Source organism: Spermophilus citellus (genome assembly GCF_964194105.1).
Source record: "Spermophilus citellus genome assembly, chromosome: 2".
NCBI lineage: Eukaryota > Metazoa > Chordata > Mammalia > Rodentia > Sciuridae > Spermophilus > Spermophilus citellus.
The window spans coordinates 151,881,124-151,951,967 of NC_138183.1; the positions used below are offsets into that span (position 1 = coordinate 151,881,124).

Here is a 70,844-nt window from a genome sequence, read left to right on the forward strand (position 1 = left end):
AGGGACATTGCCCTTCCTTCAAGGTGTGTGACCACAGCTTATATTGCAACCTGGGATAGGATCACAGTCTTGTTTGGGCGGCTAACTTCTTTTATTTGATTCTCCTGTCCACGGGGGCCAGACACTTCAAGCAGAAACAACATCTTCTCCAGGTCTCCCAAAGCTTGGTCCCTGGGTAGGACAGTCTAAGGTCTGAGGTCCTCTGGGATGGCAGTGGCTGGCCATGTGTGGATGCAGTACTTGTGCCTGCTCCTGGAAGACATCTTGATGCTGGGGATCCCACCATGACTGTTCAGGGAGAGCCCGGGGAGGAGAGCTGAGCTTCAGGATGCGACCTGTCAGAATGCTCCCGCATGCCCTCTCAGCAGTCCTGCTGGGACCTGAGCTCAATTTTTGTGCATTTTCTCATCTCTCTTTTCCTCTGCCATCAGACACTACTGGGCTGTTGCTCCCCAGGTTGCCACATTAGGAGTGGAGGTTAACTCTCTGCTGGCAATTTATTCATAAAGCTCGCTTGTTAGTAACGAGCCTTATTTCTGATTTCCTTGTCGACCTTATCTTGCTCAGGGGAGTAGTAAAACAAAGTTATTCTTGGGACTGCCATCTACCAAGAACTCAAAAGTGTTTATTTATCTTAAATCCTTTTACTCAAAACAATACATTTCCAAACGTACGTATCTTTCTGTCTGAATTAAGTATACTCGGTATGACTCTCACCTTCTTCCTCCTTAAGGTGATACAATCAGAACTATTTCTTTGGGAAACTCCCTATACTGACTTTCATCTTGATAGACTTTGGTGGACCCATTCCTCTGTCCTCCAAACCCAAATGGTGTCAGTGTGGTGTCAGTGTGGCTACAAATGCGTTGCCTGAACTTAATGAAAACTCTAGATTCCTGGGTCCACCTGGGGAGAGTTTGACTGGCGAGGTGTGGAGTGGGTCCCAGGTAGCTCCATTCCTTGAAAGATCATGGAGAGGGGTGAGGGGGAGTCTCTGATGCATTGGGAACACCTGCACCACCGCTGCACCGAATTGCCTAAATTGTAGGGAGAACTTGCCTCAGACTCAGGATGGGGCCCTTGACACCCAGGTGTGTGTTGAGTGAGGCCCAGGGCAGAGAGGGCAGAGACCCAGCTGACGTTAAGATTGCATTTCTAACACAACCAGGCAGCAGAGTTTCTTGAGGACTCCTCCTGATTCTTCATAAATGCACCTTGTCATCGGTGTAAAGGTTGATGCTCATCTTCTGACTTGACTGCAAGGGAATCACATCTCCATCTAATCTATAAGTGGTATCAGACCATGGTGGCATTGCTTAAAGAGGAAGGGACTCGACACTGAACCTCGTTTTGTGTCATGGGAGATTGTGATCTGTCAGGTGGCCATTTCTGCCCACTCTCATTCTTGGGTTAGGGACCAAATGCAGATTATTATTATTATTATTATTTATTATTATTATTTGATAGCAGGGATTGAACTCACAGGCACTTAACCACTGAGCCACATCCTCAATCTTTTAAAAATTTTATTTAGAGACAGGGTCTCCCTAAGTTGCTAGCTTTGAACTCATGATCCTCCTGCCTTAGCCTCCCAAGCCACTTGGATTACAGACTTGTGCCACTAGGCTTGGCCTAGGGACAGATTTTAGGTGGCAGTAGATAGAGATCTGTGAAGGCTCACAGGGCTTGGTGCTTAGCTGGCTTTTGTCTTTGGGGTTTAGAGGCTACTGATAGATTCTGAAAACCTGCCAATACTCGTAAGCTGTTCTAGAAACTTTCACTCCAAGAGAAGGAAAGTAGCTTAGTGTATATCTTCCATGTGCCAGCCATCACACACATATTTACACACACAATCCCACTTAATCTTTGCAATAACCTCATTAAGTTAATATCTTAATCTCCATTTCAACACAGGAGAGGATTTAAACTTGATCTTGTCCAAAATAGCAATGATGGCCAGGGTCACATAACACTAAAGTTAGTATTCTGGTGGCCAAGTGATAGATCTGCCTGCGATTTGCTGTCTGCTCCTTTATGACACTGGATTGACACACTCAGAGCTGCACTGTACACAGCCCAGTTGTGCCAAGGCAGTGGGGTGGGTTTCGGAGAGACCAAAGGAAGTGCCCAGAGACCGAGTGCATAACTTATGGTTTACTGGGGAAAATTTACAAGAGATTGGTGACAGTTCCAAGAAGAGTTCTGTGGTGGCAGCCAAACATACAGCACCTCTGTTCATCGCAGCACTTTGCCAAGCGCCAACTCCAGGCCCCTACATATTTTGTCCAAGGACGGCTAACTGAAAAAGTGACACAGATCCTTTCCAAGGTACCCTCAGTTCTGCGCCTGTTCCCACTCTGAGAGGGGCTTTATAGGCTTTATAGGCAGGAGCAGTGACATCATCGCATTAGCTTGCTTCATTTGCTCCGCTGACTCATCCCAAGGAGCAATTGTCCTGTGTATGTGCAAGAAAGTAGCTTTCTACAGACAACACTAACTTATCCTTGTTTCCAGTGTGCATGAGAAAGTCAGCATCCTTCAAGATAATATATACCTAGACTTTATGGTCCAGGCTGCTCTCATTGTTCTCTTACCTTGACTAGGTATTTTTGGGAACAGGAAGGGGGCATTCAGGCACATGGTATTTTACTGTCCCCTCTCCCCTTTTTAGGGACAATGCAGAGATACTTGATCTTTTAATGTTATTATGTGATTGTTATTCTTTGGTAATATTTTTAATATACATTTATTTTGCAAAAGATGAAATTCGTTTGAAATTGGTGATATTTGTTCTTGACTTTAAAATGGCAATTTTCTATGGTTCAATCTCATATGAAGGCAAAATTTAAGTCTCCTTTTACTCCTGCCTATATCTCCTCCCATATAATGTGGTATGAGTCCCTATAGAGCTCTGTGTTTCTGTACACCTGTGTATACAACATAAACAGAACTATATGCTATCTATCCTTCTGCAACTTGGGTTGATTTTTTTTTTTTTTAAATGGAGCTGGTTCTCACTTAGGAGTTAATTGGAATTTTAAAAAAGTTAGGGTCTATAGTTCAGAAGGTGTTTGTTAAGCAGTATTTTTTGGTGAGTGGTGGGGAACCTAAGTTTACATCATTGTTCAAATGAACAACAGAAGGAGGATTCTGGAATCCAGCTGGGGCAAAGTGTAGGCTCAATAAAACTAGGTGTATTGGAGCACTGGGAAAACCAGGAGACAGGTTTCTTTGGTCTAAGCTGGAGCTTGATGAATATCATCTCTCCATTCATCTGATAGCCAAGTCTAGGTCTCCCATGGGGGTTTGTTGTGCTCAGGTTTGAATTTTAGCACTTTCCTCTGATTTTTTTTTTGATGTATTTGCTCTTGTTATAGGATTGTTTTGTTTTAAAGATCCTTGGCAGTATGAAGGTCAAGGTGAGAGATATTCGTCCATTTGTTAGAAGGTTCATCTTAGTAATCTAACTAGGGTGTTTGTAGAAGAAACTTTTAGATGATGGTTGATGGGGAATCTAGAAAGAAATCATGATCTAGGTGGGTGAGTGGTGGGCTGACCATCTGCAAGATCTGGATTTAGGTCAGTTCATCCCAATGGCTTAGCAAACATTATGCTGCATGATGGTGATATGGGTATTTTCTCAATCTGGGCAGATTTTCCCATGGCTAAGACTCTTATCCTAGGACATGAGCAGATGAATTGATGAGAGATGCTTACCTTACCTGTAAGGATCTTAAGACGTCTGCTTTTTGCATGGGTTTTAATTATTTATTTATTTTGGTACTGAAGATTGAATCCAGGAACGCTTTACCATTGAGGCACATCTCTGACCCTTTTTTATTTTTTATTTTGAGACAGGGTATTGCTAAGTTGTGTAGGGCCTAACTTGCTGAGGTTGGACTCAAACTTGTGATCCTCCTGTCTCAGCCTCCCTAGTAGTTGGGATTAGAGGTATAGACCACAATACGTAGCTTTTTAACTGTTTTTAACCATTTTATTTAGATGTGCTTCACACAACATATAATTCACCCATATATAATTCACTTTATTTCCTTTCCCACATCTTTTTTAATATTTATTTTTTTAGTTGTAGTTGGACACAATACCTTTATTCCATTCATTTATTTTTTATATGGTGCCTGAGGATGGAACCCAGGGCCCCTCGCATGCTAGGCGAGTGCTCCACTGCTGAGCCACAATCCCAGCCCCTTCCCACATCTTTTTATTGGTGCATAATAGTTGTGCATAATGATGAGAACTGTTGTCACATAATTGGAAATGCACACAATATAACAATATAATTTGGCCATTATCCCAGCACTGCCCCCTCCTTCCTTCCTCACACCCCTGATCCCTTTCCTTTCTGATCTTCCTTTGATTTTCATGAGATCCCCACCTCCACCATCTTTTTTTTTCTTTTTTCCTCTCTAGCTTGCACATATGAGAGAAAACATATGGCCTTGACTTTCTGAGTTGGGCTTATTTTGCCTAACGTGATGGTCTCTAGTTCCATCCGTTTTCCTGCAAATGACATAATTTCATTTTTCTTTATGGTTAAATAAAACTATATTGTGTACATATAGCACATTTTCTTTATCCATTCATCTGTTGGTGGACACATAGGCTGGTTTCATATTTAGCTATTGTGAATTATGCTGCTATAAACATGAATATTCATGTATCACTGTAGTTAAGATGTCTTTAATTCTCCAGGGTAAATACCAAGAAGTGGGATAGCTGGATCATATGGTGGCTCCGTTCCTAGTATTTTGAGGAACCTCCACACTGATTTCCATAGTGGTTATTTTAATTTATAATCCCACCAACAGTGTAAAAGTGTTCATTTTTCCCTACATCCTCTCCAGCATTTATTATTATTTATATTCTTGATGACTGCCATCCTGACTGGTGTGAGATGAAATATCAGTATAGTTTTGATTTGCATTTCCCTAACTGCTAATGATTTGAACTTTTTTTTTTCATGTATTTGTTGGCCATTTGTATGAGAAGTGTCTGTTTCATTCATTGGCCTATTTATTAATCAGATTATTTGATGGGGGGGTAAAGTTTTTTTTTAGCTTTTATATATTATAGATATTAATCCTCTGTCAGAAGAGTAGCTAGCAAAGATTTTCTCACATTCTGTGGGTTCTCTTTTTGCATTCCTAGTTGTTCCCTTTGCTGTGCAGGAGCTTTTAAATTCGATGCCATCCCATTTATTGACTCTTGGCATTATTTCCTGAGCTTTAGGATTCCTATTGAGAAAGTCATTGCTTGTGTCTAAAAGCTGGAGTGTTGACCCTACATTTTCTTCTAGAAGTTGCATAGTCACTGGTCTAATTCTGATGTCTTTGATCCATTTTGAGTTGATTTGGGGGCAGGGTGAGAACTAAGAATCTAGTTGCATTCTTCTACATATGAATAACAAGTTGTCCCAGCACCATTTATTAAAAAGACTGTCTTTTCTCCAATGTATATTTTTGGTGCCTTTGTCAAGGATCAGATGACTGTGTCTGTGTGGGTTTGTCTCTGTGTCTTCTATTCTGTACCATTGGTCTATGTGTCTGTTTTCCTGCCAGTACTATTCTGTTTTTGTTACTATTCCTCTGTATTGTAATTGAAGTCAGGTCTTGTAATGCCTCCAGCCTCCTAATATTACTTTGGCTATTCTGGGTCTTTTATTCTTCCAAATGTTTTTCAGGACTGTGTTTTTTTTTTTTTTTCAGTTTTGTGAAGAATGTCGTTGGTATTTTGATGGGTATTGCATTGAATCTGTATATTGCTTTTGATAATATGTCCATTTTAGCAATATTAATTTTGCCTATCCGTAAATATGGGAGGTCTTTCCATCTTCTGAAGTCTTCTTCACTTTCTTTCTTCAATCTTTTATAGTTTTCATTCTAGAGGTCTTTCACCTTCTTGGCTAGATTTATTCCTACATATTTTATTTTATTTTTTGAGGCTATTGTGAATGGAATTTTTTTTCCTGATTTCTTTTTCAGCAAATTCATTGTTGAAAGTTATTGAATTTTATGTTTTGATTTTGTAACGTGCTACTTCTCCAAATTTGTAATAATGGTCTAACACTCTTTCGGTGAATTTTTTTTTTTAATCTTTTAGGTATAGGATAATATCATCTGCAAACAGTGGTCGTTTGACTTCTTCCTTTTCTAGTTTTGTCATTTTTATTTCCTTATCTTGCCCAATTGCTCTGGTTAGAATTTCTAGCACTATTTAAATAAGAGCGGGGAGAGTGGAAATCCTTGTCCTAGATTTTAAAGGAAATTCTTTCAGTTTTTCCCTATTTGCTATGAGGTTGGCTTTGGGTTTTTCATACACAGCCTTTTTAATGTTGAAGTGGTTTCCTTTTATCCTTAGCTTCTTCAGTGTTTTTTTTTTTTTAAATAATGAATGCATGCTGAATTTTGTCAAAAGTCTTCTCTGCTTCTATTGAGATGACTTAAGTGGTTTTTGTCGTTAATTCTGTTAATGTGATGAATTACACTTATTGATTTGTGTATATTAAACCATCTTTGCATCTCTGGAATAAAATCAACTTGGCCATGATGTACAATCTTCTTAATATGTTGTGAATATGACTTGCTAATATTTTATTAAGTATTTTTCCATCTAAGTTCATCAGGGATATTGGTCTGCAGTTTTCTTTCCTTGATGGTCCTTATCTGGTGGTTTTGGGATGTGTATGATTACTGGTTTCATAGAATGAGTTTGGAAATGTTCTATCCATTTCTATTTCATAGAATAATTTGAGGAGTATTGGCATTAGCTCTTCTTTGAAGGTTTGGTAGAATTCAGCTGAGAATTCATCTGGTCCTGGGCTTTTCTTTGTTGGAAGGCTTTTTATTACCACTTATATACCTCATTACAAGTTATTGGTCTGTTAAGGTTTTCTATGTCTTCTTAATTCAGAAAATATTTGTCTAGAAATGTATCTATTTCTTCTAGATTTTCCAATTTATTGGAGTATAACTTTTCAAGATAGCCCCTAATGGTCTCCTGGATTTTTGACATGTCTGTAGTAATTTCTCCTTTTTCATCTCTACTTTTATTAATTTGGTTTTTCTCCCTTTTTATTTTGGTTAATTTGGCTAAGGACTTATCATCTTGTTTATCTCTTCAAGGAACCAACTCTCTGTTTCATCAATCCCTTTTTTTTAATCCTCAAATTCATTAATTTCAATTCTGTTCTTAATTATTTTCTTCCTTCTATTGGTTTTGGAGTTAGTTTGTTCTTTTTCAAGGGCCTTGAGATGCATCATTAGGTTGTTTATTTGGGATCTTTCTGATTTTCTTATGTAGGCATTCATAGCTATAAACTTTCCTCTTAGAACTGCCTTCTAATGTCCCAAAGGTTCTGGTATGTTGTATCACTATTCTCATTTGAGTCTAAGAATTTTTATATTTCTCCCTTGATTTCTTCTATCACCCATTCCTCATTCAATCTCCACATGTTTATACAGCTTCCGTAGGGTTTGGTCATGTTGATTTCTAATATCATTCCATTATGATCTGATAAGATGCAAGGAATTGTTTCCTCTCTTTCTTTCTTTCCTTCTTTCTTTTTTTTTTTTGTATTTGCTAAGAGTTGCTTTGTGACCTAAAATACGGTTTATTTTGGAGAAGTTTTCGTGAACTGCTAAGAAGAAACTGTATTCAGCTGTTGTAGAATGAAATATTCTATAGATGTCTGTTGGGCCCATTCAATTTATAATATTTTCAAGTCCAAAGAGTCTTTACTGAGTTTATGTCTGGATGACCTATCTAATGATGAGAGGTTTGTTGAAATCACCCAGTAATATTGTACTAGGGTCTATCCAGGGCTTCAATTTGAGTAGTGTCTCTTTTATGTAATTAGTTGCACCCACCCACATTTGGGGCATAAATATTTATTATTGTTATATCTTTTGGTTGGACTGTTCCCTTTACCAATATGAAGTGACCTTTGTCTTTTCTGATTAATTTTGATGTGAATCTGCTTTATGGAGTAGCCACTCCTGCTTTTTCTTTATTTCTTTTTGGGTACTAAGGATTGAACCTAGAGGTGTGCTCAACCACTGAGCCATATGTGCCCAGCCCTATTTTGTATTTTGTTTAGAGACAGGGTCTCACTGAGTTGCTTAGCACTTAGGCTGGCTTTGAACTCGAAATCCTCCTGCTTCAGCCTCCCAAGCCACTGGGATTCCAGATGTGCACCCCCGCACTGGTCACCTGCTTCTTTTCAGGCTTCATTTGCATGGTATATCAATTTCCATCTTTTCATTTTCAGCCTGTGGCTGTCTTTGCCTATAAGGTGCATCTCTTGCAAACAACATATACTTGGGTCTTGTCTTTTAATACATTCTACCAGTCTATGTCTTTTAATTGGAAAAATTAGACCATTTATATTCAATGTTATTATAGAGAGATGTTTATTAATTTCTTCCATTTTGATTTATTTATTGTGTTTAATTTGGTCTTGTTTCTCATTTACTTAGTTACTTTTCAAATGATATTTTTTCTTTTGTGAGCTCTGAGTTTTTTTTTAATCTCTTCTGTGTGCAATATTTCTTTAAGTAAGTTCTGTAGTGCCAGTTAGCAGTCATGAATTCTTTTAGTTCTGCTTAACTTGAAAGATTTTTATTTCATCTTCAATGTTGAATGATAAAGCAGTCTTTGCTGTTAGTTATTTTCCACGCTCTCCTGGCTTGTAGAATTTGTGCTGATAAATCAGAAGTGATTCTGATTCTTGCCTCTAAATGTGACCTGATGTTTTCTCCTGAGGTTTGTAAAATTGTATCCTTGATCTGTATGTTAAGCATTTTAATTATAATGTGTCATGGAGAGGTTCTTTTTTGATCTTGCCTATTTTGATTCTGAATACCTCCTGTATCTGAATTTCCATCTCATTCTGAAGGTTTGGAATTTTTTTCTGTTATAATTTCCTTGAAGAGTTTATCCATTCCATTAGCCCACATTTCACAGCCCTCCTCAATTCCAGTGATTCTTAAATTTGGTCTCTTCATGTTGTCCCAGATTTCTTTTGTATTTTGATCATGGTGACTTTTTCTTTAACCCTCTCTGAATGTTCAAGGCTGAACACTTTTTCTTCTGACTCTGAGATTGTCTTCAGTGTAGTCTACTCTGTTACAGAGACTTCAACTGAACATTTTATTTGATTTATTGTGTCTTTATTTCCAAGATTTGGCTCTTTTTCAGTATTTCTATCTCCTTATTGAATTTCTCATCCATATTCTGTACTGATTTCCTTAGTTCATTCAGTTGTTTTTCTGTGTTCTCTTGGAATTAATTGATCATTCTTATAATATTTTTGGGGGTGTCTTATCTGATATTTCATCCACTTCAATATTTTTGGGGTCATTTGCTGGCAAATTATGAACTTTAAGAGGTGTTGTATTAATTCGCTTTTTCATATTTCTTGTATTCATGTATTAGGTATTTTTTTGATTACTGGGGATTGAACTCAGGGGCACTCAACCACTGAGCCACATTCCCAGCCCTATTTTGTAGTTTATTTAGAGATGGAGTCTCACTGAGTTGCTTAGTGCCTCACTATTGCTGAGGCTGGCTTTGAACTCATGATCTTCCTGTCTCAGCCTCTCTAGCCACTGGGATTATAGGCATGGGCCACTGCACATGACCACATGTTGGGTTTTATGCCTCTGTTGTAAGGGATTTCTCTTATTGTGGACCTGTGTAGGGCACATTCTTCATTTGTCAAAGTGTCCTAGAGTGATCTGGGTTGAGACTCCCTTTGTAGGTGTGGTATCCACAGCCTTTTATTATTTCTCTCTGTTTCTGCTATACTAATGGATATCCACAGTTGGAACCTGGGGGCCCACATCTAGCTGTTTCTACTTGGGGCCTGGTTGTTAGTTTGGGTTTTTATCTTTTCTATTCTTTGTATTAAAGTATAGCTGAAGATTGAATGTCATTAATTTGTGTGTGGAATAAAGTGTACTCTTTTGGTTAAGTTATGTTCAGCAGAAGAGTTTTCTCCCCTGTAAACTTGTAGTGATCCTGTACATTCCCAGCACCTTATAGAATAGGGGGAAACAAATAATAGAAACAACTAATTCAAACAATATACAGCATTAAACTAAATACTGCTTCCTACTATGACATCTGCAATATTAACTGCCACAAAAAACAGAAATGGTAGGGTCAGTAATTGCTAACAGCAAAATCAATAAGTAACCATGAACTATATCTGGCATTAATGCAAACAACAGGAGTCAACTGTGTCATCCACAGCAGTAATAATTGCAGCTGCATTAATGGTAGGGGCAGGAGTTATATAAACCAATTAGTGCTAAAAGATGATGAGAACACAGTTAATTAAGAGAAAAGAAAATGTAATAGGAAGGTAGAAACGAGTTTACAATTTCAAAAAGTGAACAAAGAGAATGCAGAAGAGATGTAGCATGTGATGGTTGTAAGGAAGGAGGAGAAAAAATAGAAATAACAAAGTAAAGGGAGAGAGAAAGGGAGAATAATAGAATTTGGCTGTTAGCAGAAGAAAAGAGAGGAAGAGAAACAAGAGAAACAGACAAGTGAAAAACAATATGAAACAAAACCAAAATATACTAACCAAAACCTCTAACCCTCGAAAGACAGAGGCAAGGAAAAATAATTACATTTTAAAAATGCTAAAAATGAGAAAAAAGAATAAATATGTGTATGTATTTGTGTCCATGAGCCAATCACACAGTAAACACATACACACAAAAGACAAAAAGAAAAAAAAGAAAAAAAGATTCTTAATGAAAAATTAAGCCATTGTTTCCACTGAGGTTGTCAAAATAGTCAACAAGAACAGATGGACACTGTCTATGGCCGACTGTCTTTCTTTCCATTTCTTCTTGGCCTTCCTACAGAGAGCAGGAGCAAGGGCTGGGCTTGTTGAACCCTTCTTTTGTGTGTGTGTGTTGCTCAACAAGCTGCAAGTTGGAGTTCCCTTCTCCAGTATGAAGTTGGATGGGATGGAAGGACGGTCAGCTGGAGTTTTGTCTGCACTTTGACCAGATTGATGTGCTCCCAGGGTGCAGCCACTGCAGAGATTTAAAAGTGCAGTTCCAACAGGTGAAGGTGAGGTCTCATCAGGCCTCAGGGGTGGTTTTGCTGGGTGGTTCCAAAGCTGAACATTTTACATGATATAGTGCAGCAATTCTGAATCCTGGTTTGTTCCCTTCCGAGTCTTGTTACTGTTACTGGGCACAGGGAGCTCTGTGATGGTGTCCGAGAAGTCTGGGATGGAGTTTCTACTTGACTGAACACAGGGAATGATGGGAGATTCTTGTCTTCCTTACTAAATTTCCATAGGTTTTCTTTAATAGATGTTTCTTTGTTTACTGTTTGCCTGTAGGTTTTAAATGGTTATTTTATAAAGAATAAAATTATGTATGAATATGCCTCGACAAAACCCCATTATTCTGTATAATTAATACAAACCAATAAAAATTGTGATATAAAAATTAAGTCTCACCTTGTTTCACTGGGAAGCGAGTCCATGAAGCTCCTCACACTGTCATGCCAGAATCTTCTCTCTCTGGCTCATTTACTCTTGAATAATCCCAGAGAGATTGTTAGAAAGCTCCTGAGCCAAGACAATAAAATTCTGCTTTGGCCTAATCTGCTTTCCTAATTAACTGAATATAAGCCTTAATGGTATCACCCTCCCACCAGAGCTACCTGTTCAGATGTCTGGATGCTCCGTCCTTATTCCATGTATTCTACAGCAGGGATAATAATTACTAAAGGTCACATCACGTCTCCTTTTGTCTCCCAACTGGTCTATACCTTTCTCTATTTTTTTGTTCTGCTCTAAATTATTCTATTTATTTATTTATTTTACCACTAAGCCGTATCCCCAGCCCTTTTTATTTTTCATTTTGAGACATCATCTCACTAGTTTGCTTAGGGCCTTGCTAAATTGCTGAGGCTGGCCTTGAACTTGCAATCCTCTTGCCTAGGCCTCCTGAGTCTCTGGAATTACAGGCATGTACCACCATGCCCAGCTCTAAATTATTCTAAATATGGCATCCAGAGTAGTTTTTAGAAAGAACACCTTTAATTTAAATACTTCAAGGGATTCCTCTTGTTCTTACAATGAAGTTCAAAATTCTTAACAAGAACTACAAGGCCCCATGTATTTCTTCTGCCTCTTCTCATGCCCCCTTCTCTGTGCACCTTACTACCCAGTCCACCCCACTTCTTGATCCACACCAATGTGTTCTCTGGTTTCACACTAATCTTTCAAGTTTTCGTTGTCCATACCTTATACTCTCCCCTATTTCGGGCCTTTTGCATGTATTGTTTATTTGGCTTAAAATGTTATTCTAAACTTCTTTTTTATTATTCCTAATATCCTTCAGGTCTTGCTTAAAGACTAGTAGAGGTCCCTTGTTCTTCTGACCCCTGCACTTCTTCATCGAATATATGTTTTTGAGCACCTGATTACTAGGGTGGTTATCTATTTAACACCTCCCCATAGAACATGGCTGCCTGAAGGCAGGGTTCCTCTGCCTTGACTACTCTGTGCCCAGTGTAGACTGAGCGCAGGGCCTGGCTCATAGAAAATCTTTTGAGACTGGGAATACATGTTCCTGGAGCACAGAATACTGAGGCTGGTGTGAGAAGGGATATTCTAGGGGCTTTTCTTAGAGCTGATGTGAACCCAGAGGAAAAGTTCTATACATTTTTAGTAGAAAATTTCTCACCCCCTCTATTCATAGTAACAACGGGGCCTTACTGACAACAGTCTAATGGATACATAGTCCAAGGAAGTTACAGATCCTTGGGCTAGTGTTGTAATCAGGTGGTTGACTTCTCTTTTCACTTATCATTCTAGTGAAGAGTTTCTCAGTGAGTATACAGTGTAGCCATTTCCCTCTTACTTTTACCCTTCACATTGTGATCCCTGAACTTATTTTAACCCATAGAGTTGTGAGAAGAGAAATATAGATTGAGACAGTGATAATTTTTAAAAAGCAATAATAACAACTAATATTTATCATTTTCTTTGTAGCTGACATGTGTTATTTCAACGAATCTGTGATAATGCCAGGTGGTAGATACTGTTATTATTTCTATTTAAGATTAAGTATCTTGCTCAAGGACACATTGTCAGTAAATGGTAAAGCTGAGATTCAAATTCATGTCTGTCTGACACAAGCACCCAACTCGTAAACTCCTCTGTATTGCCACAGGATTCTAGCATTCTGCAAGTGATTTCTTGCTGTCTGATGGTCTTTTGAAACTTCTAAACTTTCATCTGGGGTGTCTTTTGAAACTTTCATCTTTAGGGGCCTTGAAAGAGGAAGGTATTTCTCTTTTCATCTCTTATCAAGAGATCGTTAACCAAAATCCGTTAGACATTCCATGTTTGAGGAGATGAGGGTCTTGCTCGAGACTTTCTTGATTTTACAAGGACATTGTCAGGAACCACCACCACTACTGCCACAAGAAGGCATGTTCTGGACCAAGAAGGCAGTGTGTGATGGCATGTGGAAGAAACACCCAGAGGCTCATCAAATCTAAGCCTATTTAAACTTATTACCTTCAAAAGCTTTAAGCTTGGGAAGTGCTCATCTGATGACTTTGACACAAACTGGAGTTTTGATTTTAAAATATATTCCACAAGATGAGGTTTGGGTGAAAAAAGTAGTGGAAACACCTAAATTTGAAACCAAAGTCTTTTCTCAGCTCCGTGGTTCTTCAGCTGCCTTGAAGTCTAGGTGTTCCATAATTCTTGTTAATTGGTAGTCAAGAACAATCCCTCATATAGATCTTTAAATTAAAAAGCCTTATAAATTAAATAAAATACCAAGCAAAGACTTTCTGTCACAAAGATTGTTCAAAACCTGACTTAACTGATGAGAACTGATTCTTATTAACTTTTTACCATATTAAAGAGAGAAAACTAAAAAGAAATCAGGGTGTACACATCCAAATGTTGAACATTTTAAATTATTTATTAGATTTTGAATGCAAGAGATTAAGAAAAATTAAAAATTAAAAATGGCACATAATCCCACTTTCTAGAAAACTCTTGATTTTTTGGGGTACTTTTTGTTTTGTTGTTAGAATATTATGCATGCTTGGTAATAAATACCTTGTAGGAAGATGTAAAATGAAAAATAAAAACTCTTTCCAACCACAGTCTGATTCCTTTCCAATGTCATAACATTATTTTTCTTCTACATATGTCCAGAAACTATAAATATATATATATATATATATATATATATATATATATATATATATATATATATATCTTATATATATCTTTAAGATAATTTGTCTATGTCACTTGTTTTTTTTATATATGTATTGTCTTAGGGACTTAGCCAGTAAAGAGAGACCAACTGTGTGTTAGTCAGCTTTCTGTTACTGTAGCAAATACTTGAGATAATGCACTTAGAAAGAGAAAAGGTTTATTTTGCTCATAGTGTTAGAGGTGTCAGTCCTGACTGATTCCTTGGTGCTGCTGCTTTGAGTCTGTGATGGCATCTTGTGATGGGAGCATGAGGTAGAGCAAAACCACTTATCTCATGGCTAGGAAATGAAAATAAAAGGAAGAGGAGGGGGCTGGGATTTCACCATCCCCTTCAAGGACACCTCCCTGGTGACCTGAAAATCTCTCGCTTCAGAACATTTCCAGCACAGTGGCACCACAATGGGGACCAAGTCTATCACACAAGGGCCTTTGGGGGACACTTAAAATCTAAACTATAGCAAAATGCATTTAAAAATCACGATTTTTCATTTTTAAATAACTGTAAACATACATAAAAGTTGAAATATATAAAAGCAAACAGAAAACCACCCCTAATTTTTTTTCCTGAGTGGTCTGAGAGTCAGTTACTCACCCAATGTCCCATCACTTCAGAATACTCTAGAACAAATTTCCCATAAAGACTCAATCCCTACATAACCACGATACAATGATCAAAGTCAGGAAATGAACATCAGTTCACTACTTCCATCTAATCCTCACTTCTTCAAGTCTTTTTCCCCAGTTAAGGTTTTGTGTAGTAAAAGGATCCAGTTCAGAGTTGATTGAGGCTCCATGTCTTTTCAGTGGGCTTCAGTGAGGAACGTTCCTCCCTCCTCTCTTGACTTTAGTGACCTATATTTTAGATCACACTCCAGCTATTATTTGCCCCTCTGCTTATTTGAATTTGTATGATGCTTCTCCATGATCATATTCAGGCTTATATCTTTGGCAGGAATGTCCAAGATGTGATCCGGGTTCTTGCATCCTCCTGGGGACATCATTGTGTGTTATTACTGATGATGAAGGGGGATTTTGCCCCTCTGTAAAGTTACAGCTTTTTGTCCTCTTTATAATTAATAAATATTTTGTGTGGAATACTTGAAAACTATGTAAACGTCACAGAGTATGCATTATACTTTTAATCAACTGAGTGATTAATGTCTGCATGGACTTAGAGCTTTTGTTTTATTCAGTGGATTGTTACTACTGTTATTTATTTTGATGCTCAAATGATAAATGATTTGCCAAATAGCTGGCTTATATATCTTTTGGACACATTTTTATTATTCTCTGTGCCCTTTCTTCTTGTTTTAGTGCAGGAAGAGGAGTCAATTTTTTTCCTAGGCTTTCCTTGCCTGCCCTGAAATCAGCTATTTCTCCAAGGAGCCTTAGTCTCTTTGAGTATAAAATGGCTTTTGGAAGCCAAAATGTTGGTGGTGGATGTACTCAGTGATATTGGGACATTGCTGCTCCCAAGCCTCTTGGTGAACCGAGGTGCACACACACACACACACACACATACATACACATCTACATTTATTTCTATTTTTATAGGTAGAAAGCTTTTATCCATACCAGCGACTTCAGTTCTAATCCAACACCACAGGGTTTATTCTAGGTTTCTCTTTTTGTATTTGTAATTCTTTTTTCCCCCAGAGTATGAAATCTGGCTTTCATTCTTCTTAATGTATTTATTCATTTAATTAATCCCCTGCATGTAATCAATGCCCTGTTTCTGCTGCCATGTCCCCTCTAGCACTGATGCCCATCTCCCTCTGCTCAGGCAGTGGCCTCCTACTGGGAAGCCCAGTCATGGCCTCACCCTGTGTGGTCTTTGACTCCACTTTCTGGGCCACCTTCCCCAGCCTTGCCGTGGATGTCCTCCTCTTCATCTCATTCAGGTCCTGACTTATGGGCCAGATTGCTCTTCCAGGGATGCCCTCTTCACCCTGCCTGGGCTCTGATGCCCCACAGACTTCCCTTGCTCTCTACATGGATGCCCACTTCTTCTTGCTCAGCCTTGACTCCAACACCGGTCTGTCCCTCCTCGTGGCCACTGTCCTCACAACTTGGAATCAGTCACCTTGTGTGGAGCAGCGCTTCTCCACGGTCATCCTTCTTACTTGCTAAGAATTGACCTGGTGCTGCCCGCCAACCCATAGAAGCTAGGTGCAAGGAAATCATGTACATATTCTATTAAGTACCTTTATATTTGGGAATATCTGGCTGCTGCTTTTATATTTTAACAATCTCTTGCCTTTGTAAAATCTTTTGGAGTTTCACCTTTTTTTCTCCCCTTACAACCTTATAGACTCTGCTCCATTATCTCCTAACATTAAGTTTCTGTGGAGAAATCTGAGGCCAACCTAAATTATGCTGCATCCCCCTGCCTGTTTCCCAAGATATTTTCATATTTCTTCCAGACAGGATCTAGTATGAAAAAAAAAACATATTAGTTATTGGAACAGAGATACTTTATTATGGAGAATTATTAACTAGGGAACTGAAAAGGTAGCTAGAGAACACTAAGTATTATGGGTAGCAATCACAGGCAGGAGCTACCAGCTTTAGGTCTGGGGAATAAAGGGAAGAGGTTGGGAGTGTTAAAACACAGAGCCTGGAGGACACCCTCAGAACTCTGAGAGGAGGAGGCTTAGGCAGACTGGTGCACTATTTCTGGGGCAGAGGTAGGAAGTCATGAAATTGGTTCTATGAATTTGAAAAAAACTGCAAAATAGACTGATTCTAGAAGAAATGCTGGAATGTTAGCATTAGGGAATGCTGATGGTAGCATGAAATCCACAGGAAGACAACAGGAAGCAAACAGGCAGAAGTAGTCCCGTCTTCACCCTCCGTCACCCGCTGTTAGCAGAACGTCAGTCATTTTACCAGAAGGAATGCCTGCAGGGTCCCAGCAGCAGTGTCAGGCTGAATACAGACAGTGGGTATGGTGTTGAGCAAACCAGCTGAACATCTGGGACAACACTTAATTAGGCTGTATCTTGAGTGTTCTGAGTCAGATTTTCTTAGAACTTTTTACATTCTTTGTTTACAGATTCTCTTTCTCCTCTCATTTCAGGGAAATTCTCTTATAGCTTGGAAAACGCTTTCTATTTAATTTTTTGAGTTCTCTATCTCAGGGTTGCCCATATTCCTTAGCTTAGATTATCTGTGTCTTCCATAACTGCTAGCTTTTTCTCTAATTGCTTTGATTTCTTTGTGTTTTTCTTCCCCATCCTTTGTGCTTATCTCAAGCTCCTTCTGTTAGTAATTTAGTTTTTAATGATGTCTATTCTGCCCCACCCTATTCTTCTCTGTTTTAGTCCTTGTTATTTCTATTGAATGTATTCTCTCTATACTGACATTATTTTGTTCTTAATTTGTTTCCTTAACATCTCATTTCCTTTGTTTTAATTATGTTTTTGTTAAGTGGATTCTAGAGAAGAAACAATTTTTAGAAAATTCCTCTGTTACTGGAGTGGTGTTTGTTCTTGGCCAGTGTCTTTGTTCCTCTGGTTTTATCTACTTACTTGTGTTGTGCTTTGCTTGTGTGGTTGCTATGCCATTTGTTGGGGTGATTAAATCTAGACCATTTTTTTTGTCTGACGAATTGGTTTGATTGGAGGCAGATCTTGTGGATTTTACCTTGCCTGAGTACTGGGTATTTTTGTTTCCCTATAAATATTCTGGGAAGCAGTTAGGTTTATTTGGAAACAGTTTGACCCCTTTTGTTTTGTGATCTGTTAGGTGAGTCCAGAGCAATGTTTGGCCTAGGACCATCCTGTGGCAAAATATTATTCACTCTCTATCAAATCCCCTGTGAATTATGTCTTTCCAGTCTGGTTTGGGGAACAAGCCTTGTTCCCAGCCCTATTTGAATGCTAGATACAGTTCTTAACTATTCCTTTCACGTGATCTCCTCTCTGGCCTCTGGTAGTTTGAGTATACATGTGCACTGAGCCACTCCTTGAGGGCCCTTCTGTACTTTCCCGAGTTTCTTATCTGCAGAGCTCTCACCTCTGTATTATGAATTCCAGCTGCTGTGGACGCCTGCTCGTATTTTTAAAACTGTTGTGTTTTTAATATCATTCGGTTTTAAGTCTTTCTAATATTCTCTTTTACCTCTGAGGTATTCAGAAATGTGTTGTTTAATTTCTAAATGTTGGGAAATTCTCCTGATATCTTTTTGTTGTCTATTTTCAATATAATTCAGTGGTCAAGGAATGTGTTGTGTATGATTTCAGTCTTTTAAAATGTATTGAAACTAGTTTTATGTTTTAACATATGATCTATTTTGATGAATGTTTCATGTGTCCTTGAAAACAATGTATATTCAGCAGGTGTTTGATATAATGGTCTGTAAATGTCTACTAGATTGAGTTGGGTTGTAGTATTGTTTGTATCTCCTACAACCTTACTGATTTCCTGTTCAGCAATTACGGAGAGAAGAGTTGACTTCCCTTATAACTATAATGGACTTTTCTAGCATTTATTTCAATTCTATCCATTTTTCTTCTTGAATTTTAAATTCATATAATGAAGATGTTTGCACATTTAGGATTGCTATGTCCTTTTGAGGAACTGGTTCTTTTATCATAAGACATCCTTCTTTATTCTTGGTAATATTTCTTGCTCTAAAATCGACTTTGATATAAATATGTCACTTTGTTTCTTTTGATTAGTATTTTACATTGTATACCTTTATTTATTCTTTTCTTTTAACTTACACAAGGCTCTGATAAGTTAGATACATGTTATCAACCCTAGAACTACCAATAAAATTATAGGAAAGAGGCTTATTGAATAATATGAAATTAAGAGATATGACAGGAAATTGTAAGAAATAATTGAAAATTATTAAAAAGAATTAAATAGAAATTCTGGAAATGAAAAATATAATAATTGAAATTAAGAGCATAAAGGATGGTTTAAAAGCAGGTTAGATATTATTGGAGAAGAATCAGTCAACTACAAGATAGGTCAGAAATAAATATCTAAGACTTAAGCTCAGGGTGCCAAAAATATGAAAAAAGCAAAACACTTTAATTATTAATGTTAAACCTTTAATATGAATCTTCAATAACATTTGTAATAATTTCAGATGTTTTACCTTCTACAGAATGAGTTTTCAAAAACTTTATTTTGATTTCACAAATTACATGAAAGCATTGAGCCTTATGAGATTAAATTGTTACTCTCTTTTCTTATGAAGAGTAATAGCCATGACAATATAGTCAACATCTATCTTAATAAACCACCCAAAGATAAACACCTTACAATATCTATTTGGAAACTAAAAAAGTCACTGCCAGAGAACTCATGGGTTACAGAGGATATCTAAGTGGATATTCCAAAACATTTAGGTCAGATAAAGGTAAAAATATTACATGTCTTCGTTCCTTATGGTATGAAACTAAAGTGATACTTGGGGGAATTTGGAGCATTAAATACACATTTTAAAATGCATTCTATTGAAAATTTTAATAAATACAATAAAACAAAAAGTGAATTTAAACATATAATAACATACACTAAGAGACCAAATTACCTTTTATTTGTGGACAGTATAATCTTTGTGTCCAAGACTATCAGAATGAGAGTTCATAACATTGCTACATGTAAGACCAATATATACAAGGCAAACTCCCATTTATAGTTGCAACAACACTATAAATATATAGAAATACATTTTTTAAAAAGGAGGAACAAACATTTAAAGGAAAAATTACACATTATATTAAAAATGGCCCAAATAAATGAAAAATGTGTTATATTCATAGATTTGAAGATTAAGTATAACAAATATATTAGCTTTACCCAAATGAACCTATATGTCCATTATCATTCTAACCAAAATTCTATACATAGTTTCATTAACCTTGAAAACTAATGTCAAAATTTGCAAGAAAGAACAAAGTAGCAAAATAACTAATATGCTTTTGAGGGAGGATAAGTTGGAGTGTTTAAGTTTACCAGCTATCAAGATATATTATGAGCCCATAGGTAAATAAAACAATGTAGGAATGGTAAATGATAGACACTTATGGCAGCAGAAGATAGTATTAAGTCCAGAAAAAGAAGCGTACATTTCTGTTAAACTTGAATGCAGCAGCAATGAAGAGTATTAGGGAAAAGAAAGAAAATGAATTTTCCATATAAAAATTATGGAATGGATATAATAACAAATGAATGCTGGGTAAAGTATAACTATTAAAATCAAACTTTAAAACTTGGGTATATATCCAACTAGTGATGAGTTTTTTAAGATTTATAAGAAATATAAATATGGACAAATTGGACCAAAATAAAAGTTAAAAATCTGCTCAAAAAAAAAAAAAAAAAAAAAGTAAAACTAAAAGACAAGCCACAGCCCAAGACTCTGAGGTCCCCTTTGCTGATGGATTTCTGGAAATCATTCTCTCTGTCCAGCTCCCTCCTCTCTGGGGTTTTGGCTAAATGCCTCGATTTCCTCGAACTCCAAATTTTGTCTCCTCAACTTCAGACTGAGCTGGGCTTTCTGTGGGTTCCTCCTCCCTGTACTAGGTTTTGGAAATTCACCTGGACAGTAAACTGGGCAATCTCAGAGGATGGCTCACTTCATTTTCTTCCTTCAGGACCACCGTCCTTTACTACCTTGAACTTGCTTTACATATTTTCCTTGGTTTTCTAGTTATTGAAGATGGGAGTGTAAATTGGGTCCCTATTATTCCACGACGGCTGAAAGCAGAAGTATTTATAGGATTTATGGAAAAACTATGAAGCAACAGAATTAAAAATGTGCATAGGAAAGATAAACAAATTTGGGAGACCAGTTACTTAAAGGGAGTGAGAAGAAAGGTCTACTCTGAGATTGAGATGCTTTAGAAGAAAGAATGGCAAATTTTAGAACCTTTTTAAAATTGGCAATAACTACATGGATGTTAATTATGGTATTCTATGTACTTACATGCATGAAGCATTTTATAATAAAAGTGAAAGGGTAGATAAAGGGCGACTAGGAATATTACTTAAGGGAACATCCTCGAAAGGCCAGCTCCTTTAGGCCAAAGGCGCTCCTGGGAGGAGGGGTGGCCAAAGAGCAGCAAACCGAGACAGCCGCACCTTGCCTCTCCTCTGGATGTCAGGAAGGCCCGGGACTCCCCTGCTGGTGCTTTCCTCTGGTACTTTCAACCCCTGGTTGACATTCCTCTGATGAAACCCTTCAAAACCCCAACTTCCACAAACACTACCAGTACTACTATCACACTGTGCTGAGTCACGGGCCCTGCCCACTGGGTCACTATTCCCTCGTTCTTAAAGACCTGAACTTTTAGGTCACTCTCCCTCTCTTGATCACCCACATAGATGACCTTTCTTTGACCCCATCTTAGTTCTTGCCCTACTTTCTTGCAAAGATCATTGCTTGCTTAGATGTTTGCAGTTAGCCCCCCTTTTCTGTTTTTCTATAACAGGAAAAAAAATCTGATTCTGCTGCCACTTGATAAAGCCAGAGACTCAAGAGGTGATGGGAAAGGAAAGAACTTTATTCAAATAGTGTCCAAAGAATAGAGAAGCAGGAGCTGTGCTTGCAAATCAACTTCTCAACTCCAAGGAGTTGAAGGGTTACAGATACAGGTCAGGAATAATGAGGGAGAGAGGCTAAGGAAGGGGAGGGATATTCGTGTCTTTTTTGGAAATAGGCTGAGATTTTCTAGGAACTAGGGTTCTACCTCTTTTTGCTTCTTTCATGGTCTGGTGTTTCTGGACATGGCAGATGATAGATGGTTTTTGTCTTGAAGAGGGAAAAAAAGAGACTTGGTAAGTCTAGGTCAACTTAACACCCTATATTATAGTTATGGACAAAACATTTCTCTGATCAACATTGGAAAGAACATCCCCATCTACGTGCAGAGATGAGTAAAATCTGACCCAAAGGTTAAGGCAGCAAAGGCAACAGACACAATATGAAGGCAGAGGTGACAAGCTTTTTATCCTGCTGCAGCCACCCACGGGACCTCGGCAGGCCCAAGGGAAGAGTCAGTGTTTTCAGCAAAAGTGGCCTTCAGGTCCCTGCACAGTAACCTAGGCAACCGTTCCCATCAAAACCCACATGAGAAGTGCTGCCTACAGCAAAGCCAGTAGGAGACTAATAACATATTGTCCAGTGGTGTGACCTCCCAAATTAATGATTTTTAAGTTAATTTATAGCAGGTGAAGCTGCAGAGGTTATTCAGTTGCCTCAGTAACCCGTCTTCACAGTCATCTCCACCCTGGCTATTCTTAACACACAGTAGCAAGCTGGTGACATCTTTTCAAAACTTCAGGTCATGTCCTTTCTCTAAGTCCTCCTGGATTCCCCATCATGTTCAGAGGAAAAGCCAAGTTCCCCTCATTGCCTTCCAGGAACCCCAGGAGAGGTTCCCGTAACCACCTCCTCTACTGCTCTCTGGTTCCCCACTAGGGCTGCCCTGCGCTCCTGGGCCTGTGGGGCCTGCTCCTGCCTCCCTTGTACCTACTGCTTCCGCAGCCTAGCACGTTCCTACCTGGTATCTGCATGGCCTCCCCAGTCTCTCTCTCTCTTTCTCTCTCTTGTTGAGAGCCACAGCCTCTCAACACTCTCTCACCTCCTATACATCTCTGCTCTTCAGTTGTGCCTTCTCCACAAGGCCTTCCCTGGCCACTTTATTTAAAATGTCCCCTCCACCCTCACAGTACTCTCTCTGCTTCCGGGAGCCTAGCAGGCACCTCCTTTGTGCATTGCCTGTTTCCTCCACTGGAATGCGCTCTCCATAAGGACAAGGATTTTTACTGGCTCTATTTATTGCTGTAATTCAGGTGCTTGCAATAGTGCCTGGCATAGAGAAGATGAAATCAAATACTTCTAGAATGCTAGAAGCTGCTTGGCCTTGCAAGGGGCTGCTACATGGTCCACTCCTCTCCCCACCCGCCTGCAGCTGCCTCCCCTCAGGCACCTTCCAGTTCCACAGGCCACTGCTCTGCTTTTCTGTCCATTCCTACTGCTATAACAAAACACCTGAGACTGGGGCTAATTTGTAAAGAATAGAAATTTATTTCTCACAGTTCTGGAGGCTGGGAAGTCCAAGATCAAGGTTCCGGCAGGTTTGGTGTCTGGTGAGGGCTGCTGTCTGTTTAACAAGGCATCCTGTGACTGTGTCCTTCCAAGTAGGTGGGGGCTCTGTCCTCACATGGCAGATACTATCACATTAGCCATTACATTTAAACATGAATTTTGGAGGATGAGTTCAGACCATCGCAGCCGCTTCTAAGCTACTCTTGGGTTCTGTGTTGGGGCACTGTGGCTGGCTCCTGTGCTGGACTCCAATATTGGCATGGGCTAAGCCTTTCTGTGGGGAGCCATCCATGGGCTTCATGTGGGCCACTGAGCATCGAGCCTAGTGGTAGGAGCATTTGTGTCTGGGAATAACCAGTGGACACTTCCTCTGGTTAACTGCCCTGACACATTGTGAATTCCTATCCCGCTCTGCCAAGTCCCACACAGCACCTGAGACAGATGTGACCTGCCAAGACGCCAATCAACCTGCTGACTACAAGATATCCTGAAGCAAGACTCTGCCCCTAAACCTTATCCCTGCCTTTAATGTACCCCTTAAATAAACCACTGGAGCCATCTTTCCTTTGTCTACTTCCAGCTGTCATGTGGAATGGACCTATCGGGGGATCTGCTTTTGTAAATACATTTCTGACTCTTTGTCTTTTGTTCTTCACTAATTATTTCAGACTTTTAAGTTTTCAGGTGGTTTACACCCTCCTCTGCAGGAAGAAGAACCCCCCCAGTGAGAAACTGGTGGTCGCTCCCTATATCTTTTTTCCTTAGACTGTGTCATCTCTTGCTTCCTCTTTTTATCCAGCTCTTGAGCTGCTGAGGATCCCAGGGGAGGAAATAATATTAGTAATTTTATTGGCCAGGTAGGCTAAACTGCAATAACAGTTTGACCAAGAAGGTAAATCTTAGGCTCACTTATTTTTTGTCTGTTCTTTTTGTTTCCCTAAGGGCCTGGACTGAGTGAACTAGCTCTGATTGAGATTTCCAGGGGACAGATCCCTTAAAGACAGAGGAGAGACTCCCTTTTCTCTGCATCTGGTGGTCATGTTCTTTTCGCATGGCTGCTTTAACGGCAAGGACCAAGGGGCATGAAAGACAGAAAGGTGTGGGTGGGGAGAACTGTGAAGTATTTAAAAATGTACTCGAAAGCTGGGTGCAGTGGCACACACCTGTAATCCCAGCCACCTGGAAGGCCAGCCTCAGCAACTGAGTGAGACCCTATCTCAAAATTTAAAAAAAATTAAAAGGGTTGGGGGATGTGGCTCAATGATAAAGTGCCCCTGGGCTCAATCCCCACCACCAGAATAAATAAAAAGCAAATAAAAATGTATTTGCATTATTGATAATGTTAATGACAACAACAACAGTGATATGACCAGCATCTATTAAGCACTTAGTGTGTGCCAGGCCCTCTTCTCAGTGCTCCTTCCTCATCATCTCCCTTCATCATCACAATAACTCTATGTGTACTTATTTTAGTCTCACTTCGCATCACGGCAATTGACTGTTAGCAAGGTGAAGGGAGCGACATGGGCCCCAGAGTTGGCAAGTGACAGAGCTGGACTTCAGATGCTAGCCAGCACCCAGGGTCTGGGCCTGACCAGTGTATCTCTTGACCTCTTGGCAACACCCCTCAAGCCCTTAGGTCATGGAGGCAAATCATCGTGCTCTGCTACAGTCCTGGTGCCTCATGGGGCTGGAGGGGTCTGCTCTCCCCTTCATCAGCACCATGACCCCAGGTAGGTTGCCCCGTGGTGCTCCTACCCTCAGCCTCTCCTCAGAACCTTCTCTCCCTCTGCTTCTGCTTCTCTTGTCTCTGGCCCCACATATTTCCAGTCTGTTTCCTTCTCTTGGTTTAGCTTTACAAACAAAATATAAATTTAGTCAAGTGCTCATACCACAAAAAGGGAAGAAGGGGCAAGTATCAGCAGCAGACAGAGCCCAGGGTTCACCCTGCTGCTGGGCACATGGGCTTTGAAGAGCGGGCAGGGGAAAGCAGTTCCTCGGGTCTGTGCTCTTGGGCGTCTCCAGCCTGCCCCTCCCAACCACCTCACTCACACCAAGGCTGGATGTCCCCGGCTCGTCCCCCAACAGCAATGACTTTTCCATCAAGCAGAATGCCTGGGGATTTAGGAAGGCCTTCCCAGCTCCAAGCTGTTATCAGAGGTCACTTCCTTTGGATTAACTATTGCATGTGTCACTCTAACAATTTAAGTATCTGAGTTTTATGTGGTAGTGTGGCCGGGCTGAGTGAACTAGCTCTGATTGAGACCAGGGGACAGTGACTTTGCTGGGCGGTGGCCCACGGTGCAGGTCAGCCAGTTTAGGGGCTGTGAGAGGACTCGAGGCTGCTGTGTCCCTCTACAGGGGAGGACTCCATTAGCACCTTGGGCCTGATCCTCAGCGTGGGGCTGTCACTGCTGCTCGTGTCCATCCTCGGCTACAGTCTGGCCAAGTGGTACCAGCGTGGGTACTGCTGGGAGGGTAAGTGAGCACTGGCCCCCGTCACCCCAGCTCTGCCCGGCCCCACCTGTCCTGTAGCGGTTGCCAAGGCAGCGGAACTGCCAGCCCTGAAGCACTGCGGGATGCAAAAGTCTTTCCTGTTGCAGTTCCGTGGTTGAAGCCTTGACTGAGTAGCTGAGAGTTGAAGTGGCTGGGGTGGGGCAGTGTGACCTTTATTGAAAGAATGGGGGCTCCTCCCACCCCAGCAAACAGCCAGCTTCCCCTTTCTTCATGGCCCACAGGGGTCTCTCCCAGGGGCCTGTATGGGCCCTCAAGGCCAAGGGCAAGGGACTGGCAGGCCAAGTTCTAGGTGGTCCTGTCTGGCTCCTGGGAGACCCTGCCCCATCCATGGGTCCTGGGGCCTCTCCTAAGCGTGCTGACGTTCCAGCTTCCCTGGGAGTCTCCTGGAATTCACTGAGGTGTTCTCAATTCTGGGGACAAATCTGTGCTTTCCACAGGACTCTGGGAAAGTGGGAGGGGCATGATGGAATGACGAGAGGTAGTGAAAATTTCTTAGATCTATAGTAAACTTTAACCAGTGTCTACAAATATTTGTTAAGCACCTACAATGTTTTGCCTAATATTATTCTTTTTAAAAAATTCCATGTGAGGACAAAGTTATTATAGCTTCCATTTTTGAAGACTTTAGCCTTCAAAGTCACAGGGGTGGAAAAGAATGGAGTGGGATTGAAACCGAGGCCTGGTTCTTTTGAACTCTAGGCTGGTACTGCCTCCCTCCCAACAGGGGCAGGGCCCTTAGAAGCCTCGGGCCCTCACACGGCATCCCAAGGCCTAGTCATCTGCTCCTCCAGACAGGGGTGAGGGAGTACCAGATCATTCTGGAAAGGTCCTGACAGTTTCCCTGGAGGCATTAACTCTCTTTTTGGTTGTTTTCCCAGGGCCTAATTTTGTCTTCAACTTGTACCAAATCCGGTGAGTAGATATAGGGCCGATCTGGGTGGGGTGTGCACTGGGGGTTAAGTATGATGAAGAAAGACTCAAAGATGGAGCCAGAACTTACTGTTTCCCTCCCCATCTCCTTTCCGTACCCCTATGCAAACCAAATAGAATCCACTTAGAAAAGTTCCGTGAAAAACTTGAGCATAGAGAGAACCATGTGAGATCCTAATGACAGTGATCCTCTTAGCAGGGATCATTCTCAGGCAGGGAATGTCCATCCCTCTATCCATCCACCCATCCATCTATCCATCCACCCATCCATCTATCCATCCACCCATCCCTCTATCCATCCACCCATCCATCTATCCATCCACCCATCCATTCATCATTTATTTGGTAAGGTTCTAGTGTGGCCGGTATTGTGGTATGCATTTCTAAGGGTACAGAGGTGGCTAGGTATTCTCTCTGACCTCAAGCATTTCACTGTCTATGTCGGAGACAGGTGTGATCATGAACAATGCCACCTTCGGCCCAGTATGGTGTTAAAAGAGGAGCAATGAAAGAAAGGGAAGAGGGGAGCTGGAGTCAGAAGGTCCTCTTGGGCTGAGTCATCTCACCTATTTCCGGCAGTCCTGCTCCTCCTGGCCCTGAGAAATGGGACTAGTCCTATTCTGGAAGATAAGTCAGTGAGTCAGCTACCTGGAGATGGCCCCCACAGCCAGGAATGTCTTCCTACGTCTAGACCAGGGATACGCAGCCCCAGGGAGAGGCTGGGTTCTCAGCTCTAGGAGCTTAATAAGATAACCTTTCTCAGGACTCTGAAGGATCTGGAAGTGGGGCCACCCTTCACCATCAGTGGCCATATCAGCAGTCCAGATGGCGGCTACATGAAGTTCTCCAACGGGCTAGTCTGATGGGGGCAGCACCTGGCTTCCAGAGCCTGGGAGAGGTGAGTGAGAAGCTGCAGAACTCCTGAGTGAATCTCAAGTCCAAATAAAGTCCTAAGGGGGTCCAGGCACCCATGCCCAGTGCCAAGGACCACTCACAATTCAGAGATGATTTAGTGCCTTCTTTTTTGCTGGAAGAAGCCTCACTAGGTGACATGGTTTAGAGGAACCTTCTCACTTCTTCTCTTCCCCCCTCCCTTTTCTTTTCTAGGAACAGACTCCCGGCTTAGCTCCTGACCATCCTGGGCTCTCCTGGGCTGCTCTCCCTCTCCTGGGTCCTCAAGACCTGGCCTCAAGACCTGGCCTGGCCTCTGAATGTGAAGGATGAGGGGTCTTCTTTGGACATTTCACTAGCCTGTGACTCTCTGTGAGAGTCCTGAGGACAGTCAGGCCTCTGGGGAGGGACTGGCCAGGTGGCAGCAGCCTTCTCACAGGAACCAGAGAGGCGGCCACCCAGGGAGAAGGACCGGACTCCAGGAGGCCCTGAGCCTGCAGGAGTTGCTGAGGCGTCCCAAGGAGCCAAGCCACACCCTACAGTGTGGGAGGAGCCCCCAGACTCCAGAGGGAGCGCCTCAGGTGGCGTGTCCCATCACTTCCTCTTATAGGGTTGACACCAGGGGCTGGAAAGACAGTCCTATCTTCACTGGGCAAAGTTCTATGGAAATAGAGGTGGGACTCCAGACAGGGTTTTTTACCTTCCCATCAGAGGATAACTTCTCTGAAGACGGAGTTTGGCCTTTACTCTGCCCTGCCTCCTTCTATGCTTGGTTCTGGCACTTTCCATTCTTCCCCTGGAATTGCTGCCCTCTACCCGGCTCTACTCCCTGCCCTGGGCCCACTCTCCCTCCGTGACAGGCCTCAGTGCCTCCCGAATGTGGTTAGCTCTCAATTTTGATTGGTAGTTCTGAGAACAGACTAGAAATGTCCCAGTTGCCTGGGCTCCTGCGCCAGGGTGGGCATGGGGCACAGGGGACAGTATCTCCCAGTGCCCTGGGTTTCCTGAGCCAAGTCGGCCCTGGGAAGCAGAAAGTGGTGGAGTGAGGTAGAGGAACCCAGGCAAGGCTGAGCGAAGCAGATAAGAACAAGGGAAAGGAAGAAACAGCTGTCGCTGAGGACAGCAGGACAATGTGCCTTGCCAGTCATCACTGGGCCAGAGGCGGAGCTGGCCCTGGGGTGTTGACTTAGTCGTCCTTGGTGATACTGTGGTTCTATCCAGAGGGGCTGAGTCCTCACATCAGCAGTGGTGGCTGTTGAAACCTGCTGACACAACTACAGCCCTGGCTTCTCTGCCATTGTCTAGCAGCAAGGCCACCAGGAGCCCCAGGCAGCTGACTGGGAGGGGGAGAGGGATCGTGTGATTTATCTTCCTATTTTTCTTTTCCTGAGGTCTTGTTTCTTTCTGGTTTTGGGATCTAGCAGAGCAGAAGGAAGGAGAGTGGCCTTGCCAACCCCTCCCCCCTCACTTCCTGTCAGGGGATTCCTGCCGTCCTCCCGGGTAACCAAGCCCTGACTTTATAAACACAGTCTTTTTGGAAGACTTTACTGGGTCTTCTACCTCTGACTAGGTGGGAGTGGAGAAGAGCCCTTAATGGCTTTGGATTCCCTCTCTTCCTTGAAGGTCTCTTGGGAGAAATGGAGAAAAGGAGACGGATTGACTTTGGCTTCCTTCTTCCTTGGATCTCAGCTCTGAGGACTAGACCCATAGGTCCCCCTACCCACTTTAGTACCAGGCATTGAACCCAAGGATGCTTAACCACTTAGCCATGTCCCCAGTTCTTTTTGTATTTTATTTAGAGACAGGGCCTCACTTACTTGCTGAGGCTGGCTTTGAACTTGCAATCCTCCTGCCTCAGCTTCCCAAGCTGCTGGGATCACAGGCATGCGCCTCGGCACCTGGCTTAGACCCACAGTTTAACCTATAATGTGTCCATTCCCAATGACGCTTTCAATCATGCCCTTCTCAGTCAGTGTGAGTCCGGGGTCTGCAGTCCCTGCAGGGCTGCTCAAGGGTCCCTGAAAGTGCTCGGGACCCACCAGCTTCAGGGACATTTGAAAGGAGGTTGGGGTTCAACCCAGTGGTCCTGGTCCCAGGTCTGGTGGCTTCAGGAGAGGATGCAGGAACAGCTGCTGAGGACTGGGAGAATGGAGGGTATTTCCCATCCTTGGGAGCGGAACTGAGAGTGGGCTGCTTCCTCTTTTGGGGCCCTCTGACGTGCTCCTTGTCCCCTCTCCTCCCCCATCATTTTCCTTACTTCCGCAGGCCCAGCAGAGCTTTCTTGGCCCCCCCCCCGGTCCCACCCTAGGACTCCACATGTTTCTGTTGAGGACTCTGAAGGGCCAGATTCCCACTTGCTCATAAATAGGAGAGGAGAACTTCCTAGAAATCAAGGCTGCAGGTCTGTGGGCTGGGCCCTGGCTGGGCGCCCAGCCCTTGCTGTGCCAGGGCCTCTGCTGCACCATCTCCCTCCCTCTTTACTCCTTCAGGCCATAGCAGATGAGTCGAGACGCATCCTTGGGAGCCTGCGGTTCTGTGGGCTGCCCATTCCCGGGTCCTCTCCTGGTCAGGGCTGTTCCCCAGCCCGGAGTGCCCTCTTATCCCCCACCGAGCCCCTGAACAGTGTGGCTCAGGTCCCATTTTTCCTGCAACTCTTCTTAGGACTCGAGACCAGATGCCACCCCTTTTAATCCTGGTTGTAGAGGGCCGTGTTTGCTCCATTTGTCTTGTTCCCCAACCAAGCTAAGCCCTTTGCGGGAAAGGTTAGGTCCTATAGGTCTCTAGGGGCCCCTAAAACTGAAGCACTTAGAGGTGCTCGATAAGTGCTTGTGGAGTAAAGAGGAAACAGTGAATATGACCTTGAAAGGCGGCCTTGTCCTAGAAGAGGGAACTTTTTTCCCCCGACTTGTTATTGCATTTTGGACATTGTGGTCACCCTGTGACACAGGAATTATGATTGGCCCCACTTTACATATGGGAGCTGAGAGGTTCCAAGAGGTAGCATGCTTTGCCTAAAGCTCCACAGCTGCTCACTACTGTCTGCACTGGAGCCTGAACAGAGTCTGTGGCCTCCTGGATGCATCCTGGCCTCCAGGCTTAGTGAGGTGTAAGGATGGAGCCCTGGAGAATAGAGTCTGATTCTGACATTGCCCTGCCATGCTATGTGTCCCTGGGTTAGTCACTCCACTTCTCTAGTCATCTATTTAAGCATCAGGAAATCAAAAGACTGGATTATTTCTTCAAGGCTCCTCTTGGCTCTTGTCTTGCTTTTTAAAAATTCTCTGTATTCATGTTTAGCATAGGCGCTGTCACACAGTGGGTGCTCAATAAACAAAAGATGCAAGCACAAAGTATAGTCCTAATGCTCTCATTTATGAGTTGTAGTAGCTCTAGACCCCAGTGGGCCAAGATTCTAACTGCTACTTGGGCATTGCCTGGACTTTGCTGAGATCTGCCCAGGATTGAAGACTAGACCGTTCCCAACCAAGCCACTCTTTCCCTGGAAGGAAAACACCAACCTCTGTGGGGCGGGCACACGTTGGTGCAGGGTGGGGTCTCCGTTCACACATCCTCACTGTAGCCTGCTAACCTCAGGGGTGAGGAAATAGGCTGAGAGCACAGTGAAGTGATCTGCTCGAGGCCTGGAGAGAATTTACTTTCTTTATAACCCTTTGTTGCCCACCTGTACCTTCAGTCCAAGCCAGCAGTGACCCTGAGGTCCTTGGTCCCCAAGAAACCAGCCCCTGTCTTCAGCAGGTCTCCTTTCTGTGTCCACTGCTACCATGAGCAGGACTCTCAGGCCTCCTGGCCCCATCTCAGCTCTGAGCATCTCACTGGTCACTCCTCGTTCTTCCTTTGGTTATCATACCGTCCTAGACCCCGAGGCATCACCTTCTGCCATCCTTCACGCCAGCTCAAATTTTGCTTCTCCAGGGAGCTGCCTCAAAAACCTACAGCTCTTGTTCTCTTGTGATTTGAATTACAAACACTCTCTGGCTTCCATAACGTGATTATTTCCTTGCGCTCATTCATTCTTGCTCTCTCCTGTTTGGGGGCCACTTCTTAGAGACAGAATCAGGCCTGATAGCCCTTCTGAGCTCTCTCTGGAGCCTTGCTTGGTCCTGGCCCTGGGCAGCAACTTCTCAGGAAATCAGGTGGAAAGGCTGCTCAGTTTCTTCAGGGCATCTTACGCGGGGCTTTTTGCCTGGCCCAATCTTAGGTGTTCAATTTGATCTCCTCTCCACATCTTCACCCACAGCCAACCCTGTGCTCATGAGCAGATAAACTTCTAGAGAAGGGCACCCACAGATGGTGAGGTCTTCTACCTAAGGAACAACCCAAGGGATGATTAAAACTGTGAGGATCCTGACAGCTGAGGACGGGCTCTTTTACTCTGGGTTCTCCTTCGAGTCTTCATGGCCTTGCCCCATGGACCAGATGATGGGAGCCAGGAGGGCAGCGTGTAGGGTGCCCTCTCTCTGCTCCCAGGGTTTGGGAAACTCAAAGTAGGAGCGCAAGGGAGTGTCAATATTATATTTTTAAAAATTTGCTTAGTGATCAAAAACCATCTAGAATTGGTGATATTTAAGCAGATTTGGTACAAAACAGGAAGCCAGTGGCCTGATGAATTCTCACACTAGGGGACCAGAAGTGAAAATGTTCTGTGCCCAGAGTATCAGCAGAACAACAAAACAACAGGTGGGGCAGTACCGGAGGCCCACTGGGTGGGTCCTGCAGAGGTGGGGGTCGCTCTCCCAAAGCTGGGTGAAGTTTCTCATATCCAAGCAGGGAGCCAGTGGGAGAAGGATGGGTGGGAAACTAGGAAGCCTCATCTTCTGTTCTAATCCTAGTTCTTCCTCTTGTAGTGGCTGGGCTCAGGCTCTCTGAGGCCCAGATGTCTGTTGTGCATACAGCTGCCATTGAACCTGAGGATCTCAAGCTCCCTTCCAGCTCTGAGACTATTTCAGAGTATGGATAACCTCAGCTCCACAGTGCTGGGGTCTGGGAAGGAGCAAGTGGAGAATGTGTGTGTGTGTGTGTGTGTGTGTGTGTGCTTTTTTGTGTGAGTGTGCATGTTAAAGTGTGTGTCTTTGTGAGTATGTTGTGAATATGTGTGGGTGTGTCTGTGTACATGTGTATGTGGTGTGTGGATAAATGTGTGAATGTGTATGTGGTGTGAGTGTGCATACGTGTATGTGAGTGTATGGGTGTGTGTGTCAGTGAGTGTGTTTGTATGAGTATTGGTGTGTATGTATGTGTGTGTATGTTTGTGAGTGTGCAAATGTGTGAGTGTGTATATGTGTGGAAGTGTGTGTGCATGAATTTGTGAGTGTGTGATACAGTGTATATGTGTGTAAATGCATGTGAGGGCGAGGGTATATATGTGTCAGTGTGTACATGTGTATGTATGACTATTGTGTATTGAGTGTGTATGTGCATGAATGTGTGCATGTGTGTGGGAGTATGTGTGCATGAGTGTACATGTGTGTATGGGTATGTGAGTGTATCTGAATGTGTGTGTGAGACTAGGCATATGAGTATGTGTGCTTGGGTGTGTCAGTGTGTATGTATGTGTTAGTGTGCATGTCTTTGTATGTTTAAGTGTGTATGTGTGTGCCTGTGTGTGTGTGAGTTTGGGTTTGTGTGTGAGTGTTCATGTGTGCATGAGCATGTATGGGTGTGTGAGTGTTCATGAGTGTGAAAGGGTGTATATATGTGTGAGTGTGTGAATATATGTATGTGTGTGAATGTATATGTGAGTGTAAGTGTTGTGAGTGCCTGTGAGTCTGTATGAGTCTATGGGTGTGCACATATCTGTGTAAGTGTGTGTGTGCATGTTAATGAGCATGTGAGTGTGTATAAGTGTGTGCATATGTATGGGTGCATTTATGAGTGCAAGTGTGTGGAATGTGTATTGTGTGTGAGTATGCATGAGTGTATGTGAGTGTATGAGTATGAAAGGGTTTGTTTATATGTGTGAGTTTGTGAGTATGTATTAGTGTATGCGTGTGTGAGTATGTTTCTGTCGGTGTGTATGTGTGCCAGTGTGTGTGAGATTGAGGGTATGCGTATCTGTGTGTGTGAGATTGAGGGTGTCTGTGCATGAGTGTGTGCATATTTTCATGTGTGTGTGTCCTTATGTGTGCATGTGTGTATAGGTGTGTACAAATGTGTGTGAGTGTGTAAAGTTTGTGTGAGTATGAATGGGTGTGTCTATGTGTGGGTGCGTGAGTGTGCATAAGTGTATGTGTGTGAATGTATGACTATTGCATATTGAGTGTGTATGTGCATGAATGTGTGCATGTGTGTGGGAGTATGTGTGCATGAGTGTACATGTGTGTGAATGTATAATTATTGCATAATTGGTGAGTGTGCATAAGTGTATGTGTGTGAATGTATGACTATTGCATATTGAGTGTGTATGTGCATGAATGTGTGCATGTGTGTGGGAGTATGTGTGCATGAGTGTACATGTGTGTGAATGTATAATTATTGCATAATTGGTGAGTGTGCATAAGTGTATGTGTGTGAGTGTATGACTATTGCATAATTACGTGTGCAAGTGAGCTATACCCCTAGCCCTTTCTTAAAAGGATACCTTGGTTTTGAGACAGTGTCTCCGTGTGCTGCCCAGGCTGGTCTTGAACTCCTGTGTTCAAGTGTCCCTGCTGCCTCAGCATCCCACGCAGCTGGGGCCACAGGCATACCACCATCAATCACACCCCACCAGATGCACACCTCCCATTCCTGCTCAGTCTTGTACACTAATGATCACATGCTACGTGTGCTTCCTGAGTTGTTGGAATCTTCCAGAATCCATCCATTCTTTTAGCACACTTCTATCAAGCACTTGCAGGGCACCTGCAGGGTTGGGGACTGTGAGCAACGCAGCCCAGAGGTCACCTGCCCGCTCCAGGCTTGCTGCAGGTGTGGAGACTGTCCCTGGGGGAACTTGGTTTAAGAGATGGCAGAGTCCCAGGCAGTGAGCAGGCAGGTGGGGTGTCTGAGGTCAGGCGGCAGGGGATCATGGTGAGCCTGCAGTTGTGCTATGAATGGACCGGAATGCCCCTTCCCCTGTGGGTAGGTGGGTGGCAGGTGTCAAGGCAAGTCCCACAGACCAGCTGTCCCTCACCCAGCTGGCATCAGGACCTCCCTGGGAGCCAGGGTGGGACCTATCCCACCCTCACTAATACATGGACAGTATGTCCCCCAGAGGACAAATGGACCCCGACCTCCATGGCTCTTGGAATCCAGAGCAGACCCTTCTGTGGCCCAGCCCTCCATCTCCGGCCTTTCTCCCACTTAGCTTCCCATTCCAGCCACACTGGCCTCCAAAGCCATCTTGCCATAGTCCTTTGTACCTGCCACACCCTTCACCAAGGAGGGGCCCCACTTTGGTCACCCTTCTTCCCATCCCGTGTCACTACTCCAAGGGCTGCTGCTTGTCCTGGCCTGGCTCCCCTGTTGCCCACACTCCTGAGGGACGGGAGCCTTTTGCTAGGGCAGACCCTGGGCCCTTCTTGCTCTCGCTGTGTCCCTGCGCCCAGCACAGAGCCCAACACAAGGCATCGGTGCAGGTTGGCTGAGATAAAAACCAGAACCCCCAGTGCCAGCAGGGTGGGTAAGGTGGCTTCCTCAGTCTGACACCCGTCCCCATAGGAGGAGGAGGAGGAGGAGGAGGAGGAGGAGAGCCCCCCCTGGAGCAGCTGGAGCGCAAGAAGGAGACACAGCACCTGCTGGAGGAGGAGGACTCAAAACTCAGGGTGGCAGGGCCCCTGGGAGGCCCCCAATAAGGTCATCTGTGCCCAAATTGAGGACACAGTGCATTGGGATCGTCAGCATGGGGAGGCCCCAGACACAAGGGGCTGCCTCCCACTCTGGAGTGGCCCTTCTGGCCTTCTGTGGAGGCTCCCCTGGGTCTGCTTCATAGTGAAGCGTGGCTGAGAGGGTCACAGCAGGGCTGATGTGCTCTGAGAGAAACAGGGAAGTCACAGGTGTGTGCATGCACTGATCTGCCAGGGGTGCTCCCCAGGGCATTAGTGGGATGTCCTGAGGCTGCGAAGACCATAGCCCTGTGTACCTGTGTATGTGTGTGTGGTTTTTGTGTTTTTGTGTATGTATGCGTGTGTTTGTAATGTGTGTGAATGTGTGTTTGTGTGTGTTTATGTATGTGCTTGTGTGTTTGTATTTGTGTGTATGTGTGTTGTGTGTGTGTGTCTGTGTATTTGCATGTATATATGTGTATGTGTAATGCAGAACTGGGCCGAGGAGGAGAAACGGCACATCTGGTTGCCCATTGTATTCCCAGAGGGTGCACCCAGGCCAGATGTTCAGTGCCAGTTTGCTCAGAGTGAATGACTGTGTGCCAGATGTTTTCATGGTCCTTTGCCTGTCTTCCTGGCCATATCCCCTCACTTCAGGCTTCCTGTTTGGCTGTGGCCCTGAGTTCCTACAGCACTCAGGAGTTATAGGGTGAGAATAGCAGGGCAGGAAAAAAAACAAAAACATATTATCACATGACTAAGCTAAGCAGATGGCAGGCCTGAGTGTGAACTTCAATCAAAGCTAGGTGCTGCCTCCTTTTTAAGGCTCAGTCTAATGTCATCCAAGCATCTGCTTAGCCTCAGTCCACCATCACCACATTGCCCCTCACGTTGGGCAACTCCTTTCAATGGCTTTCAAATGCCTCTCTTACATGAACAGAAGAAAACTATTCATGCATGCGTTCGTTTACTCACCAAAAATTTATTGAGCACCCATTACTGTCTGTTAGTCATTTTCTGGGTGCAGGGGATACAGAGATAAATCAAGAGGACTTCTGCTCTCAAAGACCTCGCAATGAAATGGTACTGACTGTACTATGTTAATGAGAGTGATGGGGCATTAATGAATGAAATTGGCTTGAAGAGGACTATCTCCATTTGACAGACGAGAAGACCGAGACCCAGAATTGAACTGATGGACTTGTCCAGAGAACACACAGTGCCTGAGCTGGGGAGCCTAGAACCCAGACCTTCCGAGGGTCAGTCAGGCATAGCATATTTTCCACTCTAATCCTTGGGCCTTCTGCCTCTTCCTTTTTGTCCTTGGGACATCTCTAGCCCAACAACCTCGCCCCTGGGAGTCCTTTAGCCTGAGTGGACTGGCAGCAACCCCATTGGTGTGACTGCCCTGCTCTCTCTACCCTCTGGCATGTGGCTGCATAGTGATCGCTGCATTACATGTGCCTGTTCTCTTGGGCCCAGCCTTGAATCATGAGCTCAGATCTTACAGTACCTGCCGTAGAACTCAATTTCTACGTCTTCACCTCCAAGAAGTGTAATATAATGAATTTCATGAATTTCACTCCTTTTACTTTGGTGCATCCAGGACTAGGTACTTGGCACTGTTCCAAGCACAGAGGCACCAAGAGGCACATGTCACTCTTACCCTTTCATTCTGGTACACAAGAGACCCTGGAACGCTGCTGTCCAGTGCCAGGTTACCTACTAGAAGCACGTACAGGTTCTGAGGGGCCCAGAGAGGCTTTGTAGAGGAGGACACGTGAGCTGCCTTGAAAGAATGAAGAGAGAGAAGAGCATTTGGGGATGAGGAACCAGCGTGGACAGAGGTCTGGAGGGGTGGCAAGGTGTGGCATGTTGGGGACAGCAGGGGATGTGAGGGCGGGAGGGGAGAAGGAGGGAGGGCGTGGAAGGGAAGGAATGGGACTGGCGCAGGAGGCAGGGGTGAGATCCAGAAGAACCTTCTCGTTTAGGCTAAGGCTTTGAGTGTTGTCTTGTAGGTGGTGGCAGACACTGGCAAGTGGAATTAAAATCTCAAATTTGCATTTGAGATCCCTGAACCCAGTAAGCATCAGGGAAGGTTATCTGGAGGGGGGGGGGGATGCTGGAGAAAAAGAAACTGCCCAGGACATGGTGTCAAACTGTCCTGATGGGGGATCTGGGCGGGGATGGAGGGGACAGCTGGAGGACTATTGAAGAGGTAAGGCTGATAGGCCACCTCATGGTCACCTTTCCCATTAGGGGAAAAGTGAAGGTGTGGAAGGAAGTGCATGATCCCCATGTCCCCATAGCCATGTGGGTGGGAGTGGCATTGGTCAGGATGGGAGACACTAGAGAAAATCCAAACTTGGGGAAAAGGTGGGTCAGGCTTTGGACATGTTGAAGGAACATGGAGCCCTTTAATTGCATAACTAGGCTTTGGAGGAGGGAATCTGCGCTGGATTATCAACATGCAGGAGTTGGTGGGGACAAAAATATGGTCCTGGTATCTCAGGAGTGCTGCGAGCAGGGCCTCTAGGCTGCACAACTGCAGTGGGTGCTGTGCATAGCCTATAGAATAGAAGTACGTGGTGTCTCTGGAGTTGTCCATGCAACAGAAGCATTTGGAAGTCACCAGTGAGTGGTGAGTACTCTTTCAAAGAGTTGACTGCGTAGGAAGAGAAAGAAGCTGGTGCTGGACAGGAAGTTTTCAGAGCCCTTGGCCTGTACTCTCCAAGCAGCCCCCTAAAACACTCCAGCTGGGCCAAATGCCCCTTCTGCACCTGCTGTAGACCCCCATGCACCTGTTCAACTTAGCACACACAGCAGATGCCGCTCAGGCCCATGTCACCTCCTCTCAGCACCCTCTGATTCCTCACCTGGAAAGTGCAGTTCTGAGAGGGCTGTAACTACCTCTGTGCGGACAGAGACGCATCTCCACGCCCACTGCAGTCATTTGCCTTCTGCCCTCGGCACCTCCAGTTCTAGGGAGCCTAGGCAGCCCTGTGCACCACACCAGGCTGATGATGGCCCAGAAAAGATCAAGGGAGCAGGAGTGGAAGCAGAGGGAAAGGACAGGTGCAGCTGGTCCAGGGGAGAGGTGATAATGAACTTGACCAAAGTGTTGGTGGTAGGGGTGGTGACAAGTGACTGGATTCACCATCTGTCCTGAAGGTAGAACTGGTAGGACTCACCTGATGGGTTGGGGTGGGGTGGGAAGGGATGACTCCTGGGTTTTGGGCCTGAACTGTGGGGAGAGTAGGGCCACTTACTTAGGTGAGGAAGACTCTGGGAGGAAGAAGCATGGATGTGCGGTATCAAGGATGCAGTCACAGACAATATATTTCTGAGATCTGTGCTAGACATCCAGGGTGGAGCTGCTGAGCCAGCTGAGTAGAGTTTGGGGGAGAAATCCTGCCTGGCCACTTGGACTCATCAGCATCCAGATGGCCCTCTAAGTTAAGGACTGGGTGATACCATCTAGGGAGAGAATGGCAAATCATCAAGTTGTTCCCTAAAGCAATGACACACAACTAAACTTTGCTGTGTGCTGGAATCACATGTTTCCTGAGCAGGTCCTGGAAGCCAGCACTCAGAAAGTCCTGGCCTTGGGGAGAAGCCCAGGAAACCAATGCCCCAGGTGATTCCCATGCAGTGACATGGTGAGAGTGCCCTGAGGGGTAGGTAGAGGCGATATGGGGAAACAGAGGGCAAGGGATTCTGCCAGGGCTGGGATGAGCAGGTAGCAGGATTCTAAGAATGTTCCATGCTCTCCAGGGTCATTGCGAGGCCTTAAACTCCACCACCCTCTCCTTTCTGAGCAGGTAGGTGTACAGGTGTGACATCCTCCATCCAGGATTTTGCTGATCACACGCCTATCTGTATCCTTCCCCTGCTCATGCCCACTCCAGAGTCTATCAGCTCTGCAGATGGGACAATTCACTAATGAGAGCCCTCAGCTGTTACGCTCTCAGTGGTAGGTTGCGATTTTTATCTAGGGAGACTCTGGGCTGGGGTCTGCAGGCAGATGTCAAGCACAAGCATGGCTCACTTTGCTCTGTAAGTCAAAGGATGGCAGCCTGCTTTATCTCAAGATGGGAGATCACCAGGTGAATATCCTAACTGCATATTGGCTGCAGGGGGCCCAGAGATCTGCTGCAGGCCTGCCTCCTCATCTCCACACCAAGGACTGTGTGCTCATACATGAAGCAGATCACAGAGAGCACAGAGCTCTTGTTGATATCCCCCGTCCTGAGCTCTCACCTGGGGCCAGGCCTGCCAGGCCAGCTGCTGAAAGACCTTTCCTTTGGAGGACACTGTTAGTAAGCCAGAGCTCACCCTCTTCCCCTGCACCCGTCTCCCTTCCATGTCCATATTTCATGTTTCTCATGAAGCTCAAGTGTATTGAGCACCTCTAACTCCACCCTGTCATCCTGTCTTGCCAACTCTTTCTTTAAAATGTCTTTTGAATCTGTCCCTTCTGTTGCCCCTGGTCAATACTGTCATTCGATTGGGCTGTTGTATAAGCCTCTGTAATGAAGTGAATATTGGTGTCCCCAACCCTCATGCCCAAACTCATCAGTTTCTGCCCTGACCCCCAATGAGATGGCATTGGAGGCGGGTCCTTTGGGAGGTGATTAGGTGTAGATGAAGTCAGGAGGGTGGGAGCCCTTGATGGGGTTAGTGTTCTCAGAAGAAGGGGAGAGGGGCCGGAGTCCTCTCCACCACGTGAGGACACAGTCCATAGAGCAACTGCAAGCCAGGAACAGGGGCCTCACCAGAACTGAATCAGCTGGCACCTTGGTCCTGGGCTTTCTAGCTTCCAGAATTGTGAGAAATAAATGTCTGTTGTGAAAGCCCCCCAGGTTACACTATTGTCATAGCCAGAGCTAAGAGCCCCCTACCCTGCTTCTCTGCTTCCTGCCTCATCCCTCGATGGAATACCATTTCGTCCATAGCACTCATCACAGTATATTTGTCACTGTGCTCGTCTGCTGGCTGTTTGCCTTTATAAGCAGATGGTACCCTCCACGAAGCCAAGCCCCTTTCATATCCGGGGCTGAACATCATGTCCAGCACATAGTAGGTATTTGTGGAAGAAATGAAGTGCTGACTACAATAAAACCTCCCAAGCAGGTCTCCCTGCCTCCTGCCTCACCCCCTCTGACTCGAGCCTTGTGTTTTGGCCAGGGTTGTGTTTTTAAAATACTAATTTCATCCCAGCCAGCCCTTTCTCATCAGTGTTGACTGAGCCCCATCTCCTTTTTTTGAGGTTTATGGGAAATTAAGAAAAGTTAAGATCAATGTGATAGTGAAGAAAGGTGATGAAGGCCATTAATAACAATGCCTTTAAATTGTGGGTTTGCTTCGAAAGAAACCCTCAAACCCATGAGCACTGCAGGAAATGAATGAGTCAAGCTTCCCAGTACCCAGTGGCCTCTAGCTCGGGCCTGATAAAATCAACCCTGACTCCTGGACCTGGCTTTCACAGTTACCAGGCTGCTGTCTCAGGTGGGCACAGCCCATGACTCCCCTTTATCTGCCATTCACAGGAGGGGCTCTGAGAACTTCTGCCCAGGGCAGTGTAGGGGCCGCAGGGAGTCTGTGGGTGGGGCCCAGGCTCATGGATTGGGTGTGCTCTGTGAGACTGTGAGCATGGGGGTGGTGGATAGAGATATTTTGGGAGGACAGGCAATCCCTTGACTACAGCAGTTAGCAAAGTTGGGAAAACACAGTTCAATAGAATTTCCTCTTCCGTCAATGTGGGCCCATTTCACCCCTCGCCTTTCTAGAGAGGAAGTTCCGTTAGCTCACAGAAACACAGCATCACACACATTCCTCAGCCTGGAAAAGCCCTAGGAGGACGGTTGCTCAGATTAAGAACCATTGGGGCCTTCTCTTGGGGACTTTAATTCCAATTCCAGAGAAGTAGGCAAGTGTCCCATCCACCCTGCGGCCTGGGAGAACTCTCAGCCCCTCCCACAGCCCTGCCTTGCTGGGCGCTCAGAGAGCAGCCCTGAGGCCCAGGAGCTAGAGCAAACTCCCACTCCTTCCACTGGAGCAAGCAGGGGCTGCCCTGAGAGCCACATCATCTGACTCCATTCTGTCCTGCAGGGTGCTGCTCACGCTGCCTTCTTCCACCAAACTGGCCCCAATTTCTTCTGAGAATTTTCTTATTTTCTGAACCTTTTCCCCACCCCATGGTCTGCTTCATCCCACCTCCCAGAGGCCTTTTCCATGGGGAAGGCGCCACCTCCAACCCTCCACTCCCCTTTCCATCCTGACAATTCCAGGTGAAAGTACGAGCAGACTCCAAACGGTCAAGTTCATGGAAGGACATAAAATGGGCACTTTTCCAGAACTTACTTTCTCAGAGCAAAAGCAGGGAGAGACATGGTGGAGATGATACAGGGTAAAAGAGACGAGGTGTCACCTCCAGGGGGATCCAGGCTGGGGCAGAGTACAGCACACCAGAGGCTCAGGCCACGGGACTGTGGTTTGCTCCACCCACTGGGCTGAGCTCAGGGACAGTCAAACCCACGTGTGGCTTTTCGAGGAAAGAGAAGGCTGCTTTCGGAACAGAGTGCAGAGAGCTTCCGCAGTTATGAGAACTCCCCGGGACATCTCCCGGGCAAGGCAAGCAGGTGAGGCTCCAGGAAGGCGGGGCTATTGCCTTCCTGACAGGTGGTGGGTTTCCTTTCCAGGTTGTCAGAATCCACGTCTGAAATGCTGCAGTGCACTTTCCACTGGTTCCTTTTCTCATCTCGTGAAAGAATCCTTGTGCAAACTCCTTCTCTCATTTTCACCCATTTCCAAGAAAAAAAATCTCCTTTACAGCCTTCGTAACCAAGAACAGCTATTTTCACATGGGAACCCCACATGCCTGGCTCCATGTTAAACTCCTTTGACACATAATCTCATTTAAACCTCATAACATCCCTGTGGGGACTTGCCATCCCCACGTTACAGATGGGAAATTGGAAGCTCTGAGAAGATAAATCATTTTTTTCAAGGTCACAGCAATACATGTGAGCACAGGCTCTCGATGAGGGCTCTGTCTGAGCAACACCATCTTCATTAGCATCCCAAGTATCATCAACCAAGTCAGCCACTGCGTCACCAGAAATCTGACTGGTTTCGCAAGATTTCCGTGGTCTAGACATTTATTGGAATAACAATACATCCGTCATTCATAGCGCTCCATGTTCAAGGCGCGTTTCCATTTTCTAAGGGGAACTTCGTGTCCCTGGGAATGAGACGAGCCAGACATTCTTCTACAGTTTTACAGACAAGAAAACTGAGGCTCAAAGAGGAAAGGTGACTTGGCCATGGTCACACGGCTAGAAATAGAATTCTTTCCTGTCTTATGCTGCCTCTTCAATAAATAAAGGAGCAAAATAAATAAATAAGCTGTCAAGGAAACCCTGAGGAATCCTCTCCTGAGCATGTTGCCAGAGGGGCTTCACTTATCAGGCTGGTACCCAGGAGCTTCTTGGCAGAGTGGCAGGGGCCATGGGTGGGTTCCCTGGGCCAGAAGGCCTGTTTTCAAAATTCCACAGAGAAATTCAGGGCCAAGAGGTAGCTTGGGAAGGCATGCCCTTCTTCCCAGCATCCTGTCTGGGGACTGTCAACGGCCTTTATTTGAAGACAGATTTCAAATGGATAGTGGGGACGCAGAGCCCACACCTATCCCTCTGGACCTCAGAGATGGGCAGTTCTCCAAGGATGCTCCCATAGACCGATGCTTGAACTATTAGCCCTTGCAGTGAGCAGGAAGCTCACTGGGAAGATTTGTTCCAGAGTCGATTTCCTCCCAGCACTGAGTTGGACAGGGTCTGAAATGTCACCCCCAGGGCCAACTTGGCTAACATCCATCACAGAGACCCTCTAAAGATTGAGTCCTTATTTTGCAGATGGGGAAACTGAAGCCCTCTGAGAGGTGACTGGCCCAGGATCACATGACTGAACACCAAGCATGCAGGATCCCAGCCCAGGGCCCTGACCTCTGGGTCTGTGACTAGACATGAGCAGCAAGCACAGGTGCAAGTCCCAGCCCTGTCTCTCTGGTGATCTCCTGAGTTGGTGCCCAAGCCCAGAGGTCACCTGAAGGCTGGTGGTCTGACCAGTCCAGACACCTCCCTGTGGGGGAGCTTCTCCCTGCCACCACACTAGAGATCAAGTTCAGCCTCTGCTCCTGCCTTCTCTCCCCAGAAATGACCCCTCCAGCGAGGCCCTGAAACTCCATTTTCTTAGCACCCCAACCTGCAGGAGGCTCTGATGCCTCACTAGCCTGAAGGAGGCATCAGGGTCCGAGCGGACTGCAACCTGGCAGCCTCACTACGACTCCAGAACCCCCTGAGGTTCCCTTGAGCATAGAACCCTTGACAGCACAGGAAGGAGTCCCAAGGAGGGGAGGTCTTTGCCCCGCCCTTAGTGCTGCTAGAGTCTGCAGGGCCCCATTAAGCAGAACAGGCCAATGCCATCCTCGTGCCCTGCGCTACTCCAGCGAGACAGTCTCCTCCTGTCCTGTAGGGCCTGTCCAGGGCTGGCCCCGATAGGGTTGCAGAAAAATGCCCAGCCTGGCCTGCCTGATCCAGACAGAGGCACAGGCATGACTGAAACCAAAAGCAGCCCTGAGCCCAGGTCACTCATTCGAGTGCAGGCTGGAGATCAGTGGCAAGGTGACCATGTCTGAGTCAAAGCAGCCCAGGGGACCTCCTGAGGCTGCCACACAGTCCAGAGGGGCAAGGTCATGGATAAAACTCCAGTCAGCTGTTCCCAGGTCACCACAGCTGGTCAAGCCCAGGAGTGGCCATTCCTCAGGCAGTTGGTTCCACTGTTCGGCGGGGCCATCCGAGGGAGCCACGGTCACTCCTGGAGGATCCTGTTTCACATAGCCCTTGGCCAAGGCTGGCGGAGGCCAGTCTGCCTCGGCATCCAGGCACGTCCTGACCTGGGGGCCCAGGCTGTCTGTCAAGGGCGCCTCTTCCTCCAGGCCACCTGCTGTGGCTGCGTTCTCTTCTGTGCATCTGGTCTGTTTCAGGTAGCCCTGGAATGCCACCACGGCTGGGTCTTCCTCCTCAGGCACCTCAGGCCTCAGGAGACTGTCAGGGCCCAAGGCAGAGCCGCCCTGTGCATCCCCTGGCTGCGCCTCAGAGCTGTGGACTAGGCCAATGCCACTGTCATCCTGGCCCTGGCTGGCTTTCTCCACCTGCTGCTCCCAGGTGGGCCCCCTGCCAGGGCACAGGCAGGGCTCCTGCAAGCAGATCCCACTGTCTGTGCTGCTGCTGCTGCCACTACTGCAGCTGTCCTGTAGCTCTGTGGGGACCTCCGTTCCCAGAGCCCCACAGGCCTGGGGGTGGGGAGTAGGGAGGAGAAACTGGGGCTCTTCAGTCTGCAGGGATGGCTTGGCACTGCCAAAGCCACTGTCTGTGCTGCCATGCAGGTCTGAGTTCCTTAGCTCTGGGGACACCTTCGGGAAGGCCTCCTCATCAAGCAGGTAGATGATGTCTGGGCAGGGAGGCTGGTTGACAGGGCCAATGGGGCTGGGCTTCTCGAAGACCTGGGAGGAGAGGACAGAGTGAGATTGGTTGGGGCCACCTGCTGGAGCCCTCCCCAGAGCCACAAGGGAGGCCAGAGGCCCAGGAGGGGAGCATCAACAGAAGGGGACGACAAGGCCTGGACGACACTGCAGGCCGCTCTTTGGAATCAGCTTTTCCCCTGAGGCATTCTCTGTCCAGGCCAGATGCACAAGAAGCTGCCATCCTTGAAGACAGATGGAAAGGGAGGCCAGGCGGAATGGGAGCCTGCAGGGAACCCCCCCCCCCCCAAGCCTCCAGGCGGCTCCACCCTCTGGGCTTTTCAAACCTGACAGCAGGCTGCACCCACCCATGTAGAAGTGTGCCTCAAACTTCCTGACAATGGCCTCAAATAAGATGCAAATATTACAAGACAACCTGTTCCTATAACTCATACAGAAGCAAACGGAAGCAGCTTCACAAAATAATACCTACTTCCTGTGCGCCGCGACGGATCCATCTAGTCTACTCTATCCCATCCCACCCATGTTTAGAAAAATTTCTGGGTGTGAGACATCAAATTAATCTCTCCACTTTCTGAGTTGTGACCTCCACAAACAGGGTGGCTGCAGCGTGGGGTGGTGGAACAAGTGCAGAACTAGCAGCTAAAGACCTGCTCCCCATCAATGGCCAAGGGTCCCAGGGAAGTCATTTGACCCCTCCCTCTGGCTCTCCTCTGCCCTAGCTGCAGTTGTGTTCTTTCTGTCCCAGAACAAACACATCAGGGCCTTTGCACATGTTAATCCTTCTGCTTGGAACACTCTTCTGTCTGCACTTTGCATCGCTGGGTCCCCTCATCATTCAGGTCTCAGCTTGGATGTCACCTCTTCATCAAGCCCTTCCCAGCCATGCTTTCCACATTAGCCTTGTTTACTTCTTCCTAGTACTTAGTTCCTGGAAATAATACACACTCATTCACTCCCCATTCCCCAAAGAACCTAAGTTCTGTGAAGGCCAGAACTAGTCTTTTTGCCACTCTGTCCCCAGAGCCTGAATTGAGCTGGCACAAGTAGACACTCATAAGGTTTGCTGACTGACTTACTGACTCACCATCGCATAACTGCCCTCACTTCCTTAGTACACAATGATGCAAATGCAACTCTCACTGGCTGAGTCTCTATTATAGTCTCTTTTACTTTAAAACCATTGCTTAGTGTTAAAGACGTGCACTCAGGAGCCAGACTTCCCGAGTTCAAATCCCAGCTCTGCCTCCTATAAACTTTGTCAGTTGAACCAAAATACTTATCTTCTCTGTGCTTTGGTTCCTCATCTGCAGAGTGAAAACAATAATGGCACATGCCTCCTTCTGTCATTAAGGTGTGTAGTCATACCAAGAAGAAACTCAGGAAATATGTGCTCAATTAAATTGCATCCTCCAGTAATTTTTCAAGGGAAGTATTCTGACCTCTATTTCTTAGAGGAGAAAACTGAAGCACAGAGAAGTTAAATGGCTTTCCCAAAATCACACAGCAGTGAAGAGCAAACCTGAAATTTATACTCAATTGTCCTGTGAGATCCCCTGATTTCCAATCAAACTTCCCCGGATGGACAGTTGAAAGAGCACATCAAGCCAGTAATGAACAAGGACAAACTAAAGAATGTGAAAGTGCTCTCAGCATTATACATTAGTGATGACTCGGATTATTAGGGGAAGGAAATTGGGCTGTATTTAACCCAAGGAGAAAAAACCCTCCAGGACAAATGAATTCTGTGATCAAATGTACAGAAGGAACAAAACCCCAGAAACTGCTGGTCATCTCTGCTGCTCGGATGTTATTTCCCTGCTTTGGGCTAAGCTCACAGTTTACATATTGGTTATAATCAAGTCCCTTGGGACCAGAGGTCACATGAATCAGCTCCTTCCCAGACAGAACTGTGCATGTGATGGATGTTCAGTAACCAGCTCAAGCACCACCTCACACATTCTAGATGCCTCTCCCGACCCCTAAGTAGAATCTCCCATCCTGGGTCTCAGGACCACCCTCCTCCCACCCCAACTTTCTTCTAGCCATCTTGTCTCAGTCTCCCAGTGCATTCCTAAGCTACCACCCTAGCTCCAGGCCCTGTCTTGAGTGTATGCTCAAAGTGCATGGGAAACAGGCCGAGGAGCTGGCTCTCCCAGGAACACAGAGAAAGGATGATGAGTAGACACTTCAGGTAGACACAAGGAGATACTATAAAACCCCTGAGGGCTGTTTAAGTGTGCCTGGCCCAGTTTCCTCCTCATATCTGTCTACCCAGGGTACAGAGCAGGGGACACAGTGCTTTCTCACCTGGAAAAAGACTAATCAGGCCAGGCAGCCGGCCACACGCCACGCGCACGCGCACACACACACGGATCCAGAAGGTCCCACTCAAAACAACTCGGTCTCTCTCATCATTGTCCTTAGAGAGCCTGGGATCCCTCTGGAGTTTTCTACCGCCATTGTGAGCTTCCCTGGGGCTCCTGCCTCCCTGCCCAAGGTGGGTCCTTTGGCACACAGCAAGGCCAGCTCAGGGGGCTGTTGTGGTGACCCTCCGTGCAGCCTGAGCCCAGGTGGGGGTGGGCTGAACTTCTGAACTGCTGCACAGTTCTTACACGATAACTTTTGGAGGCTGACATGCCACTCCCAGATGTGGCCCAGATGTGGCCCACTGGGAGAGGTGGGAGGTCCTGGCCTCCTTCAAGAATCTTCCTCTCCACTGTCACCTCTCTACTCTGCCCCCTCCCTCTCTGACAGCTTGAGCCCATCTTTCTTCTTGTCTTGTTGGGCGTCATTGCTCTTGGCCACTATGTGTAGGAAGATGGGCTCCTTTCATGACTTTTCCCGGCTGTACAAATCTGTGCATGGAACCATCTCTCTGTCCTCACTTCTAAAATGAGGATAGTAACTGGTACTAATGTACAGGGTCAATGGCCAATTATTAATAGAAATGACAAGACTTGTGGTCACTGGGGTTTGTGATTGCTCAGCATGTACCTGTGGTATCTGGGCTACTAGACGACAGTGTTCTCAGGACAGGGTTTTGTGTTTACTTCCTCCCTCTGTCCCCATGGTGCTTGATGAGAGTGCCCATGATGTCAGGGCTGAAAGCGGAGGTTAGCCAAGGGAATGGGCAGCCTGGGAGGGAGGGAGCTCTGGAGAGCCTGGGAAATGGAGCAATGGCCTCCCTGTGAGACTCACCAGGACCGAAGGCAGCTTCCTCCGGCGCCGCACATACAGCTGGAGGGTCAGACAGTAGACCAGGGCTCCACAGAGCAGCAGGACACAGGAGAAGAAGATGCTGAGGTTGGTCGCAGTGAAATCTGCAGGCAGACAGATGCATTAGTAGCCTGGCACCATGGGGCACTAAGGGACTGTCCCCAGAGGTCCCTTGGCCACTCTGAGGAACTACTCAGTGAGTGACCCAGGCCACCCCTACAGGCAACTTCTTAGCCATAGTGAATCTCTGCCAGTCTTCCAACCTCTGTGTGGGGTCCCCTCGCTGGGCACACCAATTCTGCTTCCAGCTCTCTGCACCCAAGGCAAACAGAACAATAGGGCAGATGGCAGAGCAGGCAAGAACAGAGGCTTCTGGGGGCAGCCAGACCTGGGTTCAAATCCCAGCTGCACCACTTGCTAGCTGTTGGACTGTAGACAAAGTACTTAATCTCTCTGAGCCTCAGTTTGTTCATCTATAAAATGAGAAAAAATTATACCTTATAATATGGTTGTAAAGATTAATCTTGTCCCAAGAATTTTACTTACTTCATCAGGCCCTTCTAACAACCTGAGTAGATAAATATTATCATCACCCCCATTTCATAGATTAGGATACTGAGGCTCAGAGAAGCCAAGTCACTTGCCCAAGGTTACAAGCTAAGACCAGAACAAAACTATTTATTCTATAAAATAAATTCTCTCTCTCTCTCTCTCTCTCTCTCTCTCTCTCTCTCTCTCTCTTTGGTACTTGGTATTAAACCTAAGGGCACTTTACCACTGAGTCACATCCCCAGGGTCTCACTAACTTGCTTAGGGCTATGCTAAGTTGTTGAAACCTCCCTCGAACTTGCAATCCTGCCTTGGCCTCCCGAGTTGCTGGGATGACAGGCATGTGCCACCACGCCTGGCCTTAAAAATCTTTTAACACTGCCTGATGCATCCTTGGTGCCTTAGTCTGCCCTGGCACTTCAATGACGATGAGTTGCTGAGTGTTCTTCATACAACAGGCCCTACTGTGAAGTAGAGTCACTGCCATCTTTGCTGGGCAGGGCACACTCTGCCCCCAGCCAGATGGCAGGATCCTAGTGGGCAGGACTTGGCTCCACACTGACATCTCTCCCCCACTACTGCTGACTTTAGCAGCTCTTCCCAGGAGACAGCTCAGTTCTGCTTCCTCTCAGGGGAGAGAGAGGGGGCAAGGAGAAGCCCTTGTACCCCAGCTCTGAGGAAGGACAGTACAGACTGTAACAAACAGGAACTAGCACAGCTGACTGGGAGGTGGGGGGTGTGGGGGGTCCTGAGGCGGTCCCTGGAAAGCACAGCTGTATGTAAGTGGCAGGACCCCAGAATCAGGGGACCTGGTTCTATGGGCCCACCCCTTCCTCGAAAGTTGTCTTCTTGGAGCTTTTCTAATATGGGACAACCGACCTCTCTGATGGGCTGTGCAGGGATAACTGGCTACACAGGGCAGGGCCAGTGCAGTGCCTGGCACCAGCAGCCTGAGTGAGGCTTTATGGATTGTGCCAGCCCTTCCAGGTCCTTCTCCACCCGGATGCCAATCTGAGCCCACTCACACTGCTTGGTGAGGACGATGCACTGCTCCTCCGACCAGACCCCCTTGTTCGTCCGGGAGGCCACAGATGGCCTCACTATGACACAGAACTTTCCCACCTCTCCTGAGGCTGTGATGTTGAAGTTTTCATGATTGACCTTCTTCGTTCTCAACTGAAACCAAAACAAGAACAACAATGAACAAAATCCTCTTATGCCATGGTACCTAAAAGAGCTGGAGGCCCCCCTTTTTGGTGTGTGATACAGAGGATGGAGCCAGGCCTCCTGCATGCTAGGCGAGTGTTCTACCACTGAGCCCCAAATATCCCTGACCCTGGAGGGGCCTTGGAGAACCCCTTCAGTCTATTCCTAAGATAATCAACTGTGATGATCAGTACAGCCCAGCATCTCTGTAATTACCACAACCAATTTTGCATTAATAGAGAAAAGGGAGTCTTTTCTAGAAGCTGAGGATCTCTCTAGAAGGAACCTGAATCAATTGTGGTGAAGAGGAAAGAGGATGGATTTTGCCCATTCCAGATTTCCCACCCGCAGGGGTGCCCTTGGAAAGTTCCACAGCCTCATCTGTAAAATGAAATAAAGTACCCACGCCGAGGGCGTCAGAAACAAGATCCATCAGATGTTTTGAGAGCTGCTGACACCTGGCAGGCAGTGCCTTCCCCGCAGGAGTGTGCGTTCGAGGGCAGAGGTCATTTCAACTCCTTCCTCAGTACCCAGGTTCCTTCTACTCTGCACAAAGGTGATTCTAGCCCAGGGGACAGGGAAGCCTTGGGGACCCCATACCGGAAAGTTTTCTGGCACCTTGCGGATGGCAATCTCATACTGGCGGAAGTGACTGAAGATGTTTTCATACGTATCACCTTCAGGGGCCATCTGGGGCCTGGGAGGCTGGATTGTCCCAAGAATGGAGTCCTCGTGCACCTCTAGCTTCACACTTCCAACCGTCAGTGTCACTGAATGGGGAAGGGACAAAGCCATGAGGCTGAGGCATGGAGAGGGCCTGGAGATCTCACCCATGACTTTCCTCCAGGGTCAAGTTTACCTCCCCCCAAACCTAGGCCACAGGTTTCCAATCCCACAGAACATATGAACTTCTTGGGAAATGTTTGAAATACAGATGCCCTGGGCCCTCTACAGACATAGGGAACCTGAATTTTGCAGGCTGGACCCTGGAAATACACACACACACACACACACACACAAATATATATGTACATATAAATGTACATATATACATATGTATTATATATTTATTTGTTTGTTTGTTTGTTTTTTAACTGAGAATTTAACCCAGGGTGCTTTACCACTGAGCTATATCCCCAACCCTTTTTATTATTTTCTAAAATTTTGAGACAGGGTCTCACTAAGTTCCTTGGGCCCCTCTGAGTTATTGAGGCTGGCCTTGAACTTAACAATCCTCCTGTCTCAGCCTCCCAAGATGCTGGGATTACAGGCATGCGCCACCTTGTCTGGCTAGAAATATATTTTTAAATACACTCCCTAGAAAATGTTTCTGCAGCTGGCTGAGCACTGGTATGTGAGCAAGCATTTGGGAGCCTTCTAGACCATCGACTCCAACTGGAATCCCGCACAGCAGAACTTGCACCCAGACCAAGCTCAGTCCCAATTTGTGGAATAGAAGAATCCCACCGGGCTTGAGGCTTCATCATTTCTGTTACCTTCCAGGGAGACTCCTGCCTTTTTTTAAGCAGCACTTTCCTGTTCCAAACGATGACCCCTGGGAATTCTCCCCTACAGGTGGGAGGACCAAATACGCCCACTGCTCCAGGTGCTATGCTGAGTGCTAATGGATTCGCTTCCTTTCCCCAAACTCCACAAGTTCACAGGCCTGGCCCTTATGACTCAGCGGCTCCAGTACACCCCAAGACCTCCCTTCCGTAGGATAAACAACTCCAGTTCCCTTTTAAATCTCAGAAAACTTGGCTGTTTTCATCTAACCTCTCCAAAGACCTGACTCAGGCCTGTTTGGGTAACTAGTTCCGGGCTAGAAGGTCTGATGACGGGAGGAGATATGGGAACAGAAAGAAAAGCCTTAGGCTAGAGTTTCTGGCTGGAAGGGAGCCAAAGATATGCACTAGTTCCAGGGGGAAGTAAAGCACCTTCATCCACAGAAAAGCGGGTTTGGGTGATAGTCCAATTGGAGTGCCGCCTGCCATCCACTGCCCGGACCTTGGCCCGGTAACCGTTGTTGTGGTACAGGTCCAGGGTGGCTGCGGTGAGATCACAGAACTCCAGGGCACCCCTACAGCTGGTGACGTTTTCCCAGGGCTGTCTTCCGTACCTGAAGAGATATCAGGGTAGGCACTAGGGCAGGAACTGTGCCCAAGTCTACTCCTTTAAGAGAGCATCCAGAGGTCTGGGCAGAGAGCTTCCAACATGGAAGAAAGGGGAACACGCTCCGGATATTTCCTGTAGTTCAGGGCATCTAATTGCAAGGGGTCTCTGGTGGTTTGGGGACCTCATATCAGCTTCTCTGTGGTGTAGAGGACTCAACAGAGGGAATAGGAGTAGCTCAAGTGCTATCCCTCCAGAAAGACCTTCGGGCCCTGTCCCTCAGCCTTCTTTCTAACTTCTCCCAGCTACATTTGCAGACATATGGTTTCCCTGTTCTCCAACAATACTGTGGAGGCTTTCCCCGTAAGATGGAGAAACCTGGTGGGGGAAAGCCAATCTTGGCCTTCTCACACCAGAGATCCCAGCATGTTGCTTAGTATATATGGGGATGTCAGCTGGGTAGATATGTTTCAGGGTCCCCTGTTGTTGTGTTGCCTCAATAATGAGGCAGGCACCTTCCTGTGAAAGGGGAGCAGATGGAGACCAACTGGCCCATCCCTCACCGCCCTTCTCCTCCCTCCATCCTCCCCTTTTCTTACTTCAGGAGTGCCACTTCATAGTAGGTGCTTTCGGACTGATTAGGGATGGGTGTCCAGTGGAGGATATGCTGGAAAAATTCTGCTTCAAACCACACAGATGGAGGGCTAGGCAGTTCCGTTCCTGGGGAGAAGAGATATCAATACCAGAGCTCGCAGAATCCATCCCCTGGGACTAGGAGGACCCAAATCACTCCCCACGGGAAGAAGCAGTCCCATCATGGCACCAGAAAAGGAGAAAAGCCATGGCTAAATTTTTGCTTTGTCAAGAAGTACATTTGAATAAAAAAAAAAAAAAGTGGGGGACTGGAGGTGTGGCTCAGTGGTAGAGCACTTGCCTAGCATGTGTGAGGCACTGGGTTGGATCCTCAGCACCACATACAAATAAATGAACAAAATAAAGGTCCATAAATGTCTAAAAATAAAAAATTTTTAAAAGTGGGTGGATGAGTTTTTGGGTAGGGAGGGGCTATTGATCCCCCACACCCATCCATCTCAACCTCTTCCACTTCCATGGGCTGATAGTGACAAGAATTAGAAGTCATTTGCTGGGTTCTCTGCAATAAGCTGAGCACTGTGCTAAGTGTTTTGCTGTGTTCCATGTCACATCAGCCCTGCATGGAGAACATTTATTGCCCCCATTTTACTAAAGAAGAAATGGAAGCTCAGAGAGGGTAAGTGACTTGCTCAAGGCCAATGGAGCTGGTAAGAGGCAGAGTGTGGACTTGCCCCCAGATGTGTCTGATTCCAGAGCTAGGGTTGGGTCCTGCACTGTTGGTGACCAGAAGCTCAGTGGTGGATGAGAAGACAGAGCTGGGTCCCACACAGCCCAGGGAAAAAGACAGGGGGAGGCCTGAGGCATGTCAGCAGCAAGCTCAGATGAGCTAGTTTCTGGCTCTGCCTGAACACTGACTTTGCTCCAGTATCATCCTAAGGCCTGTCCCCCACCCCTACACCTGGTCCCCACCCAATCCCAGTCCAAGACCACTTTTCTGGCTACACAGACATCTTACTTATTGACATCTGCTTGGGCAGATGGTCTCTTGGGCCACTCAAACTGAGGGCTGGTTCCATTCCCTGAATCCTAGAAGGGCTTCACCTTTAGTCAGATACCCACCTGAGGCTAGGTGAGGAGTCAGCCAGGAGTCAGCTAGCCAGGAGTCAGCCCTTGTTTTAAACTGTGCTAAGGACCTCTCCTCAGAGAACTAGCACCCCTGGATCTAAGGTGAGATTTGAAACACCAAGCTCTGTCTCCACGCTACCATTCTCTCAGCCCCAACACACCATTCACCACAGACAGCACTGGCTCCAGGAGCCTCAGACTAGCCCTTGCCAATGTGGTGCTAAGCACAAAGTACAGTGAAGGTCAATAGCAAGTGGGTTCCCCTAGGGCGTCTTCTTTGACAGTGGCTCTGCCCCCACTTGCCCAGTTCTCAAACTTCTCAACATCTCTCAAATCTTGCTTTCTTTCTGACTCTGCCATTTTCATTTAGAAAATATACCCCCCCCCTCACACACACACACACACACACATATGGGGTCTAGCTAAACTGCCTCGGCTAACCTTGAACTTTTGATCCTCCTGCCTCAGACCTTCCTGTCTCTTACTTCCTTTCATTTACTGTCTTTGAGCATTAATTCTGTTTCGTTGCAAAACATTAGATGGAAAGTGAAAAACACAGCAAGTCTTTGCAGGGTTTGGGCTGCATATCTCCACCTCAGCCCCCGATCATGTGAAAGTGTTTTACTTTGTATTTTGACATCATGTAGAAGATATTTGGGTCCCTGCTCTCCTTGCATCTGCTTTTGGTGCCTCCAACTCTGGGCCCTTCCATTCTCTCTTTCTGGGGCTTCTTGGTTGCAGAAATTCAGACTGAGTTAAGAGATGGGGTAAGGCAGGAGGGAGGCAGGGAGCAATGGGAGTGAGCTGGGGGGCTGAAGACCATCTCTGATGGTCACATAGGAGTAATCCATAGGATGGGGAAAGGGCAGAGATGGAGGTGAGACCAGAAGGCAAAGGGAGAGGAGAGTCAGAAGGGGATCAAAATATCAAAATCATTCCCCACGGGAAGAAGCAGGTCCCATCATGGCACCAGAAGAGCAGAAAAACCATGACTAAATTTTTGCTTTAGAAGTGCATAAAAAAAAAAAGTGGGTGGATGAGTTTTGGAGTGGGGAGGGGCTATTGATCCCCCACACCCCTCAATCTCAACCTCTTCCACTTCCACAACAGGTGAGCCTGAGACTCAGTCTTGCCAGAGTGAAGGCGCCCCGGCAGGGACAAGGAGGTTATGAGCATCCCTCTCCGAGAGGGTAGCTAAATCGAGTTCCCTGTGGGAAGCAGAACATAAAGGAGGGCCGAGGACGGACGGGAGTGGGATCTGGCCATCCATACAGCCCAGCGGGGCAGCCGCGAAGAGGTCGAGGCGTTCCTCTACTGACTTAATACTTCTGGAGTTATGTCCACGACATCTCCCAGTCCCTCTTGGTTTCCCTTGCTTGCCTGAAATCGCATGGTTAGAGCTGGTGATATAGCACTGCTCTGGGACCCGGAGCCTTACCGTGCGCACTGGAGCCAAGGCACAGGCTGAGGAGTGCCGCCAGAGGCACTACCAGGCGCGACAGCATTCTGGGCGCGCCGCATCGTCCGGAGCCGCCTGAAAGCCTCCTGCCGCTACTCCGCTGGGCTGAGACTGACGGCTCTAGCCGAGGGCCTAGCCTGCGCCCGGGGCTGGGGGGCTGACGTCAGTGGAGGCGGGGCGTGGCCTCTATGCGCCCCGCCCCTTCGGCACCGTGACGTTCTTTTGACAGTGCTCCGTGCACTAGCCCCGCTGGCGAGAGAGGCAGTGCAAGTCTGTGCAAGTCTGTGCAGAGGCAGAGAAGACTGCGACCAACTCTGCCCTTCTCCCCATTGGGCTTCCAGCGCCATTGAAACTGTGTGTGTGTGTGTGTGTGTGTGCGCGCGCGCGCGCGCGCGCGCGCGCGTTGGAGTGCAGATGGCCTAAGACAGCTTTGCCCTAAAGGGCAGCACCTGGGTTCAGATCAGCTAATTATATGAGGCTACCAGGCTCAGAATTGTTCCTGTGGCCAAGGTGGCCCTGAAATGGGGAAGCAGACTATTCCAGGTGCTGAATGCAGATGTGTGATTCTCAGTGTTGCCCTAGGACCTCTGTGCAATCTTCTCAGCTAAACTGACTCTAGAGTAGGTGTTGCCTACCTGACTTATACTTTTGGAGGGGTATCCACGACATCTCCCAGCCCCTTTTGGTTTCACTGGAGTTTCACTGCTGGGGTACCCAGTAACATTGGAGCCAACACTTTTGTGTCACATGACTCAGCTGAGACTGCCCTCCCGGTGTGCTAAAGATGTAAGGGTGTGGGAGAAAAACTTTGTCACATCACTTTTTACTGGAGGGTGAAACTTGCTACATACAAGCATACGCTTGCAGTGTGCATATGTACTTGCACTCACATACGCAGTAGTGAATCTGTCTAGATTTGGATTCATTTGTGATGTTGAGCATGTACTTGTGGGTCTTCTTGCCAGTGTCTATACTGGCTGACCTGGGAGCCCTGTTCTTATTCTCAGAGGACATGGGAACAAAAGAAGGGGGACTTGACATTTCCAGGCTCAGGCTGGGGTCACCAGGCTCTCTCTGTTCCTGGGATGTTTCCTTGGTAGTATCCAGAGCCCACACTGAAGGTCTATCTGTACCTTTTGAGAAAGGGGACCCAACTTGGATAGGTGTGCATGGCACCCAAGTTAGTAAGAATGGCTTGTGGAGATACCTTGTTGTGGTAGTGAAAGAATTTGAAAGTCTTACCCCATTACAGCTTTTTCTTAATTTTTTAAAAAAATTTTCCCCCCAATTACAGTTTTGATCAGCTCTGTTACCCAGTGGTCTGGACCGAGAGTATTCTAAGTTGGCTGAGGGTAAGAGTTGGGGGTCCCATCTGTGCCTGTGGGTGTACATTGGGACTAGAAATATTTCATTCTTGGTCAGCAGTGGCCAGGGTGCCCCAGCTACCTGGGTAATAGAAAGTGGTATCCGCTTGGCCCACCAGGACATATGATCAGTTAAGCCCTCTCTTGGGGTACAGCTCCTGTTACCACACCCTCAGATCAGCCAGGAAGGAGAGCCCCAGGTTTATTTTAAAGTGTAAGAATGGTTTTTGTACTTACTGGTGCTCAGCTGAGAACTTTAGATGACAGATTGCTCAGGAGTACCCAGGCGTGATGCAGGAGGTGTGGCTACCTTCTGAAATGACTTCTTAGTTCCTGTTAACCTTTTTAAGGAAGAGAATGCTGTGATATTTCTTTCTTATCTTGCCTTCTTGCCTTTAGTTTTTGTTAAGTGTGAGAATTTGAAAGTCTTACTCTGTTACTCTTCTGATCAGAATTCTTCATTCATTCACATGGTCATGTGCACACTTATGACCCAGACATTTGCTGATGCTGGGAATTAACAGGTGATCAAAACCAAGTCTCTTACCCAGGGAGTGATCTAGTTAGAGTGAGAAACAGCAGAAACAGCAGAGATTTTGATAATCTGTTGTAAGTGTTCTGGGAAGGGAAGTATAGACTAACTTGGGACACAGGGCAGAGACTCTCAATCACACTTGCAGAGTGACCCAGTGGAGTGTCGGGTGATAGGAAGGGTGCTTCAGACAGGTAAGTGTATGAGGATAGGTATTGGAGATGAGAGAATATGACATTTTTGGAGAGCCCTATAAAATGGGTAAATTGGCATTTATGTTTTGGAACGTGAAAACTACAGTGGCTGACATAGGTTAACACCTTCCTGAGTACAGAGCCAGCCTCTGAATGCAGGATATTTCAACATATCTGCCGCCTCATAGAAAGCACCAAGTAAGAGTTATATCAAGTATGATTTCTATATCTTAAATTTTTTTTATAAATCTTACTAGTTTGTTTTGTTTTGTGTTCACTTACTCATTCTCAGTGTTTGGACAAGTCTATCTTGAGGTTCTGGGATTTCTGGTATCCAAAACAGTATTAGGACAGATGATAGAAAGTAATTATAACAGTATCTTGAATTTATTGAGTTCTTAACAGTGTATCAAGCACTATTCTAAATACTTACTCTAGCAGAGCCTGGCCAGAGGTCTAGCTAGCAATCTCATTTCCTCTTCCTGGGTACATGTGGGGCAACTAGATTTCCCTGTCTCCCTTGAAGTTCGGTGGAATATGTGGCTGAGTTTTAGCCAATGTGAAGTTGAACTGGTGGGTGCCAAGTCCAGCCTGTCTTTTAACTCTGTGCAAGTCTGTCAGCTACATGGAAGGTCTTCAGTGGAGGACTCCAAGGGAATGGAAGGTCTTGGGTCCCTGAACCACCATTTGGAGGAGAGCTGTGCAAGAAAGACACCCAATCCTCATCAGTTTGTTAAACAAGAGGGGAATGAACCCTTGTTGTATCAAGCCACTGAGCTTTTGAGATTTTCCTTATTAGCAGTTACCATTGACTATCCTGATTAATCTGCAAACATGGTCTCATTTACTCCTTATAACCACCCAGTGGAATGGAGTTTTGTAGATGGGGAAGTGAGGTCAAGTGAGATCAAGTCACTTGCCCTTATCTCTCAGGACTAAATGGTAGGACTAAGAGGTCAGTTTGGGTCTGTTTTATTTCAGAGCCCATATTTCTACAATGTTGGTACATTCTCCTTTTCAATCTCTGAAGAGTTCTTTGTGAGAGACTAATTTAAAAAGACTTGAGAGAGAGAGAGAGAGAGAGAGAGAGAGAGAGAAGGAAAGAAAGAGAAGAAGGGGCAGCTTAGGCCAGAGAGAGAGAGAGAGAGAGAGAGAGAGAGAGAGAGAGAAGGAAAGAAAGAGAAGAAGGGGCAGCTTAGGCCTGAGAGAGTTCTGTAGAGGGTAGAGGGATGCGGCAAGCCCAGAAACCTGTGGGCAGAGCTGGGTGGACAGCCTGCTCTTGTGACCTTCTGGGAAATTCTTAGAGCAGATTTGGAGATCTGGAGGCGCTGTTGTTTTCCTTTCAGTCCACTCCATCCAGGACTTCGGATGATGCTCCTAAACAGGCATTGCTGGGGGGGTAAAGTGGGCCTCTGAGTGGGTAGGAAATTGTGATCAAGTGTGGTAACAAGCACAACTTTCAGTTTTCTGTCCCTGGGCTAGCAATTAGGGAAGTTCCAGGCCTGTGATCACTGTGTCGGAGCTACATATAGTGAAGAGAAACCCAGAGGGAACTGACCCTGAGAAGGAGACAGAAAGAAGGAAGCTGCCTGGGAAAGCTTGGTGATCCTTATGTTGCGTTGAGGAGAATTTCGAGTGTGAATGGAAGGGCCTGCTGGGACTGTTGAGCCCACTCCAGCCCGGCCCCATGGGACTTCTGGTGGCCATCTACAGAACCCAATGATGTCCGCATCCTCTCATCCTCTACCTGACTCCCTGAGTCTAAAAGAGCTCAGAAGTGACAGTGGCTTGCACTTCAGTTGGGTGGGTGACAGACATCCGTAGGGGGGTTCTGACCAGGAGAGGGACCCCACAGATTTGCATCCTTAGAGCCTGGGGATAAGTTGCCAAGATGACTCACCTAGTTAGTGGCAGAACTAACTAACTAACTAACCCTAGTCTCCAGATTGAGGCTCAGCCCTCCCTGCCACGCCACGGCAGCTAAGTTTGTGGAGCTACAAAGAGGGTGTGGGGTTGTTTTGCCCATCAGCTTAGAGGAAAGGGAAACGAAGACTGACCCCCTGTGCTAACTCCCTGAGCCAGTAGAGAGGGGACCTGAGAACCTTTTCCCCCCAGCAGTCTGCCCAGGATACTGTTCTTGGCCAGTGCCCAAAGTGGAGGAGCCATGAGCCTTGGAAACAGGAAACCTTGTTCTAGATCCAGCTTGGCCACTGCCAGCTGTGTGTGTGTGTCCTTAGGCCATTGTCTTTTATCAGTCATTGGCAAGGTTGGAACCTTTATAACCTTGCTGGGCTCTTGGAAGGCCAGAGGCAAATGTGTTCTGACAACTGATAAAGGCTTCTGCAGTGAGGGAGTTAATCAGGAGAAGTTCCAGGAGGAAGAGCATCGTGCTGACCAGAAGAGCCAGTTCCTTTCTCCCATTGCCAGGATTTGTTTGGCATCTCTCCAGGCTGTGTGATGAGCTGAGCTCCACGGCACCAGCCTAGAGCAAAGGGGCCTTTGACTGTTCTTGGGACAACTCCTTCTACCAGAGAAATTTTTAAGAAAATCATCTTGACAGGAAGGACTTGGACCTAGCCCACTATCATTTATAAACTTGAGAGGCCAGAGATGACCAACACAAGGTAGAAATATCCTGGGTCATTTAAACAGAGAGCAGTGTCTTCCTTCTGTGGCCCAGATGGCCTTGACTTCCCCAGTTGTTAAGGTTTTCATTTCCTCTTGCTTCTAAAATAACAGTCTGAGCTCCATCCCACAAATGCAAGAAGTCCATCTGTTCTCGGGTTTCCTTCCCAGAGCTGTGCTGGTGGGCTTGTATCTTGTCTCTTCCTATTCAATGATGGTGGCCTCTGAGTGCCGGCTGCTTGCTTCAAGTATGGACACAGACAGGCCCATCACATTTTAAAATGCTATTGGAGGCTTATAAATAACTCTGTACCCCCAGAATCCTGGCATCCTCCCTGGGAGGCCTGCTCATCTGTCTCCCCTCACTGTTCCAAAGCACCTACAAGTTTATCATTTACAACTGCTTCCAGAAGTAGACTCTCAGAGCATCCATTGTTTCACCCCAGTCTGCAAACCTTCCTGAGGGCCTGGTGGTCTCTGTGGTGGGAGAGGCCAGCTAACACCCTGCTTTTGGACATCTCCAGGCCTTTCTGAATACCTTTTAGCCCACAGAGAGAAGGAGCCTTTCTTCACTGGACAAAAGCCGTCCCCCCCACCTCCTCTTCCTTCTTTTCTGCTGCACTTGAGGTGATTCAGGAGAGGAGTACTACCATCCTTTAATAGAAATTCCCAGCTGCACCATGAAGCTGTAGTCTGGCTCCAGTGGTCCATGCACGTTGGTTGCCTTAGTCTGTTTTCAACCTTAAACCACAATGCTGGTGAGACAGGAGCTGTGTGGCCCAGTTCAGTGGCGTGTGAGGCCCAATCCTGTCTTTCCCCTCAGTGGTTCCTGCACAGAAGGGAAAAGAACAAGTCAGTCTGCTCCTTCTGCCTGTGTCTGGTTCTCTGGTCCTCTGTGAACCCTACCTGGACTAAGAACAATGATTTTTAGGCATGGAACAGCCTAAACTCAGACTTAGAAAACCATTTCTCTGATTTCTAGGGACATGATTCTTCCAAGGAGACAATTGGCATTGCTTAACTAAACCTGTAACACTGCAGTCTGAAGTATCTGCCCAGGACCCACTGTAGATGCACAGGACCTCTTCCAAACCAAGGGGCAACCATCTGTTTATATGGACATGACTGAGAAGGTTCACCTAGGACAGTGGGAAGCTAGTCTCCAGTCTGTAATGCAAAAATTGTTGGTAAACACTTGAATTACAGTGTCTTAGCTCCAAAGATATAAAGTTCTGTGTTCTCCAACACCTCCTGTAGTAGTGAGAGTGCTCAATGGCAAGACCTAAGACCGAGGTTCAAGCCCCAGTTCTCTTGTTCATGGGCAAGATTTGTATCTCGTCACAATCACCCAGAGGCCACCATCAATCCATCATGAATTTCCAAGATTTCAGATTTGTTAGCTATAAAATAAGCATGATAGTGCTTCTTCCAACCTGTTGGGTTGCTGAGATGATTAACATGAGCAAATATTTGTTAAGTACCATTGCGTAGGTACAGTGGGATTCAAAAATAAGTCAGATGCCGGCATTATCAGGTTCATGTTCTTTGGGGGGCTTTAGACCTGCAGTATATAACTTTAACATGATATGAGAAGGGCCAGCCAGGATAGAAGGTGTTATACACCTGGAAGGTGTCAGTACTACTGTTGTCATTTGCCCTATAGATTGTGTCTTCTTTGAGTTCACTGCAACCAAGCATGTCTTGAGCAGCTCACAGTGGAGCTTTCTCCTCCCTGTGCCCTGGTTCCCATGAGGTCTCACTGCACCCTTGGAGTCCTGGCATCCTCCCTGGGAGGCCAGCTGATCTGTCTCCCCACACTGTTCCAGCACTCTTTCCAGGACATTTAAAAAGTGCCATCTTTCCTTTTTCACAGAATTAATGACCGATACAAGAAATAGTAACTGGAAGCCAGCCAGGGATGGCGGATGGGGTACTTGCACTTGTGCCCAGTAGATGGGTGCGTGGGATGGGGACGTGGAAGAGGGAAGCGCTACAGTCCCAGGGTGGAGTTGAACTTCTTACAATTTATAAGAAAATGAAAGAGAGGAAGAGCTGTCTCAAGACAATGGCAGGTTCACACCTCACCCCCAGATTCACTCTGTGGCAATCTGACCTTTTGGGACATAAGAACAAGTCAGCCCATGTTCTTCTCACCTTCTTTTTCCAAATTCTTAAACAAGCCAACATCTGGGTGATTTTGATGGGGGAGCCCCCAGTGGTGCCTCTGGTAGCCAGTAGCCAATCCCCTTTCTATCTGTACTAACCTGCTCTTTGGGTTCTATCCCAGCCCCCTCTTCTCAGGACACCCAAGGAACTCAAAGGAAAAAACCACCAGGACCCATGAAAAGATTAGAAAAATTAGAGTTTCCTTCTTTTTCTTTTTTTGTTATCAGGGATTGAACCTGGGTTGCCTAACCACTGAGACACATCCCCAGCCCTTTTTATGATTTTTGTTTTTGGTTGTTGTTTGTTTTGTTTTGTTTTGAGGCAGGGTCTGTGCAAGTTGTTTAGGGCCTCACTAAGTTGCTGAGACTGGCTTGGAACTTGCAATCCTCCTGCCTCAGCCTCCCAAGTTGAAAATTAGAAATTTCTTTGGCAAATTTTTAGTGTTCTTGTATATGATGTGGTCATTTTTACACTTCTTAAAAAATGTTCAACTTTTATGGATAAGCAAGTGTTCAAAACCCATAAAAATTCTTTGCTAAGTAAATAAATGCTCAGAAATCTAGAATTTTGATGTGTGGTATAAAGTTTGCAAGAAATAATTCATGTTTAAGATACTTCATGTTTCTACAAATTCATGGGTTTTTTTTCTTTTTTCTTTTCTTTCTTTTTTTAAAATTATAATAATTCTAAGCCACGATTTGAAAAACTAAAACCAACAAACGCTCTGAGATTTATGAAATTCTTATGAGTGGTCACTCCTTGTGCAAGCTTTATAAATTACAGAAGGTCCATGTGATTACTAGGTGCTTGCTCATCTGCTGGGCCTGGAACATGCTCCTTGTCCACCCACAAATGATGTACTTCTTCCGGTTCTTTGTCCCAGCCTCTTTCTATTGCCCTGTGTTCCTGAGCTTAGGACTTCATTTTTTTTCTCCCCAGGCCAATTCTGATCAAGTCACCACATATTAAAGTGTAAGTTAATAACAGTTCTTTGAAGTCCCAATTTGATTACGAAGTCCACAATGGCTACACCTTCCACTCACAGGTGAGAGAGACTCACCTGGCTCCTTCATGGGGATCATAACTAGTGGCTGACAGACAGTGACTGACAGACAGGCAGACAGAGGATTGGAGAACTCTCAGTCCCTCCCACTTCCCCTCAGGAATATTCTTTGGGAGAGGGGTGGGGGAAGCATGGGCACAGGGCTCCTTCCTGAAGCTTGGGCCTAGCCTCTGGCATCTGAATAAATCCCACAACCCTGACACACTCATAATCTAGCCCCTTTTACCCTCACCCTTCCCTTTCTTTATCCTTGATTCCCCTTTTCTTCTTCCTATTTTAGTTTCTTTTCTTTCTCTCAAAGAGTGTGGTCATGGAGAAGGTTGATGGGAAAAGGATTGGGGTTAGACTGAGGAGGGAGGTCAAGGCGTATTAGTTTTCTGTGGCTGCTGTAACAAAAATTACAAAATGGGTGATCCAAAAACGATAGTGACTTCTTATCTCACAGTTCTGGAGGTTAGAAGTCCGAAAACAGTTTCACTAGGCCAAAATTAAGGTACTGGCAGAGCTGCACTCCCTCTGTGAACTGTAGGGAAGAATCCATTCCTTGTATCTTCCAGCTTCTGATGGCTGCCAGATTCCTTGTCTTCTCTGTGGAGGTAGGTCAGAACCTGCCTATCCCCGAGGATCCAGAAAATCTCCCCATCTCAATATCCTTAATTTAATCACATCTGAAAAGACCCTGTTTCTATATAAGGTAGGTTCAAGGGGTTCAGATGTGAATATCTCTGGGAATCATTTTTTATCCAACAAACGAGGCTGGTCAAGTTTCAACAGTCATGTCTGTACTCATTCATTCATGCATTTATTCAACACACATTCTTTGAACATTTTACTCAATACCAGCAGTGTGGGGGATGCTGAGAATACACTCTGAGCAAAGCAGGGCCCTCATGCAACTTACATTCTAGAAGAGGAGATGGACGTGAATCAAATAGTCACCCGGAGGAAATGCAAGTCACAACCAGGTTCAGTACCAGGAGAGCTGCAATGGGGGCTTTCCCTGGTGAGAAAGGCCTGAGGAAGCTTCTGTGAGGAGGTGTTTTTGAGTTGAAATCTGAGGAATGAGTTGGAGTCACCAGATAAAGAAGGAGGGAAGAAAGTTATAGGAAGCCGAGACAGGTGACAGACTCAGAACAGAATGGCCCTGCCAGGTTGTGCAGGGCTTGGGGTGGCCCAGAGGTGGGAAGTAGGGCTTCCGAGACCCCGAGGGGATCATTATGGAGTGTCTCTTCTGCACCCCCATCCCAGTCTTCACACTTGGCCACCATGCTGCATCCAGGGGCCCTTCCTCCCTGCTCCTAACAGAGGCCCATCTTTCCACTTCCTGCCCAGTGTGGCATGTGGTTTAGCAACGAAACTCTCCTAGCTCTGGGTTGGGACCAGACCTCTATCTAAACTCCAGTCAATAAGAGTTTCTAATAAAAGCCTAAAGCATGGCAGACCTGGTGTTGGAGATTCTGGGTCTGGAGGCAAGGGCAGCAGGTAGAGGGGCACATGAGGTTTAAGGGTTCAGACTCACATCTGCTACTTACTATCTTTGTAATCTTGTGAGAATGACTTCAACTCTTCATGCCCCTATCTCTTTCCAGGAGTACCTAACTCCAGTCACGAAACATTTAATGTGGACACACAGTAGGCCAGTCTTTTCCATCGGAATGGGAACAGAATGCTCAGGTTGTCTGTTTCTTCCCCTGGACCTCACCAGCTTCATGGCCTGCAGGGCTTAATCTAGATTGGGTTCCCAGGGTACGTGGCACCGGTCCCCTATGGGGACCCCACCTCAGGCACAACTCTCCAGGAGATGGCCTTCATTCAGAGGAGATGCATGTCCTGGGAGTGGGGACCCGTCCCACCTTCTCTTCCCTCCTGCAGAATACTCAGTACTGTCCAGAGAACCTCCCTTGATGAACATGAGCCATTCTAACCCAGGGTGCTCCAGGTTTGGGAAGTACTATTCTGGCCAACAGTTCCCATCTACACCTTTGTTATTGACCACTGTTATTACATGCCTCTGCTTGACTTTTTTTTTTTTTTTAATGGGGTGGCTCCAGTGTTTTTCATCAGATTATCCCATGTGAAAAGCCCAAGGAGTCAGACAGCATGCCAATTTGCTGGACTGTGTTTGACAAGCCACTGCCTCTCTAGGCCTCAGTGTCCAGAGGAAAGTGAGGGTCTCGATCCTTTCCCTTAATCTTTCTGGGGCTTTTAAGAAAATCCAGCAAGATTCTGTAGCCAAGCCCAGCTTTCACTCCATTGTGGTGCCCAGCTCAAGGCCCAGGGGAGGTACTGAGGAGGGGAGGTCTTAGTGAGTGCTCGTCTCTAAGGTGGCTGAGCCTTCCTTACCCATGCTCCCTCCTCTGCTGGCAGTGGTGGGGGCTGGAGGGGTGATCAGGTTTGCTTTTCTTTTCCAACCATAACGGCTTTTGAATATTCAGCTCCCTCCCTGTCCTCTCACCTTTATTGTTTGGGTGGGGGATTTTGTTCAGAGTGTGAAACAGGCTTCTAGATCTCTCTGGCCCTCATAAGTGTGAGGCACTATTCTTGCCCTTGGGTGGCAGAGGCACTTGATGAACCTGGAGGTGAGGGGCTGCTGCTCTCTGGGTCTGTCATGGTGACTGGTGTCTTGTCGTCTGTCTGAGTGTCCAGGCACCCATGGAAAATTCTGGAACTGGATTCTGCGTGGGCTCTGGAGCAAATGGGATGCCTAGTTACTGTACAATCCGGTCCAGCAGGGAAGAGGGGATGGGTAACCTCAGAAATAGCCACAACTTACCTAATATGATAGCCTGGGTGAGACCCTCGAGCAGAGGGGCTGGGGCTGGGGCTCAGTGGTAGAGCACTTGCCCAGCATGTGTGAGGCACTGGGTTCGATCCTCAGCACCACATACAAATAAACAAATAAAATAAAAGCATTCTGTCCATCTGCAGCAAAAAAATGTTTAAAAGAAAGGAATAGACTGAGAAATGTGTGGAGGAGTCAAGACAGGGCCCACCTAGCTGCACCTAGCTTGGTGGACAAAGAGGGTCAGGAAAGGCACTCCAAATTTTAGGTTATGTGTGCAAGGCACACAGGAATACAGTGGGGCTCACAAGTAGAGTGACTCTGAGTCTTAGTTTCTTTATGCATGAAATGGGCACAATAATACTCACTGCACAAGGACTGAAGGAAATAAATACATGAAAGTGTTTAGCACATGGCGAGGATGCGGGGAAATGGGTACACTTGTTCATTGTTGGTGGGACTGCAAAATGGTGCAGCCAATTTGGAAAGCAGTATGGAGATTTCTTGGAAAGCTGGGAATGGAACCACCATTTGACCCAGCTATTCCCCTTCTCGGTCTATTCCCTAAAGACCTGACAAGAGCATGCTACAGGGACACTGCTATATCAATGTTCATAGCAGCACAATTCACGATAGCAAGATTGTGGAACCAACCTAGAAGCCCTTCAATAGATGAATGGATTAAAAAATGTGGCATTTATACACAATGGAGTATTACTCTGCAATAAGAAATGACAAAATCATAGAATTTGGAGGGAAATGGATGGCATTAGAGCAGATTATGCTAAGTGAAGCTAGCCAATCCTTAAAAAACAAATGTCAAATGTCTTCTTTGATATAAGGGGAGTAACCAAGGACAGGGTAGAGACGAAGAGTTTGAGAAGAAGATTAACATCAAACAGGGATGATAGGCGGGACGGAAAGTGAGAGTTAAGGGAAATTGCATGGAATTGGAAGGTGAGCCTCAGGGTTATACACAATTACACATAAGAGGAAAGGAGGAGTAGGAGAAAAATTATATAAGTGGAAGAAACGATTTATAGTAGAGGGGATGGAGAGAGAGAAGGGGAGGGGAGGGGAGGGGAGGGGAGGGGGGACAGTGGAGAATGGGATAGACAGCAGAATACATCAGTCACTAGAAAGGCAATTTGTAAATCAATGGAAATGTAACTGATGTGACACAGCAATCTGTATACGGGGTAAAAATGGGAGTTCATAACCCACTTGAATCAATCTGTGAAATATGGTATATTAAGAACTATGTAATGTTTTGAACAACCAACAATAAAATAATTTTAAAAAAAAAGAAAGTGTTTAGCACAGAGTATGGTACCCTGTGAGTGTCTGATCAGTGTTAGACATGGGGAGATCCAGCTCAGAGTTCATACCTGTTATCAGCCAAAAGTTTATTTCAATACAACCAGTTACTGGATAACACTTTGACTCAGAGGTGACAAATCTCCTAGGTACAAGAATTCCATATAAGCCCAGAGCTGTGGTTCATGCTTGTAATCCCAGTGACTCTGGAGAGTGAGGAAGTAGGATCAGAAGTTCAAGGTCAGCCTCAGCAACTTAGCAAGACCCTGTCTCCAAATAAAAATTTAAGAAAGGACTGAGGATGTTGCCTATTGGCAAAGCACTTCTGGGTTCAATCCCCAGCAATAATAATAATAATAATAATAATAATAATAATAATAATAAATAAGTTATTATAATATGGAATTAATTAACTGTAAATAATCAATCATATTGAATTCCATATTAATTCAATTAATTATAAAGAAGTCCATATTCCATTAGTGGTTGATGGGGGAAAAATTCCTCACTCCTTAAGTTGACAATATGTACCCTTGTGTGGTGAGATTTGAATGCCATTTCACCTCTGAGTTCCTCTTCCCCCAAACACACAATCCCACACAGCCATGAGAAAGGCATCCACCAAATTCCAAGAGGGAGCACCCTAGAAAATACCAGAAGAGTAAGTCTCAAACTGTCAAGCTCATCAAAAACAGGGAAAGTCTGAGAAACCATCACAGCCAAGAGGAGCCTAAGGAGGATGTGACAACTTACCTAATGTGATAGCCTGGGTGAGACCCTGGAGCAGAAAAAAAGACAAAGAAAAAAAGACATCAGGTAAAAGCTAAGGAAATGTGATGAAAGTATGGTCTATGGTTAATGATAATCGACTCATTAATTATAAGAAGTGAACAACATTAACCTAAAATGTCAATAATGGAGGAAACTGCAGGGAATAGGGGAACTCTATGTGCTATGTTCCTCATTTTAAAAATAAATCTGAAAATGTTCTAGAAAATCTGAGTTTATTTAAACACACACAACACACACACACACACACACACACACACAAAGACGTATGTCACCTATCTACTATCAACAAAGGAAATCAATCAGGGAAATATGCTAGCAATTGATGAGGCTGTGTCTACTAAGGAGTTCTTTGTATTATTCTTGCAACGCTTTCAGAAGTCTGTACATTTGAAATCATTTCCCCAAAAGTTATGTAACCTACAAAATGAATGGACCCAGCTATTTTGAAGTCACTAGAGAACAAGCAAAGCTGGGGGAGGGCTCACAGAACTATGGTCCACCGAAGAGTGTGTCCTGACGAGCTCAGAACTGGGCCAGAGGTGGGGTTCAGAGCTGCCAGACCGCTAGAAGTTGAGAAGGAATGATCTCAGGAATGAGGGAGCCATAGAATCGGAGCCCCAAATATCCATACAGTTTCTTCTTTAATCTTTTAACTCATGTTCTGCACATGTGTACAGCAAAACCCTGAGGAGTCTGGCAGGGAACTGGGAGGCAGAGATTCAATGTCTTTGATGGACATTAGAATATTCCAATTTTCTGTTTCTTCTCATATTTTTGTTAAATAGCCTTTTTGAAGAATTTTTCTTTTTTTTTTTTTTAAAGAGAGAGTGAGAGAGGAGAGAGAGTGAGAGAGAGAATTTTTAATATTTATTTTTTAGTTCTCGGCGGACACAACATCTTTGTTGGTATGTGGTGCTGAGGATCGAACCCGGGCCGCACGCATGCCAGGCGAGCGCGCTACCGCTTGAGCCACATCCCCAGCCCTTGAAGAATTTTTCCATTCCATCCAATTTGTCAAATTAAAAATCTTCTGAACAGGAAAGGAAACAAGAACATGAAGAGAGAGCCTCTGGAATGGCAGAAGATCTTTGCCAGCTGCTCCTCTGACAGGGAATTAGTAGAGCTCAAAAAGCTCAATGCTAAAAAAAAGTATAATAATAATAACCAGTCAATAAATGAGCACAAGAACTAAACAGATATTTCTCAAAAGGAGGAAACATAAATGGCCAACAAATGTATGGAAAAAAGTCCAACATCTCTAACAATCAGAAAAACACAAATCAAAACTACACTAAGATTTCATCTCGCTTCAGTCAGAATGACGATTATCCAGAACACAAATAATAATAAACTCTGAAGAGGATGCAGAGAAAAAGTACACTCATACATTATTGGTGGGACTGAATATTAGTAAATGATTTCTGGAAAGCAATATGTAGATTCCTCCAAAAGCTAGAAATGGAACCACCATATGACCTAGCCATCCTACTCCTTGGTATTTATCCAAAAGAACTAAAATCAGCCAACTATAGCAATATGGCCTCTTCAATGTTTGTAGCAGCACAATTCACAATAGCCAAATTGTAGAATTAACCCAGATGCCCATCAACAAATGAGTAGGTCAAGAAAATGTGCATAAATGTGTATTTGTCCATAATGGAGTTTTACTTAGCCGTAAAGAAGAATGAAATAATGGCATTTGCTGGCAAATGGATGGAAATGGAGAACATCATGCTAAACGAAACAAGCCAGGCTCAGAAAGTCAAGGGTCAAATGTCTTCTCTTATATTAGGAAGCTAAAGCAAAATTAGGGAGAAGAGACCAAGGAGGGTGGCATCCGATATCCTAAATACAGGGAAGGTCAGTGAAGTAGGAGGTGGAGTGCAAGAGGGGGTGGATAGGAGAGGGAAGGGAATATGGAATTAATTTAATAAGATTATGTTATGATCATATATAAATGTACCAAAGGGAATTTCACCTTTATGTATATGTAGAAAGTACCAATAAAAAATAAATAAGGGCTGGGGTTGTGGCTCAGCGGTAGAGTGCTTGCCTAGCATGTGTGAGGCACTTGGTTCCATCCTTAGCACCGCATAAAAATAAATAAATAATATAAAGGTATTGTGCCATCTAAAACTAAAAAAAAAATTTAGATAATAAATAAAGGAGTAAGAGGAAGATAAGTAGAGGAGAGAGAATGGGGGGGGGGAAGGTTAAAAAAAAAGGGAAAGGGGATGAAACTGATTCCTTGATTCTGATTATGTGAAAATGAACCCAACTACTATGTGTAACTATAAAAGAAAAACCCTGATTGCTTTATGCTAAAAAATAAAAATCAGTCTTGCTATATTTTTAAATCAAATTTATTAATGTTTTGAGAATGAGTTTTTGGAGTTTTTAATTCTATATTTTCAATTCCTAACCTCCTTTTGTTCTTATCTTTTATTACATCTTCCTTTCTACTTTCTTAAGATTTAAGATTTGCTTTTTTGTGATGATGATATTGAGAGTTTAGTTCTCTCTCTCTCTCTCTCTCTCCCTCTCTCTCTCCCTCTCTCTTTCTTTTTATGGTTTTACTATATTGCCCAGTCTGGCCTTGAACTTGCAATCATCCTGCCTCAGCCTCCCCAGTAGCTGGGACTACAGGCATGGACCATCTCACCTGGCCTTTTTTATCATCTTGTGATGATAACTTAGATGACTGATTTTCAGTTTTCCTTCATTTCTAATTTATATATTT

The 70,844-nt window shown here is 45.6% G+C and overlaps 2 protein-coding genes across 4 annotated transcripts; one reads left to right on the forward strand and one right to left on the reverse strand.

Annotated features, from left to right (window-relative positions):
* Positions 1-25,422: 25,422 nt before the first annotated feature.
* On the forward strand, positions 25,423-28,519 carry SMIM35 (small integral membrane protein 35). Of its 2 annotated transcripts, XM_081281751.1 has the most exons (5): positions 25,423-25,526; positions 25,728-25,844; positions 26,762-26,795; positions 27,577-27,711; positions 27,921-28,519. In XM_081281751.1, exons 1-4 carry the CDS (start codon positions 25,430-25,432, stop codon positions 27,674-27,676), a joined length of 348 nt encoding a protein of 115 aa, XP_081137877.1. In that variant the 5' UTR covers positions 25,423-25,429; the 3' UTR covers positions 27,677-27,711; positions 27,921-28,519. The 2 variants fall into 2 exon arrangements, with proteins under 2 accessions (XP_081137877.1, XP_081137876.1); XM_081281750.1 differs by having other exon boundaries at positions 27,577-28,519.
* Positions 28,520-40,464: 11,945 nt separating this feature from the next.
* IL10RA (interleukin 10 receptor subunit alpha) lies at positions 40,465-55,397 on the reverse strand. Of its 2 annotated transcripts, none has more exons than XM_081281088.1 (7): positions 55,249-55,397; positions 52,691-52,811; positions 51,917-52,098; positions 50,598-50,749; positions 49,799-49,949; positions 48,207-48,328; positions 40,465-45,026 (listed from the first exon to the last, which is right to left on the reverse strand). In XM_081281088.1, exons 1-7 carry the CDS (start codon positions 55,313-55,315, stop codon positions 44,109-44,111), a joined length of 1,713 nt encoding a protein of 570 aa, XP_081137214.1. In that variant the 5' UTR covers positions 55,316-55,397; the 3' UTR covers positions 40,465-44,108. The 2 variants fall into 2 exon arrangements, with proteins under 2 accessions (XP_081137214.1, XP_081137213.1); XM_081281087.1 differs by having other exon boundaries at positions 40,466-45,026; positions 50,580-50,749.
* Positions 55,398-70,844: the final 15,447 nt, after the last annotated feature.

What these genes read in the sequence shown, in the direction of transcription:
- SMIM35 (XM_081281750.1), top strand. Translation starts at nt 25,430, where the DNA reads ATGTCCCCGGCTCGTCCCCCAACAGCAATGACTTTTCCATCAAGCAGA. An exon ending in GCGTGGGTACTGCTGGGAGG is followed by an intron (nt 25,845 to 26,761) that starts GTAAGTGAGCAC and finishes TTGTTTTCCCAG; the next exon opens with GGCCTAATTTTGTCTTCAAC. An exon ending in TTCAACTTGTACCAAATCCG is followed by an intron (nt 26,796 to 27,576) that starts GTGAGTAGATAT and finishes AACCTTTCTCAG; the next exon opens with GACTCTGAAGGATCTGGAAG.
- IL10RA (XM_081281087.1), bottom strand. Translation starts at nt 55,315, where the DNA reads ATGCTGTCGCGCCTGGTAGTGCCTCTGGCGGCACTCCTCAGCCTGTGC. An exon ending in TATGAAGTGGCACTCCTGAA is followed by an intron (nt 52,099 to 52,690) that starts GTAAGAAAAGGG and finishes ATATCTCTTCAG; the next exon opens with GTACGGAAGACAGCCCTGGG. An exon ending in CATCGTCCTCACCAAGCAGT is followed by an intron (nt 48,329 to 49,798) that starts GTGAGTGGGCTC and finishes GTCTGCCTGCAG; the next exon opens with ATTTCACTGCGACCAACCTC.